The following is a 62,832-nucleotide window of genomic DNA, read 5'->3' as shown; positions in this document are numbered from 1 at the left end:
GTGGATTTGAGAGCTGTTCTCCCACCTCCATGGTTGGTGCCCTTGTAAATAAATCTTTTCTCTTTTGCAAAACTAGTGTGATTGTGATTGATTTACTGAGCATGGGCAAAATAAACCTGAACCTGGCTGGCAACATCCTATCTACAAACAATAGGAAGATGTTGGTCAGAAGAAAAAATCGACAATAATAAAAATAGAGTAGATTTAATTTTATTCTCTAATGTTTAGAAAATATCAACAAGGTATTTCATAACTATGTTAGTTTTGGGAAAGGGACATCTCCAAGTGTCTGTTAGGAACTATATTCAGGATATATAGCATCATGTTTAAAAATGACAGTTTCACCCCATACTACTCAGTTCAAATCCTACATCTACTATTATGTCCTCTGTTTGAAACGGGCAAGATATTTAACATCATATCTTACCTTTGTGTATAAAACTCTGTGCAATCATTGTGCCCTATCTCCTAGGATTTTTGTTAGGCCAAGGTTCTCAGGAAGCTTAAATTTGCTGGATCAAGCAACTTGGTAATTAATATCTGTAAAGAACTTGGCAATAAGTACTCAAAAATTATATTTTTATTTGTAATGTCTGTTTATATACTTAATAGAGGGCTGCAGAATAACTCTCAAGTGACACTTCTAAAATACTCCATATCTACACGCATATTTAGTGGGTTACATCACATCATTAAAACTGCAAATGATATTCCATTTAAATTTGAAAAGATATAACAGAACAGGAAATAATGAAACTTTCCAGAGAAAAGTAGTGGTGTCTCATTGCATACAATCTATAATGATTGAATTTCTTCAAGTTATTGTTATCCAAGCTGTGACTATCCAGGTGCATCTAAAATAATGTTCATTTTTCTGCTTTGTATTCTGCACCTGCTAAGGTGTTTCCATTTTCCTGAATAGCATTTAATGAATTAAAATGTACATGAATACAGTGCTATTTCTACCATATAATTCTGCTTTCAGTGTATTTGAAATGACTGTGTTATCATTTATATTCATTTTGTTTATGGATGATTGTTATAATGACACCATTGTTTAAGATGTGGTTTTTAAAAATTGTTCCTTGGATGCATAATTACTATTTTTTAACATCAGTTTTTCATGGCGATAAAATATAACATAGATATTTTCCTGTGCCAGAATTGATTTTTACAAATATGTTTTGCCTAAAGACCAATCAGCTTTGCTGATATTTTACTTTGTACCTGCTCAGTGGGAAATCTGTTTAGCAAAACTGCCATAATCAAGCATGTTATAAAGATTTCAATTTAGTAAACGAAATGCAAAAAAAAAAAAAGTTACAATCTTTTAACAGAGGTGCCAAGTGTTTTATAGTCTTTCTTAGGAAATTTGGTCTTTCTGGGTAAGTGTTTATCACCAAGCTCATTTGTTAGTGATCGTGGTTGGAATGTCGTCTCTTAATTATGCAGCCCAATATATACAGATTCTTGTTACACTTTTAAAACATTATGTGGATAAATTAGGATCATTCCAAGTGCACTGTACTCATGTAGAAAGGCAGAACATGAACTTCAGCATTATTTTATAAATCAATAACTTAATCATATGTAAAAACATATCATTACCCACCTCACTGTTTAATTCCCCCTTGAGACTGCTATTTAAGCTACAAGAACTTCTCAGAATTTTATTTTTGATTTGCTTCTCAAATATCATCTTGGTACATTTGATATCAAATTGGTTTAAGTGATATGCAAGTGTTTCAGTTTTAACTGTATGCGTATGAAACTTACGAAGCAATTTTCTGAAACCTTAATTCTCAACCTGATAAAGCTCTTGTTTTATGTTTTCTAGTCAGGACTCACTTTTAAGTTATCTTCTAGCAAAAATAATACCGGTTCAAGAATAATTAATACTTTTATCTTTTAAAAATCTCAGATAAGTCATTTTTATAACCACTTATTGTTAAACTAGTCACCTTAGATTCTCTAAGAACCTATTTTTACAACTATGTAATACGTCAACGCCAAAAGTTATAAAAATAGCATATATAGTAATTCCCTATATTAGCATAAATATGCTATAATTTAGACTGTAAGTGCATTCTATTATTTAAATAGTCAGTTTGGGATTAAAATTAAGTATAATGGAGACTAGAAACAGAATAAATTGTTTTCATTCCTATAAGCCTGCAACCTGTATGTCATTAAACACATGCCCACTCAAAATTCACTCACATATATAAACATAAAAATACAATTATAAATGTGTAGAAACATTATAAGAAAAGTAATACTACATCTGCTTCTTAATTTTTTATTGGATAATGGCATTTTCTGGTTGAACAAATATTAAGTTCTAAGCTTTCTGGTGTAATATATTTTAAAACTCTTAAGTGTTGCAACCATTCTAATATAACGACACTTTCAAAAAAATAAAAGGAAAATTCTGATACATGCTCGAGTTTTTCTTATACTTCTGAGATGCTGATTGGAACACCACCAATTTCAAAGAAGACCTTAGGTTCAGTTTAAATAGCTGAAAGAGAAACTGACCCTTCCTGAAATGACCCGCAACATAATCACTTATATCTTTGTAGGATACTGTCTACAATTTTTATATAAGGACATAGAATAAGCAACAAAAATAAGACTAACTCACTTTATGAATATGGACATACAAAAAATTTTCAAAAGCTTGCCAGAGCTAGGAAAAAAGCAATTCGCCATTTTTATCCCTGTACCCTTTTCCACAATGTTCTATGTTTAATTATTTCCTTTGTGTTTTAGTTAAGAGTATTTTAATGAAGTCTGTTTTAGTTAATTGCTTGTGCATTAATCTCCCCCACTACGTTGTGAACAAGTTGAGAATAGGGAATCTAATTCGTATTTGAATTATCTCACACAGAGCTTTGCAACTATTACAGGTTCAAACCAAGTAGGCAATGAATTAAGGCAAATATTAAAAGTCTCTTCTTTGTTACTTGTTATTTTGCCATTTCAGGCGGTGTCCTCTTTTCTTATAGTGGGTTGTGGACAGTTGTGGACAGGATGGGCCTCCATTTGTAAAATAGTTTGTGCAACTATACAAGTCAACTTGTTACTGGATCAAGCTTGCACACCTGCCCTTTGATTTCAACCTGGAAAACAGGAAAAAAAAATAAAAAGGTTTCTTACAATATTCTGGCCATTTGCTCTTTAGAGTCTGAATGGGTCTTAAGACAAGATGTTAATTTTGGTTGGCATATTAAATAATTCTCCTTTTATTGGCCTTGGTATATGCTTGAGATAATACTTTTTGTTGCTCAAGAAAAGATAAAATTGTATGGTCCAAGTTTTGTTTCCAACTACCTAGGTAATTTTCACTCAAGTGAAAAAAATTAAATTTTGTATAAAGTACAAATTTTCTGCATTTTTTGGTGCTCAGTATTTGGTCTGAGTATTTAGTTGCTACTGAAAATGTGAATTTTTAAGCTAAAAATAACTGCTGCTCTCCTGGACTTCTTGCAGTACCTTTCTGACTCCAGGACTTCTGCTGAAATTACTTGGATAATTCCATACATAGGAAACCTGCTATGGGTCTTAACGATTTCTATTGCAGAATTGTATAAGTTCATGATTTTCCTGGACATGTCCCAAAATGGATGAACTAAGTGACCATTTTTTTAACAATATACAGAGTACTAATTCAATTTGACTGTCACAACTGAAAATTGTGTGTTCCATGAAGAGTTTTATTGTGTAGATCTCACTAAGTCTAGTCATTCCAGTATCTTCTTTTCTACTGCTTTTGAGCATGACTTTTATATAAAGTCCCACCCTACCCACTTGGTATGTGGCAGCAACATTGGTACAACATTATTTTTCCCTGCTGGAGTTCATCCTCTAATTTCTTTGCATTTCAGAGAACTGTCACTGCATTTTGACTTTTAGTTTGGGGGTTAAAAATGCAGCAGGAAAGGAGAGATAACAAGACCTGCCCTACATTTTCAGGTGAATAAACCAACATGACAAGATAGTGCCATGCAAACTTGGTTGGAAGTGTTGTCTCCTGGCAATATAGATATAAATGTTGAACTTGTATAACATCTGACTTCAAATATCTAGAAGATTTGCTTGATAACTTTTTTAAAGGATGATGCCATGCTAGTAAAATTAGTTTTCATCTTCAGACTTAATGTTTATGTTTTTCCTTACTAAGGTGTCAAAGTTCAAGGCATCTGTTTTAGCTATTTCAGTTCTATTTTCATTACGGTTCCTATTCTCATCCTTTCTTCCAGATATTTTAGGTTCTCCTTTTCCCTTGAGGCAAAACTGCAAGGAGTAGCCTAATCAATTAATGACAAATTTACTGTCTAACACATTATTACTAAATAAAACACTTTGAAAGCATATAAAGTTTTTTTAAAAATCAAAAAAACTTCCATACACACCTCAATGGTAGTACTTAGTGGTCTTCTGTTTTTGAACCAGTTGTAAGATTCTTGGAAGTAAGAGCCACATTCTGTTCTTTGAGTCCCCAGTGCTCAATGCTTGGCAAGAAGCTAAAATTAAAATATTTATTATTAGATCAGTCAGTGGTTCCCAACTGGGGATGATTTCCTCCCCAGGGGGATATTTGGCAATGTCTAGCAACATTTTTGGTTGTCACAACTGAGGAGAGTTGCTACTACATCTAGTGAGTAGAAGCCTGTACTGATGCTAAACATTGTATAATGCATAGGACAACCCTTTCCAAGAAAGAATTATCTAGCCCAAACTGTCAATAGCGGCTAGATTGAGAAACTCTGAATTAAATGGTGTGTTCATATTCTCAAGGAATTCAAGAAATTAAGTCATATTCAGCTATAGTTACCAGCTTTTATAAATTACCCTGATTATCTCAATGACAAAAATCGTGTAGAATAGAATGTGATATTACAAAATGACTTCCAAGATAAAATTTTAAAATAATGTCAATGCATGGAGTGCTTAAATGACTGAATTTGTGTTTGAACAGTTTTGAGCTAATAGAAAATGCTATCCTTAACTTACTTGTGGTATGAGTAATAGTTAGTACCTATATATATCTGGCTTATTCAGCTTGTTAGAACAGAATGCACATTAAGTTAATACTGCTTTTAGCAAGTTGGCCTTAATTTGTTCTATATCCTTAGAGGTGTCTACAACTTATCTTGACCTGGCTTAAGTGCCATTGATCACAAGAAGCGAGGATCAAAATAAGGTGAATGGATTATTTTAAAATGATCATTACTATACTATTGTATACAACAGTGTCAATGGCAGCCCCATCCTGCCAGTAGGTCAGCATCATGACTTTATTCTGGAAGGACAGCTTATAAATTAAGCAGTTGACCTTTATGTCAGTCAATCAACATTGGGAGATCTAGGTCTGCCAAAGACATTAACTTTCAGCAATGGCCATTTCACCAAAGGCAGAAATGCAGTATTTATGAACCTCTCATTGTTGTCTTTGCCAAAGTCTCAGTAAAAGGCAGAAAATAATGATCAATTGCCTAGAACATTACATGTAAAAAATACAATGTCCCAGAAGTTAAAAGATACACAAAATAAAAATTCTAAGCAATGTGTTTATTTTACAACTTTTTGCATCAGAGCACTAGAAAAGATTAGAACTGCAAAGTATTCAGTGATATTTTTATTTTCCCACTTTTTTATTGCACAGATGTAGAAATAAGGCCCTGAGACCAAGTACCAGGACATACACATACTGGACTCTTCAGTAATTATCACTTCTCATTATCTAGTTAAATGGTCTCTGCATTATATAATAAGGTCACATAACTGAAAATATGAGTTAGACAATATTGTATTTATAACTAAAATATGACATGCAGTGAATGTTACAACATTTAAGATACTCTCTCCAACCGTGGCAAAAGTAGGAAGTAATCGGAACCTCAAATGATAATAGTATTGACCTAAGTAGAAATCCTGTGTATCTGTTTGATAAAAAGCCTCACTTAACACAATTATTGCATACTTATTAAACACTTAGAGCACATTGGAGACACAAATACAAATCAGGCACAGATATATAACACTAAGGGAGTTTACAGACAATTGATAATATTAGAAAAGATGTTTGTATAAGTTAGGATACACTCAAGTTAGGATGACTTGGGGAGGATTTATTTACGGATGGAGTTATTACCAAGGTGGGGGCATGGAGTAAGGAAACACAAGTAGAGTAGAAGTACCAGTAGTCTAGAAAGTGCCAAACTTGGTCTGAATGTAGTGGGGAGGGAGAAGTCACCTTAACCTAGAAAGAGACAGAGTCATTAAAATACAGACAACTCCTCAAACAAAATACCTTTACAATTATCCAAGCTGGTATATTGGTAGAAGGGATTGCATTAAATGGTGTGTTGTGTCAGGTATGGTGTGTGAGAAATATTGGATAAAGGTACCTATAAGGACATAAAACTTGTGGGTCAGATAAGTGCTATTGCCTTAGAAAAAAGAAAGGGAGATAATAAATTATCTCCCTTTGGTTATTATTTGATTGATATCAAATCAAATAACAAATATCTCCCTTTGATAATAAATTATCAATTAATTTCAATTAATTGATAATTGAAAGCTAAGTGTGAAAGCTAGGGGACTTTTACCACATAAATAAATTTTCACTTTCTGAAGTTAGAGTCACAGAAAGTTGGGGACTAGGTCCAGGACTTAATCACAGGAGTGGCAGAGCTTCAAAGATGGTTTAACTCTCAATAGAAGTAGATTTGCTATGCTAGGACCAAGACCCCAGTTAGGAAAGAATGTGACCTTGACACATGGGATGGAGACATCTAGATTTATTGGACCTAGAATTCCCTAAATTCCCCTAAGCCTTGAGGGTGAAGTGGCTTACTGCTTCTTATTTAAGGCTAACAGTCTACCCTTCTTTTGAAGATGGTGAAAAGGCTTCCTTCGTGCACCTCAAGATTTGTCCCCAGTTCTCCTATTGGTCTCTAGGGTTAAGTCGTGATATACCCCAGCTAGAGACAAGCAGGGCCTAATAAGGAGGGAAATTGATAATACTTCAAAAGAACTGTAGGACCTACTCACCGTGATTATGCATGGGATGAGAATCTAAGGATTCTTGTTCAAGGGACAAGGTTGAAGGGAAAAAGGAGACAAGAAGGACAGTCACCATTTTGGCAGAGTTCATTAAATCTGACCAGGAATATCCAGTGGGTCTGTTGTCACATAGTGGTGGCAAGAAGAAACATATTTAGCATTCAGGTAGTACATTTAGTTTCTTTTGATATTCTCTTTCCCAATATTGGTGAATGGACAAATGCAACAACCTTAATTTGATAAGAACGTGAGGAACAAGGGCTCAAATTTCTCAGAGATTATGGTATTCATCATGCCAGGAAGATCAGCAAAACTGCTAGTCAGTGTTGAAGGGAAGGGTATATAGAATGGATGATAGAGGAGGAAAATAAAAATAATGTTTGTGGTTCTAAGACCAGTCATAGCAGTAGAGTACATGGTTTTCTCACTAATCTGCTTCAACCAAATTTCCCTAAGAAGAGAGATTGACTAGATTCCTGGGCTAACTGTTCCCTGAATTTTTAAATTAAGTGATGCCAAGTGGTTCAAGCAGTAGGCTTCTCCCAGCTGCCCCTTCAAGAATGCAGCTGCTAGAACTGTCTGCATAGCTAGTCCTCATCTGCCAGCCCCATGCTGGGCTTGCCTTGGCTGCAGACAGGTACATTGCTCAAGGTCATACCTTCTTCTAGGGGCAGTCTGCATCTGGTAATCACTACAGGGCTATAAATATCTGGCTCTCTCACCCCAGTTCAGGATAAATATAAATGGTTATTCTGGCTGCAGTTGGTTTGTCTGATGCCTCCACTGAGACTGTATCACAGCTCAACTTCTCCTTCTGCCTAGCTGCTTTATTTATTACCAAAGCAGTTGAAACCAACAGCTCTCTAATAAAACGCTTGCACTCTAAACTCCATCTCAGAATGGTTTAACAAAACACTCGCACTCTAAACTCCATCTCAGAATGGTTTTCCAAGGGACCCCGACTTGCAACAGCTGGTGAGATGTTTATTTGTGCCATTAGGTGGAAATATCAGAAATATTGGTAAAAAAGCACTTAAAATATATGTTGGGCAGTTTTTATATAGATGTTCTATAAATAACTGCTACTCTGCCTGACCTCTGTGTCTTACTCCATTGCAGACTTTGTTTGCACTAATTTTTTTTTGCATTAGACTAAGATTTATTTATGTTTAACAGTCATCAAGTTCTTACACTATATTCTTATTAATAAGCTTCATAATTTCCTAATATTTCAGAAACCCACAACGTGACATTTACCTAATAATCCTAAAACTTGCACAAAATTATAGTTGCTAGTATAAAATCATTTAAATATCATAGCCTTATAATTTACCTTATTGTTAGTTTAGTGCAGTAATAAGATATTCAGTCTACATATACAGTACTTTTTTGAGACTCGATATTAAAATGAATACCTGATTCATGTCATTAAACAGCTTTAATTTAGTTTAATTTAGTTATTTTCAAACAACGATACATGAGCAAACATAGAGTCCATGGCCCTACTCACCAAAATTTCTGATTTAGCCTGCCTGGGAGATGGGTGCAGAAATCAACATTGATGAGGAGGGTGCAGGGTACATGACACTCTTGGAGAAGCACTGATTTATGAGCTAGAGAGAGCAGACTGAAAAGCCTTGGGTTACACAGACATATCACTGTTGGTGCTTTGAGCTTTTCCCTGAGTTTTCTCACATCATGCAAAGTAACACTAGGTCATAGTGTCTATGCACTAATTTTTATTTCACATTATCATAATCTCTCTCTCATTACTTTTGATATTCTCATTGTTCAAAAAGCAGGTTTATCATGCTAATTACCAGTATGTTATGCATCAGGGTAATAGTTCGGTCAGTACTAGTATACATTTAGGCAAGTGTTGCAAAACCAAAAATTTGTTCAGCTTTAGCTGTTAAGGAATTGTTATAACCCGAAATGACTGCTCTTCTAGACACAGTGTTCCTGCCTAATTTCTTTAAATTTAGCACATCAGTTTCACAGAAATATACAGGTAGATTTTCTTAAGATCACATGTCTAAGATAGCAACTGTTTTTAACCTGAGGATCATGATAAAAATACTCTCTTTACTGTTTATAAAGGACTTTAACATAGAATCAATCACATATTTAAAATTGATAAGATGTCTTAATAAACCATTAAATACTAAATTTTGAACATTTTTGTACTCATAGAAATTATTTTCTCATTTACCTCTGAAAGCATGTGATATTATATCAACATTAGATCTTCACATTTACTGCAATTTTCAACCTTAGGTGCCTATTGATTTAAAAAATCTCTTTCATCTTTTCTAGGTTCTTTGTTTCATAAAACCATTGAAATCTGGCTTGTCAAAGACACTTTGCATATTATTCTCCTTTTCTATTCATTTTGTTTATAATTTTGTTGATTTCTCACCTAATTATTATTATTTGTTTAATCCGCTTACTTCAAATTAATTTTCTTCTTTTATCTGATTTTCTGAAGTGAAAGATTAGATTGTTGATTTTCGATTTTTGTTCTTTTTGGATGTATGGAGTCAATGCTAAAAAATTTTCCTATAAGTAGGTCAGGCTGGGTGGCTCACGCCTGTAATCCCAGCACTTCAGGAGGCCGAGGTGGGCGGATCACCTGAGGTCAGGAGTTCAAGACCAGCCTGGCCAACATGGTGAAACTCCGTCTCTACTAAAAATACAAAAATTAGCCAGACGTGGTGGCGGGCACCTGTAATCCAAGCTACTCGGGAGGCTGAGGCAGGAGAATCGCTTGAACCCTGGAGGCAGAGGTTGCAGTGAGCCGAGATTGTGCCATTGTACACCAGTCTGGGTGATAAGAGTGAAACTCCATCTCAGAAAAAAGAAAAAAATTATGTAAGTATTACATTCCACACATTTTGATGTTTTGTTTTATTTTAATTTAGTTTAAAGTATTTTAAAATTTTTCTTGAGATGTATTTGACCCAGGTGTTATTTAAGAGTGTTTTCAGTCTACAAAAATTTTGGAAATGTCCAGGTATATTTATGTTATTGATTTCTAGTTTAATTCCATTGTGTTCTGAAAACATATTTTGAATAATTTCTGTTCTTTTATATTTATTAAGTTGTGTTACATGGCTCAGAATACAGTTTATCTTGGTTAATGTTCTGTATGAGCTTGAGAAAAAATGTGCATTCTGCTGTTGTTATATGAAGTATTTTCTGTCAATTAAATCCAGTTTATTGATGGTGCTATGTAGTTCAACTACAGCCTTACTGATTTTCTACTTGCTGGATCTGTTCATTACATGTAGCAGGGTGGTGGCATCTCCAACTATAAAGGTAGATTCTACTATTTCTCCTTGCAGCTCCATCATATTATAGATGAGGAACATGCAACAGATATCAGAGAAATAACTTGCCCATGTTCCATGGCTGTAAGTTTATGTTTTCAGATGATGATGGGGGAGCTAACTTGTTAACCTAACAAATAATACTTATTTACATGCACAGGAATGAATAAAATTGTAATTTACAAATGTTTTGGGCAAATGTTGTTCCGCCAAAAGATATCTCCACTAGGAGCCTCAGAATTTGATCTTATTTGGAATAACGGTCATTGCGTATGTAATTAACAATTTCGAGATGAGACCATCCCGAATTATGATGGGCCCTAAGCCCAATAACTTTTGCTTTTATAAGAATAAGTACAGGGACATTTGAGACACAGAGAAACAGAGGAGGAGGCCCTGTGAAGATGGAAACAGAGATTGGAATAGTTCATCTACAAGCTAAGGGACACCAACAATTGCCCACAGGCACCAGAAGCTGGGAGAGAGACAAGGGATGCGTTCTCCCTCAGAGCCTACAGAAGGAACCAACCCTGCCACCCTTAATTTTGGACCCCAGAACTGTGAGAGAAAAAAACTTCAGGTGTTTTGAGATGCTCAGTTTGTGGTAATTTATTATGTCAGCCCTAGGAAACAAAAATGAGTATATAAGTACTTCACAAATTGTTTAGCTCAGTGGCATGGTAAGCTAAATCCATTTAGCATTTTCTTATTGAAATACTGACCTGAAAAAGACACAGAGAAAACTAAAACAAACAGAAGTGTGTGTGTATGTGTGTGTGTGTTAAATAAAACACAAGGGCATTAATTCGTGATTTAAAAACTTATTCTCCACTAATCACCTTATAATATATCAGGCTTTAGAAAGCAATTAGATTTCAGTTAGAAAAACAGGAAAAACTTCATAACATTAATATTACTTATAATTTGTAATTATCCCATTTATCTTGGTTTATTGTCAGTGCTTCCCACTAGAATACAAGCTCCTTGACATGTTGGTGACATTGTCTATCTTGTTTGTTGTATTGTCTCAGCAAAGGCATGTAATAACTGTAATAAATATGTGTTGAATGAAAGAAGGGTTGATTCATAAAGAGAGATCTTTATTTCTATGATGCAGTTGTATGTGAAAATAAGAATTATTTCATATATCTAATCAACAGAGACAGGACAGCAATGTTTCTACTAAAATATATCACAGGTAACAAGGTGACCCTACCTATGGGGTTATTACTGCTTGGACGTAGAGATTCATGGATCTATTGCATTCAAAAGGACCTGGAAATTGACTTTTTATCCCATATCACTTTTTGTGGTTATACTAACCACACTATTATTTTTCATAAAATTTTCTGTGTCTCATGGCTTTAGTAAAAGAAGTGTATCTAAATACAGTTGAGCATTTTGGTAAAGAATCTTATACTGCAGTTTTAGGAGAATGTAACATTGATTGTTAATATTCATGAAAAATGAATCATTTGTTTGCCCTCATTTCATGCACAGAATTCACCATGACATCAGTGGGAGCTTTTTACAACAATAAATCTGTGCCAAATAATAAATTACATTTCCTCATATTAAATTAAAATGTGCACATTGGAGAGGCTTAATTTTAAATTTCCATAACAAATGGAAATCTGGACACTAAAATAAAAAAGGAGAGAGAAAAGAAAAAACTTAAATGCAGTTTAACTACAAAGAAAAGGCCTAAGCTTTGACTCTCAGGATTTTCTTTGTCAGGTAGTTTTTTTTTTAATTAATAACTGTTAATATTAGGGGTTGTCAGAATGCTATTTAATTCTTTCTAAAAGGAGGTAATTGATATTTACATCATTTTTGGTAACTGAATATACATGGAATATTTCTACATGCAGAAGAACAGTAAGAAAAATAATCTCATAAGAAAGCGAATGAAATTAAACACACTAACAACTCTCCTTCCAACATGTGAATATAGCTCAGAATTTCAGAACTATTCCCTTTTTTAGTGAATGCTGGCATGATAGCTAAACTGAGTTAATAAAGCAATTTCTTACATTCTGGGATACTAATCGTATTACTACACACAGGAGTCCTGTAACACTCTACAGTTCTTGAAAGGGTCAGATAAAACCTTCAGATATTCTTTCATCACCATCATAAAACATCAGCTAAAGGTACAAAATGTCATGTTCCTATTCTTCTCTTACCAGTGTGAGGTTCTCAAAATAATCTTTACAGCACAGGAAGCATCATGAAAATAGTATGCCCTCATTTTACTCCTAATAAGAATGGAAAACATCAGGTATTTTTTAAGTCTTATCCTGGGCCACTGCTATAGGCATCACAGTGATTAATTTCATCCTGCAGTCTTCAGTTTACAGGAAATCCATATAAATCAACCGGAATATGGAAATTCATACCTCCCAGGGGTAACAGATTAACAGATTCTAAATTGGAGCAAAAAAGAAAGGTCAATAAGAAAGCATCAATGAGGAACAGGGGAAAAATATGCCAGACAACTGAGTACTTTCTTTGGAGAGTTACATTGTGGGTTATTATTATTTTTTTCTGACTCAAAATGACACAGCCTGGAGCTGGCAACCACAAATATGAATATTTGGGAGCCAGTAGAATTACTGTCGTGAGGAAGTTTTTTGACTCAGAGATTCTTTTCAACATCTGAGATAAGCCATGGAAACTCTCCCTCCAGAAATCTCCATTTTCACACCACTTCAGAGAGAATTCTGCTACTGAAAGTATAATCAGTGCATGGTTAGGCTAGCTTTCCATAAGGGAGAGAACTGAAGGTAAAGAGGGGCTCAAAGAAGTCAGATGGAGACCAGCCAGTAGCTGAGTTTCTGTTTGCTTTGCCACAAGGTCTAAATGTTTTCATCCTTTAAAGTATTTCCTAAAAACACAGTGTCTCCAAAATTATTCATTTAACTCTAAGGTCAATCCGAGTAAGAATCTGGAGTGAGGCCTCATGAACTATATAAACCCAAGAAGAATTAGAAGTGTATGTTATTCTTGAAATGACGTCCTATGTGATCTCTTGGGTAGGAATTAGTGCAACTAGTGTTGAAGAGTAGAAAAGGATATATACAGAAAACAATTTTTGTTTTTTCATATACAAACAATTGTTTTGTTGGCTAACCAAAGTGGACACTTGCAAAGTAGTTCTGAGGAACTACTTCAAAGAGGAACTTGAAGGAAGTTACATTTTTGAGCTAGGTACCACTGAAACTATTGTTCATATTTCATAGAAACAAAAATATTTCTGAGCTATGTCATCAACTAGTGGATATGTGTTGGAATTGATCATATATTTTATTGAGTGATGAAATTGGAATAATGAATTAAGAAAGAAACCTGACAGAGCCATTCCTAAGACAGAGAAATGCAAACAGAAGCTCTGGCTCGTTTGGGGGTTGGGATTATTGGTAGACTCTCAAATGTATTATAGATAAAGGACATGAAGGAGGAAACACTGTCAGCCAGTGCAGAAGAGACCTCATGTGCATGCACATTTGAATCAATCCACAATAAAATCTCTAATGAAAACAAAAGCAATTAATAGGTCCACACAGCTTTTATATACTTTATTTTTTTCTACAAAATCAGATCTCTGGGTATCTTTTATTTAATTAACGAATGCTCTAGATGTTCATTTTACCTGCATTAGTTTCTTTTACTAATAAGCAGGGCTCCACTATAAGTGAAAGAGCTTGGTAATTTGCGTAAATAAAATATAGAGTTATTATATATTAAGCCTTGTTTGTATATAAGGAAATGTTCTGGATACTTTGTAAATAATGTCTTTGCTTCTTACAAAAACGTTGCAAGGTTAGTGATGCTGTTATTATTATTATTGAATCGATTGAAAGATGTGGAGTTTAAATATCTTGCCAGAAAGCACACAAATATGAAGTGTTAGGGTTGGTGCTAAAATCAGTTTGCCTTCAAAATTATTTGAAGCCCATTCTATTAAGCCATGTTTTCTATTATGGATACGCATAAATGAAAGGTCAGAGAATTTCAAAATATCAAGGTTTTTTTTTTTTTTTCCAGAAAGTGAAAATATAAAGCTTTTGATATCAGGCCAAAGGTGGAAAGACCAAATTTTACAACAACGAATTTACATGTACCAAAAACTTGTGCAGGTTGCAAAATGAGCCACAGGCTCTAATCCAGGCTGAAGTGATAACTATAAAATATTTGCTTTTTAAAAAATTGCTCCTCGTGTTGTAGCAAATAAAGGCTTCCCACATAGTAAGGACGTTTGTTTATGCACATGGGCTATGAGTAAACAAACAACTCTTATCTCCATATACATCAGAATATTTTTGTTGAAGGCAAAAAGAACAGCCAAGTGTACTAATAAAAAATGCTAAACAAGAGAAAATAAACTTCTGTGTCTATTCATTCTGAGAACTGAAAGACTGAAAATAATTTGAAGCGTTGAAGCTCAACATTCACTATTTGGGAAAGATATATATATATATTTTTCTGAGAAGAGCAGTCCATGATTATCGAACGTGACATCGACACTGGTAGTATTCTTTGTGGAAAGAAATGAGCCATCATGGGTCATCAAAGGGCAATGGTGGATTTAATGGGGCCATTTAAGCAGGGAACTTTCTGTCTTAGTGCTGTTCATATCACATCGTGCAGTGGCTTCTCCTTTATATTCAGCCTGTTAACTATAATAGAATTCAGAGGGGAAAAAAGGAACCTGGAGGGACTGCTTGCTCCTGTAAAACCCTAATAAATTGTTCAATAGCCATTTAACACATACGCATGAAACTCTTTAGTAGAGATATGTTTTCAACTTCGTGTAACACCTGTCTAACATGGTTTAAAAGAATGTCAAGAGAAAAGAAGATCAACTGATGGCAATGACGGAAAGGATGTACAAGGTACACATTTATATTACCGGCTCATTCCAATCCAGGCAAGACATAAACCAGGGTGCTGAGAGCAGTGCTGGTCATGACAAGATTAGTGACCAGTGCCTTTCTTCTCCTCTGACAGCTTGTGGATGCAGGATGGATTTACGTGTCCCTGGAGGACAGGAAGGCATAAACAACGCTTAGCATCAGCATCATGAAGTGCTGACATCACCAGTTCAAATCATCTGACTGAGCCAGAAAATTAGAATCCAAAACTTGATTTCGTAGTATACTTCCTTGCAAATGAGGAAATATGACAGATCTCAAAAGTGCTTCTGAACATACGCCCTCTTGCCCATTTTTTTTTTTTTTTTTTTTTTTTTTTTTTTGCATTCTGATCAAGTATATTCAAAGGGAGATAATATTGCAGGCACATCCTGGGCAACTGGGGAAGTGAAGGTTTGAATATTGGCCCTGAAGTTGTAGACTAAGTAGTAAGCAATGCTTCATAATAATAATAATAAGCTCCAATCACACGAAGGCAAAAACCAGTCCTAACCTCAAGATAACAGATGTACTTATATGGTGGAATCGTGCCATCTCCTGCTTGGCAGCATCAGACTGACGAGCAAGCTGTGTTTGAGCTGTCAGATGCTTGGCCATCACTGTCAGTTCCACTTTTGACACTTCAGTTATGTCTGTATTTTGAGAAAGGGCAAAAGACTGATGCTTCCCAAAACTATTTTCTGGCCCAGAGTTTCATTTTTTCATTAAAAATCTCATTTATCAATATCTAGGAGAGAGGTTACTTTTTTTGAACGAAGGGAAGGATTTCTGAAATATCATCCATTTATTTCAACATTTATTTTGCTTTTACCTGGTGATCATTACAGTCTCTAAAGGGCACTTTTTTCAAAGAATAGGTTATTTATTTTATGAAACTATTTCATGATACCATTTTCACCGTTATTGCAATACACTTCAGCATTTCAGGCTCAGCAGTAGTTATTTTAATGTTTTCAGGGAGATAATCCATAAAAGCAGTATATTTTACAATGTCTATTTTTTATGTATTTATGTATGTATGTATGTATGTATTTGTTTGTTTGTTTGTTTGTTTTTTGAGATAGTATCTCACTCCGTCACCCAGGCTGGAGTGCAGTGGTGCGATCTCGGCTCACTGCAACCTCCGCCTCCCAGGTTTAAGCAATTCTCATGCCTCAGCCTCCCGAGTAGCTGGGATTAGAGTCATAGGCCACCACGCACAGTTATTTTTTGTATTTTTTAGTAGCGACAAGGGTTTTGCCATGTTGGCCAGGCTGGTCTTGATCACCTGACCTTAAGGGATACACCCGCCTCACCTTCCCAAAGTGCTGGGATTAGAGGCATGAGCCACTGCGCCCAGCCAGTGTCTATATTTTATATTTGATTCTTTGTTTCCAATGTTATGTACCTACAAAATTAGTAAAATCTGTGTTTATTTGTGAACTTAATATGTCACCTAATGAATGTCATTTTATCAAATAAAGTCCACTAAAATATGTTGAATAGTTTTATATATTCAGCCTTATAAACTACATTCGGTTGCCAAGTGATATTAATAGTAATATTGATAACCATCAAAAAACCTAACTACTTATCGAGAGGCTACTATGTGCCAGACATGGGGTTAGGCAATTTGCGTGCAAAATCAAAATTAATGTTTACACATTTAAAATAACTTCTTAGAAGATAAACCTAAATTAAGAAATATTCTTACATCTCCTTTGAAATAGTTTCTTTTCACCTACATTATTTAATAAACATGAAGGTTAAGATTATCTTATTAGTCATTTTAAGGGAAATGTGTGAAATGAATAACTTCTCAGTGTTATCATTTTCAAATTTCTGTCCTCTACCTAAGCACAAAAAAGTCTAGATAGTTTCACACTCAAACTTTCTTCCCAACATGAAATTTAATCACATTTCATGGAATAATATCTTCCCTACTTGCTATGAACAATGAAATCAGAATTACTGCTTACTGGAAAGTTTCTCACAGGACTTTGGCCTCTGTGATATGAATATAAGCACGGTAAAATTTTAATTTTAGCCTAAGGTTTTTTTTTTATTCTACTTGTACAGTTAACATAAAAAACAAAATCTTCCGGCAAAAAAATAAAAGGATGAGAATGATAGCTAGGATTTTCTTAGACAGGGAAAGATGGCAGGTTGCTGTTGACAACTTGAGATGGCTATAATAAAATAACACCAGAGAAAAGCTAGAAGATTCATAATTGCTTACTAAAAATGAGTTAAAGCCTCTAATTGTGGTACATTCCCAGTGTCTCGGGTACCTCATCTTTTTATTTATTTATTTATTTATTTATTATTATTATACTTTAGGTATATCTCCCAATGCTATCCCTCCCCCCTCCCCCCACCCCACAACAGTCCCCAGAGTGTGATGTTCCCCTTCCTGTGTCCATGTGTTCTCATTGTTCAATTCCCACCTATGAGTGAGAATATGCGGTGTTTGGTTTTTTGTTCTTGCGATAGTTTACTGAGAATGATGATTTCCAAGTTCATCCATGTCCCTACAAAGGACATGAACTCATCCTTTTTTATGGCTGCATAGTATTCCATGGTGTATATGTGCCACATTTTCTTAATCCAGTCTATCATTGTTGGACATTTGGGGTGGTTCCAAGTCTTTGCAATTAATGCCTCAATAAACATACATGTGCATGTGTCTTTATAGCAGCATGATTTATAGTCCTTTGGGTATATACCCAGTAATGGGATCGCTGGGTCAAATGGCATTTCTAGTTCTAGACCCCTGAGGAATCACCACACTGACTTCCACAATGGTTGAACTAGTTTACAGTCCCACCAACAGTGTAAAAGTGTTCCTATTTCTCCACATCCTCTCCAGCACCTGTTGTTTCCTGATTTTTTAATGATTGCCATTCTAACTGGTGTGAGATGGTATCTCATTGTGGTTTTGATTTGCATTTCTCTGATGGCCAGTGATGGTGAGCATTTTTTCATGTGTTTTTTGGCTGCATAAATGTCTTCTTTTGAGAAGTGTCTGTTCATGTCCTTTGCCCACTTTTTGGCATGGTACTGGTACCAAAACAGAGATATAGATCAATGGAACAGAACAGAGCTCTCAGAAATAATGCCGCATATCTACAACTATCTGATCTTTGACAAACCTGAGGAAAAAAAGCAATGGGGAAAGGATTCCCTATTTAAAAAATGGTGCTGGGAAAACTGGCTAGCCATATAGAGAAAGCTGAAACTGGATCCCTTCATTACACCTTATACAAAAATCAATTCAAGATGGATTAAAGACTTAAACGTTAGACCTAAAACCATAAAAACCCTAGAAGAAAACCTAGGCATTACCATTCAGGACATAGGCATGGGCAAGGACTTCATGTCTAAAACACCAAAAGCAATGGCAACAAAAGCCAAAATTGACAAATGGGATCTAATTAAACTAAAGAGCTTCTGCACAGCAAAGGAAACTACCATCAGAGTGAACAGGCAACCTACAAAATGGGAGAAAATTTTCGCAACCTACTCATCTGACAAAGGACTAATATCCAGAATCTACAATGAACTCCAACAAATTTACAAGGTACCTCATCTTTTATTGGTATTTACAATGTCTGTATTGACCTCTTTGACCTTGGCTACAAACATAGCTGTGACTCCTTTACTGATGCTCTCTCTAGGAGGTGGTGCAAACTTTTACCAGTCTGCTCTGCTCTTCTGGCTTCAAAAGGAAGTTGGATACAGTTTCTCTTAATTTCTCGATCCCACAAAATGTATATAGGGGTCTATAGCTAATGGACTAGGGAGTGCTGATAGATAAGAGGCCCTCAATATCCATCTAACTCTCTGCTTTTTCTTTCTTTGGCATCCCAGGATGTTGAGATTCCTTCTGTGATACAAAATACACACATACATACATACATGCACACACATATAAATACTCGAATAAAGTTTAAAATTGCTCTGCAAGGATTCTTTCAAACGTTATACTTTGAACCAGTCTATCAATTTCTTCACTGTTTTAAAAAGTTCACACTGAAACTATAATAACTGATTAACTGCTCTAGGGTGTTGGCTAGGTCATTTCAGAAAAAAATGGGGGGGGTAGTAATGTTACAAAGTGGAAAGCATCTTGATTATTATTTCACAACACTGTCTTATTACCAAAAAAATAAAAGAGAAAGAGAAAAAAGAAGTATACAATTTCAACTTACATCCTTTAGGGTATATTGCTTGTGATACACCTCCAAGCAAGGTGATATAATATCAGTATAATAACAAATCAAAGGACTTTGTTTACCATGTCATCCAACACCCTTTACTCTGAAGGTAAGAACAAAAAAAGCCCAGAGAACATATAGTTATTCTGATGTTACATACATCCTTCTGTCAAAACATATTCTAGAATCTAGGTCTCCACTTTTTGGCCTGTCTCATTGACAACTTTGTTACCAGTTTGAGGTATTCCTGTGTGCTCCTGGACAAACCTTGGCCTGATTTTCCCACTATGGCTTCCTGTCTACCTTTTATTCTCTTTATCACTTAAAGAAATATAACTAGGGATGATAACGTATACATGGTAAAGTGTTTTCCTTTATAATTTCAAGGAATTACACACTGAGGTATTCATACCTTCTTTCATATGGAATATTACTAGTGATAAACACAGGTATACCTTGGAGATATTGTGGGTTCACTTCCAGATCACCTCAAAAACATAAATATTGCAATAAAGCAAGTCACACAATTTTTCTTCGTTTCTCAGGACATATGAAAGTTATGTTTATACAATATTGTAGCCTGTTCTGTGTTCAAGCACACAGTATAGAAAACAATGCATGTATCTTAATTTAAAAATATTTTATTGCTAAAAAAAAATGCTACTGATCACCTGAGCCTTCAGCAAGTCATAGTGGAAGGTCTTAGCTAGTGGAAGATCTTCCCTCAAGGCTGATGGCTGCTTATAGATCAGGATGGTATTGCTAAAGATCGTGGTGGCTGTAGCGATTTCTTAAAAGAAAACAACTATAAAGTTTGCCTCATCAATTGACTTTTCCTTTCTTGAGATGTTTCTCTGTAGCATGTAATGATGTTTGATAGCATTTCACCCACAGTAAAACGTCTTTCAAAATTGCAGTCAATCTTCTGAAACCCTTCCACTGCCTTCTTAACTAAGTTATGTAATTTTAACTTGCAAAATTCATCATTTTTTTTTCTTTTTATTATTATTATTATTATTATTATTATTATTATTATACTTTAGGCTCTATGGTACATGTGCGCAATGTGCAGGTAAGTTACATATGTATACATGTGCCATGCTGGTGCGCTGCACCCACCAACTCGTCATCTAGCATTAGGTATATCTCCCAATGCTATCCCTCCCCCCTCCCCCCACCCCACAACAGTCCCCCAAGTGTGATGTTCCCCTTCCTGTGTCCATGTGTTCTCACTGTTCAATTCCCACCTATAAGTGAGAATATGCGGTGTTTGGTTTTTTGTTCTTGAGATAGTTTACTGTGAATGATGATTTCCAATTTCATCCATGTCCCTACAAAGGACATGAACTCATCCTTTTTTATGGCTGCATAGTATTCCATGGTGTATATGTGCCACATTTTCTTAATCCAGTCTATCATAGTTGGACATTTGGGTTGGTTCCAAGTCTTTGCTATTGTGAATAATGCCGCAATAAACATACATGTGCATGTGTCTTTATAGCAGCATGATTTATAATCCTTTGGGTATATACCCAGTAATGGGATGGCTGGGTCGAATGGTATTTCTAGTTCTAGATCCCTGAGGAATCGCCACACTGACTTCCACAAGGGTTGAACTAGTTTACAGTCCCACCAACAGTGTAAAAGTGTTCCTATTTCTCCACATCCTCTCCAGCACCTGTTGTTTCCTGACTTTTTAATGATTGCCATTCTAACTGGTGTGAGATGGTGTCTCATTGTGGTTTTGATTTGCATTTCTCTGATGGCCAGTGATGGTGAGCATTTTTTCATGTGTTTTTTGGCTGCATAAATGTCTTCTTTTGAGAAGTGTCTGTTCATATCCTTCGCCCACTTTTTGATGGGATTGTTTGTTTTTTTCTTGTAAATTTGTTGGAGTTCATTGTAGATTCTGGATATTAGCCCTTTGTCAGATGAGTAGGTTGCGAAAATTTTCTCCCATTTTGTAGGTTGCCTGTTCACTCTGATGGTAGTTTCCTTTGCTGTGCAGAAGCTCTTTAGTTTAATTAGATCCCATTTGTCAATTTTGGCTTTTGTTGCCATTGCTTTTGGTGTTATAGACATGAAGTCCTTGCCCATGCCTATGTCCTGAATGGTATTGCCTATGTTTTCTTCTAGGGTTTTTATGGTTTTAGGTCTAACATTTCAGTCTTTAATCCATCTTGAATTGATTTTTGTATAAGGTGTAAGGAAGGGATCCAGTTTCAACTTTCTACATATGGCTAGCCAGTTTTCCCAGCACCATTCATTAAATAGGGAATCCTTTCCCCGTTGCTTGTTTTTCTCAGGTTTGTCAAAGATCAGATAGTTGTAGATATGTGGCATTATTTCTGACGGCTCTGTTCTGTTCCATTGATCTATATCTCTGTTTTGGTACCAGTACCATGCTGTTTTGGTTTCTGTAGCCTTGTAGTATAGTTTGAAGTCAGGTAGTGTGATGCCTCCAGCTTTATTCTTTTGGCTTAGGATTGACTTGGCGATGTGGGCTCTTTTTTGGTTCCATATGAACTTTAAAATAGTTTTTTCCAATTCTGTGAAGAAAGTCGTTGGTAACTTGATGGAGATGGCATTGAATCTGTAAATTACCTTGGGAAGGATGGCCATTTTCATGATATTGATTCTTCCTACCCATGAGCATGGAATGTTCTTCCATTTGTTTGTATCCTCTTTTATTTCCTTGAACAGTGGTTTGTAGTTCTCCTTGAAGAGGTCCTTCACATCCCTTGTAAGTTGGATTCCTAGGTATTTTATTCTCTTTGAAGCAATTGTGAATGGGAGTTCACTCATGATTTGGCTCTCTGTTTGTCTGTTATTGATGTATAAGAATGCTTGTGATTTTTGTACATTGATTTTGTATCCTGAGACTTTGCTGAAGTTACTTATCAGCTTAAGGAGATTTTGGGCTGAGACAATGGCGTTTTCTAGATATACAATCATGTCATCTGCAAACAGGGACAATTTGACTTCCTCTTTTCCTAATTGAATACGCTTGATTTCCTTCTCTTGCCTAATTGCCCTGGCCAGAACTTCCAACACTATGTTGAATAGAAGTGGTGAGAGAGGGCATCCCTGTCTTGTGCCAGTTTTCAAAGGGAATGCTTCCAGTTTTTGCCCATTCAGTATGATATTGGCTGTGGGTTTGTCATAAATAGCTCTTATTATTTTGAGATACGTCCCATCAATACCTAATTTATTGAGAGTTTTTAGCATGGAGAGTTGTTGAATTTTGTCAAAGGCCTTTTCTACATCTATTGAGATAATCATGTGGTTTTTGTCTTTGGTTCTGTTTATATGCTGGATTACATTTATTGATTTGCGTATATTGAACCAGCCTTGCATCCCAGGGATGAAGCCCACTTGATCATGGTGGATAAGCTTTTTGATGTGCTGCTGGATTCTGTTTGCCAGTATTTTATTGAGGATATTTGCATCAATGTTCATCAAGGATATTGGTCTAAAATTCTCTTTTTTTGTTGTGTCTCTGCCAGGCTTTGGTATCAGGATGATGCTGGCCTCATAAAATGAGTTAGGGAGGATTCCCTCTTTTTCTATTGATTGGAATAGTTTCAGAAGGAACGGTACCAGCTCCTCCTTGTACCTCTGGTAGAATTCGGCTGTGAACCCATCTGGTCCTGGACTTTTTTGGTTGGTAAGCTATTGATTATTGCCACAATTTCAGCTCCTGTTATTGGTCTATTCAGAGATTCAACTTCTTCCTGGTTTAGTCTTGGGAGGGTGTATGTGTTGAGGAATTTATCCATTTCTTCTAGATTTTCTAGTTTATTTGCGTAGAGGTGTTTGTAATATTCTCTGATGGTAGTTTGTATTTCTGTGGGATCGGTGGTGATATCCCCTTATCATTTTTTATTGCATCTATTTGATTCTTCTCTCTTTTTTTCTTTATTAATCTTGCTAGCAGTCTATCAATTTTGTTGATCCTTTCAAAAAACCAGCTCCTGGATTCATTTATTTTTTGAAGGGTTTTTTGTGTCTCTATTTCCTTCAGTTCTGCTCTGATTTTAGTTATTTCTTGCCTTCTGCTAGCTTTTGAATGTGTTTGCTCTTGCTTTTCTCGTTCTTTTAATTGTGATGTTAGGGTGTCAATTTTGGATCTTTCCTGCTTTCTCTTGTGGGCATTTAGTGCTATAAATTTCCCTCTACACACTGCTTTGAATGCATCCCAGAGATTCTGATATGTTGTGTCTTGGTTCTCGTTGGTTTCAAAGAACATCTTTATTTCTGCCTTCATTTCGTTATGTACCCAGTAGTCATTCAGGAGCAGGTTGTTCAGTTTCCATGTAGTTGAGCGGTTTTGAGTGAGATTCTTAATCCTGAGTTCTAGCTTGATTGCACTGTGATCTGAGAGATAGTTTGTTATAATTTCTGTTCTTTTACATTTATTGAGGAGAGCTTTACTTCCAAGTATATGGTCAATTTTGGAATAGGTGTGGTGTGGTGCTGAAAAAAATGTATATTCTGTTGATTTGGGGTGGAGAGTTCTGTAGATGTCTATTAGGTCCACTTGGTGCAGAGCTGAGTTCAATTCCTGTGTATCCTTGTTGACTTTCTGTCTCGTTGATCTGTCTAATATTGACAGTGGGGTGTTAAAGTCTCCCATTATTAATGTGTGGGAGTCTAAGTCTCTTTGTAGGTCACTCAGGACTTGCTTTATGAATCTGGGTGCTCCTGTATTGGGTGCATATATATTTAGGATAGTCAGCTGTTCTTGTTGAATTAATCCCTTTACCATTATGTAATGGCCTTCTTTGTCTCTTTTGATCTTTGTTGGTTTAAAGTCTGTTTTTTCAGAGACTAGGATTGCAACCCCTGCCTTTTTTTGTTTTCCATTTGCTTGGTAGATCTTCCTCCATCCTTTTATTTTGAGCCTATGTGTGTCTCTGCACGTGAGATGGGTTTCCTGAATACAGCACACTGATGGGTCTTGAGTCTTTATCCAATTTGCCAGTCTGTGTCTTTTAATTGGAGCATTTAGTCCATTTACATTTAAAGTTAATATTGTTATGTGTGAATCTGATCCTGTCATTATGATGTTAGCTGGTTATTTTGCTCGTTAGTTGATGCAGTCTCTTCCTAGTCTCGATAGTCTTTACATTTCGGTATGATTTTGCAGTGGCTGGTACCGGTTGTGCCTTTCCATGTTTAGTGCTTCCTTCAGGAGCTCTTTTAGGGCAGGCCTGGTGGTGGCAAAATCTCTCAGCATTTGCTTGTCTGTAAAGGATTTCATTTCTCCTTCACTTATGAAGCTTACTTTGGCAGGATATGAAATTCTGGGTTGAAAATTCTTTTCTTTAAGAATGTTGAATATTGGCCCCCACTCTCTTCTGGCTTGTAGGGTTTCTGCCGAGAGATCCGCTGTTAGTCTGATGGGCTTCCCTAACCCGACCTTTCTCTCTGGCTGCCCTTAACATTTTTTCCTTCATTTCAACTTTGGTGAATCTGACAATTGTGTGTCTTGGAGTTGCTCTTCTCGAGGAGTATCTTTGTGGCGTTCTCTGTATTTCCTGAATCTGAATGTTGGCCTGCCTTGCTAGATTGGGGAAGTTCTCCTGGATAATATCCTGCAGAGTGTTTTCCAACTTGTTTCCATTCTCCCCGTCACTTTCAGGTACACCAATCAGACGTAGATTTGGTCTTTTCACATAGTCCCACATTTCTTGGAGGCTTTGTTTGTTTCTTTTTATTCTTTTTTCTCTAAACTTCCCTTCTCGCTTCATTTCATTCATTTCATCTTCTAGGGCTGATACCCTTTCTTCCATTTGATCGCATCGGCTCCTGAGGCTTCTGCATTCTTCACGTAGTTCTCGAGCCTTGGTTTTCAGCTCCATCAGCTCCTTTAAGCACTTCTCTGTATTGGTTATTCTAGTTATACATTCTTCTAAATTTTTTTCAAAGTTTTCAACTTCTTTGCCTTTGGTTTGAATATCCTCCCGTAGCTCGGAGTAATTTGATCGTCTGAAGCCTTCTTCTCTCAGCTCGTCAAAGTCATTCTCCATCCAGCTTTGTTCCATTGCTGGTGAGGAACTGCGTTCCTTTGGAGGAGGAGAGGTACTGTGCTTTTTAGAGTTTCCAGTTTTTCTGCTCTGTTTTTTCCCCATCTTTGTGGTTTTATCTACTTTTGGTCTTTGATGATGGTGATGTACAGACGGGTTTTTGGTGTGGATGTCCTTTCTGTTAGTTTTCCTTCTAACAGACAGGACCCTCAGCTGCAGGTCTGTTGGAGTACCTGGCCGGCCGTGTGAGGTGTCAGTCTGCCCCTGCTGGGGGGTGCCTCCCAGTTAGGCTGCTCGGGGGTCAGGGGTCAGAGACCCACTTGAGGAGGCAGTCAGCCTGTTCTCAGATCTCCAGCTGCGTGCTGGGGGAACGACTGCTCTCCTCAAAGCTGTCAGACAGGGACACTTAAGTCTGCAGAGGTTACTGCTGTCTTTTTGTTTGTCTGTGCCCTGCCCTCAGAGGTGGAGCCTACAGAGGCAGGCAGGCCTCCTTGAGCTGTGGTGGGCTCCACCCAGTTCAAGCTTCCCGGCTGCTTTGTTTACCTAAGCGAGCCTGGGCAATGGCGGGCGCCCCTCCCCCAGCCTCGCTGCGGACTTGCTGTTTGATCTCAGACTGCTGTGCTAGCAATCAGCGAGACTCCGTGGGCGTAGGACCCTCTGAGCCAGGTGCGGGCTATACTCTCCTGGGGCACCGTTTCCTAAGCCCGTCGGAAAAGCACAGTATTCAGGTGGGAGTGGCCCGATTTTCCAGGTGCCGTCTGTCACCCCTGGAAAGGGAACTCCCTGACCCCTTGCGCTTCCCGAGTGAGGCAATGCCTCGCCCCTGCTTCGGCTGGCGCACGGTGCGCTCACCCACTGACCTGCGCCCACTGTCTGGCACTCCCTAGTGAGATGAACCCGGTACCTCAGATGGAAATGCAGAAATCACCCGTCTTCTGCGTTGCTCACGCTGGGAGCTGTAGACCGGAGCTGTTCCTATTCGGCCATCTTGGCTCCTCCAACATTCATCATTTTAAAGGAGTATATAAAAACTGTCAAAATGGGTCAGAAACAAGGTTTGCAATACTTATAATTATCTTCAACAGTGGCAATATTTAACCTTTTGAGTCAGTCTCAACAGACTGGCAATATAACTAACATAATACATAATGGTAAGTGTTGTTCTTGATTAAAAAAAAGCAAATTATTTTTCTATTTAAAATTTTTAGAAAAGGTTTAATGTAAAAATATTTTTCTTTTTTATCTATTTCCATGCCGTGATAATGTTCAAACTTATCAAGATCCTCCTCAAACTTTAAGGGTGAAAAGTATAATATTATGTTTTAGTGGAAGCATTCCTTCACGTAGCTAACATATTTTTTCAAGGCACTCTAAGAACTCTTGAGGATACTACAGGAAAAATGTTCCTCTTGCCTACTGATCTTTTTGTCATATTTCCCCTCAAACTTTTCTTTTTTTTCTTTTCTTTTTTTTTTTTTTTGAGGCGAAATCCTGCTCTGTCGTGCAGGCTGGAGTGCAGTGGTGCAATCTCGGCTCACTGCAACCTTCGACTCCCGGGTTCAACCGATTCTGCTGCCTCAGCCTCCCGAGTAGCTGGGATTACAGACGTGCATCACCACGCCCGGCTAATTTTTGCGTTTTTAGTAGAGATGGGGTTTCACCATGTTGGCCAGGCTGGTCTCAAACTCCTGACCTCAGGTAGCCACCCACCTCGGCCTCCCAAAGTGCTGGGATTACAGGGGTGTACCACCAAACTTTTCTAAATTAAACCTTGTTATAACTGTTTTTTAAATTTAATTTTCCATGGTACAGCCCTCAAGTTATTTTTCATTTATTTGGAACCACTCCTTCAGTTTCAACTTGCTGAGCAGGCAAGCAACTACTTTTGGTTTCTATGGAAACTGGAATCCTGTGGCTGCGTATAGGCATTCTGGTTCCACCAACCTTTTGTTGTGTTGTGGTATCCAGTGATTTAGGTGGAAAAGTACAAGGTATTCTTCCATGATGGATATGATATGGTAATAACAGGCTGGGATCTAATGGGACCCAGGGAACTGAGAGACTGGAAGGAACACCAGGAAGGCCACAATGGGTTTTATACAAATTGTGTGCTGTCCTAGTAACTTTTCCATCAGAGACCTTATAGATCAGGAGTGAAGAATCTTCTGCTGCATGATATAACAAGTAGGAACCTTCCTGCAAGCTACTTAATTTCTTTAGAATGTGTTGGAGGATGTTAAATAAATTGGAAATCTTGAGTGCTGAAAGCTTTTCTTTTAATTCTTCTGAGGTAATTTCTTCCAGTAGAAAAAGCTTTGAAGTAAATGCATAGATATGCCCAACATGAAATGAGCTGTTGGAATGTAATAAACTTTCAGTCCATAAGTGACAAAGTTCACTTTCAATCAGAGCTCCAACTCCATAACGAGCTTGATACTCTACTTTTGGTAGTACATCAACTGGAAATTGTCTTCTGATTTTCTTCTGTTCTTTTAGAATGTGGTCTTGTCTCTATCCTCTGGACACTGCAGCACATGAGAAACAACAGGTCTTGCAAGCTAAATAACTTATAAATAAAATTTCCTTCCTGAGGAGCTAGGTATTCTGATGTATCTTCAACATAGTCCTGAAGTTCATATGGCAATTGTCCTTTGGGCTTTTGAAATGCAGAAGGCCATCCAGATTTCGGTCAACTAGAGCCATCTGAAGGAACAGACAATTGCTCAGAAACAGAAGACTGTTTAGAATTTTCTAAATTCATTAAGGACAATTTGGGTACTTTTCTGGAAAATGGCTTTAAGAGCTCATCCTGCATTTTTAAAATTTCTACAGCTGGATCATATTTTTTATATACTCATTTGATACTTTTTTTTTTTAAAAAAAAACATGACTCTGCAGGCCTACAAACAATAGTAGTCTTGTTTCCTACAGAAGCCTGTCCTGAGAAAGAATTTGGACTAGCTGATCTAGAACTTAAGTTAGAACCCACAACATCTGTCTTTCCATCACTATTATTTTTACACTCTCTATCAATGATTAAACACTCCTCATCTGTACCACTGCTGAAGAGAACTGCATCTTCAGTTTTAGCTGCTTCTGATCTAACAGGCTTTTCCTTTGAGTTGTCTAGGTTTTCCAGAACATTGGGTCTTTCACCATCAGCATGTACCATATCTATAGTCATATCATTTTTATTAGAAGTTTCAATTTCCTCAGAATTTTCTAACTGTAAGTCATCAGATGTTTTCAAGTCACTATCTTGCATCAAAGACTTGTCAGAATTTGATACCTTATCACCACATGATTCAAAGTCTGATCATCTTTATTTTTGCATTCTTCAGGGCCACCATCCATACCAGTGACCAGTTGTTTCTCCTTTTGCAATTGTTCAATCAGAATCTGAGATAAACTTCTAGAATTAGCAGAAATGTCTGGTGCACTTGGTGCCACAGGTGTAGTTACTGCTTTGGGGGCTGTAGGAGCATCTGTCATGTTGGGTACTGTGGAAGTACTTGCTGGAATTGGTGACTTTGATGCCTTGGTGGTGGTTACTCCAAAAGTTTCAAGTTCTGTGACCTCATCATCAAAATCCAGATACAAGCTTTCAAGAGTCTCAGTTTTTCGGCACTCATTGAATTCATGGGACATGTCCATTTCAGATATAAACTCTTCAGGTTTGTCCATAAAGACTGCAGATACTGGAACAAATGTGTTTTGGGGCATCATACATTTTAATGGAACTTCATGAAAGATTTGTTTTCTCTCTCTCATAGTTATTTTATTTCGGGGAAGTGGCAAATTAATAGTTATTACTTTAACTGGTTTTGAACCTGCGACAGGTATTACTTGAATCAATACTGAAAGTTCCCAGGGTTCCTTGTATATTGGTCCAAAATTATTTAATAAGGTAAATAATGATTGACTAGTTAGAGCTAGCTGAGGGTGATATCTTGAAACAAGCTTCTCTGCATTTGGATCTTTTCTAATATAATAATGCATAGCTTCAGCTGTTCATTCTGGCAATTCAATGGTAGATATATCATCTTTTGAGAGCTGCAACTTTATAAGCATTGAGGGAAATACTGTTTTCACATATTTCACCCTGCCCAATGCAAGAAGAGTTTTTTTTCTAACTTTAATTCCATCTCTACTCTGAATGGGAAGAATACCATTAAGCTGGTGACCTCGTGGAGAGTATAGAATTCTAGGAACTTTTTCACTTGTTCAATGCAAGCTCTTAAAATTTTCTCTGTGAAGAGACAAGCATCATCAGAAAGCATATTATAATCCTGTGCACATTTCTTTGCAGAATTCTGCAAAAACTTTAGGAACTCAGTAACTTCTTCATTCACATGTTTTTTTCATATCCAAGTACGGCAAAAAGTCATTTTTTCTTTATTCCGATAGCTTTGGAATTTGCAGAAATCTTTGCATATTTAACCAACAAGTCCACATAACTCCTCTGCTCTCTCTGTTCAATAAAACACTTAGTTCTTTTAAACTTGGAGCCATGGGATCATCTTTATAATTTTCTCAAGAGAAAAATGTCTTAAGGCCATTTTGGGGGAAAATATCCCAATTCAGTCCCGGTTCACTTATGACCAACTTGGAACTCATCTTCCTAGATTTCTGCTTCACTCTAGCTCATAGTTCACAACTGCCTGGCTGCAAAGGCTCCAACAGAGGCAGAATCCCTCCAGAATTTACTCAACTTGTGGTCCGTGGTGGATGTTGCCCAGGTGGCAGCCACACACCACACATGCTCCACCCCACTCCTCACATTGTCGTGTGCACCTGGGAAAGCCATATTTAAAGGACATGGCCCAAGTTATGTAATTTTTGTTGTCATTTTGATAATGTTCACAGCATCTTCCCTAGGAATAAATTTCATCTCTGAAGAAACCACTTCTTTAGGTTATTCATAAGATGCAACTCATCTGTTCAAGTTTTACCACAAGGATGTAGTAGTTCAGTCACATCTTCAGATTCCACTTCTAATTCTAGTTCCCTTGACATTTTTACCAGATCTGTAGTTACTTTCTCAGTTCAAGTCTTGAACCTCTCAAAGTCAACCATGAAGTTTGGAATCCTCTTATTCTAAGCTCCTGTTAATGTTGATATTTGTCCTTCTTACATGAATCACAAATGTTTTTAAGCATCTAGGAGAATGAATCCTTTCCAGAAGATTTCCAATTTACTTTGTAGATTTAAGTGATTTTTCAGATCCATCAGAGGAACCACTGTGATCACTATTTGTGGCAGCTGTAGCCTTACAAAATATATTTCTTAAATAATAAGACCTGAAAGTCAAATTATTTCTTGACTCATGGGCTGCAGAATTGATGCTGTGTTAGGAGTCATGAAAACATTAGTCTCCTTGTACATCTCCAGCAGAGCTCTTGGTGACCAGGTGCATTGTAAATGAAGAGTAATTGTTTGAAAGAATTCTTTTCTAAGCACTAGATCTCAACAGTGGGCTTAAATATTCAGTAAACCATGCTGTAAACAGATGTATTGTCATCCAGGCTTTGTTTCATTTATACAGCACATGCAGAGTAGATTTAGCATTGTTCTTAAGGGCCTAGGATTGTCAGAATAGTAAATGAACGTTGACTTCATCTTAAAGTTATCCCCTGCATTGGCCTCTAACAAGAGAGTCAGACTTCCCTTTGAAGCTTTGAAGCCAGGCAGTGATTTCTCCTCCCTAGTTATGAAGGCCCTAAATGACATTCTTCCAAAAGAAGGTGGTTTCTTCTACACTGAAAAATCTGTTGTTTAGTGTAGCCACGTTCATCAATTATGTTAATTAGGTCTTCGGATAAGTTGCTATAGTTTTCCATCAGCACTTTCTGCTTCTCTTGCAATTTTATGCTATGGAGAAAGCTTTTTCCCTTAAATATCATGAACCAATCTCTGCTAGCTTCAATCTTTTCTCCTGCAGCTTCTTTGTCTCTCTCAGTCTTCATAGAATTGAAGAGATTTAAGGACTTGCTCTGGATTAGGCTTTGGCTTAAGGGAATGTTGTGGCTGGTTTGATTTTCTATTTGGTCCACTAAAACTTTACATCAACAATAAGGCTGTTTTGCTTTCTTATCATTCATATGTTTATTGGAGTAGCACTTTTAATTTCCTTCAAGAAATTTTCCTTTGCATTCATAATTTGGCTCACTGGCATTGAAAGCCTAGCTTTCACCCTATCTTGACTTATGACATGACTTCCTCACTAAACTTCATCTTTTTTAGATTTTGATTTAAAGTAAAGGATGTGCAATTCTTCCTTTCACTTGAACTATTAGACACCATTGTAATGTTATTAATTGTCCTAATTTCAATATAGTTTTGTGTCAGGAAATAATGAGGGCCAAGGTGTATGAGAGCATTGAGAGAAGAACTGGTTGGCAGAGTAGTCAGAACACGCACACATTTATTGATTATATTTGCCATCTTAATATGGATATGGTTCATGGGGAACCCAAAACATTTACGATAGTAGAAAAAGATCACTGATCACAAATCAGTATAACACATATAATAATAATGAAAACATTTTAAAAATTTGTGAGAATTACTAAAATGTGATACGGAGACATGAAGTGAGTACATGCTGTTGAAAAGTGGTGCTCATAGACTTTCTCGACACAGGGATGCCACAGACCTTCAATTTGTAAAAAATGCAATATTTTCAAAGCATAATAAATTGAAATGTAATAAAATGAGGTATGCATGTACTAGGAAGAACCATTCAAGAATAGAGAATGACCCTCTCTAAAAGTAGAGGTTGATTTAATGTAGCAAACACAGTATGCTTCATCATAATGGTTGTTGAATTCACTACTAAAAGATTTTATAGATATATAAAAATTGTAATATGATGCAAGAGACTTTGAAACAGTCATGTAATTTCAAGTTGCTAATAAAAACATTACAGTAATTCTATGAAAGTAATCATTAACATCTGAAATGTAAAGTAAAATATTTAATTTTAAGGTCCTAGATCCAATAGATTTATAGAAGTTTTCACTTTTATAATGGAGACTAAGAATAGAATTTTAGTCCCTCTCTGAATTAGAGGATTTAATATTATCTGTTCTCAGAAGAATATGATATAATGAAATGGGCATATTGAAAATATTCAAATAAAAGGAAGCAATCCACAATGTTAAACTCAAACTTAAAAAGAATTCCTAGTTCTTTTTGAAAATCATAACAACATTTCTATAATTTGCTACGTGAGGAAGTGTTGAAAATTTGAAAGGTCTTTTTGTTTTTGGTGGTGGTGTTGCTAGTGGGGTACACTTTATGTAACATCTAAGAACGATATTAGCATTTTTAATTATTCCAGTAATTTTTTTAAAATTTAGAAGGTCTAAATTTAGGCTTTCTTTGTGACTGATTTTGTAACATACTAATTCTATTCATGATGGCTATCAGGAAAACTCCTAAATGTCAGCATTGCTTAATGTTTTTCTTGATTTAGGCTCCCCTTTGGATACATACAATTCGTATTGATATTTAAGAGCTTTATATAAAAATGTATTGAGTGAGTTTCTTTGGCTATCTGTGGGAATCTCCTAAAAAAAAAATTTGATCTTTCCTTGCAGTGAACAGCCCCATTTGATTCACTGTTTTTTAATATCTAGGGAGCATTGTGGCACACAAAGTGCAGAAGTAGACATGAAAGGTTAGTGACTTGCTTTTATAAGACATGCCCTCCTTAATCTGTTATACTAATGCCTTTCATAGCATCACCCTGTAAGATAAGAAACTTAAAGCCATGTTTTAATAATGCGGCCTCTTTGAGAATTCTAAGAAAAAGCTTCAGCTGGAGTCATAGAGTGAACACTGAGTAATGGCTGGGGTCAATAAAATCTGAAGTAATTATTTCAAAACATAGTTTGGATCAACAAATGTTTGTAGCTCATGTGCCTTGCTTCCCACTATAGCTGAAGAATGCAGAAGGGGTTTTTGTATTCAAGTCAGGTCAATAGCAACTTATATACATTCATAGATACAAAAGTAATTATCATGGATTGCATTGACAGTATCATTTGTCACCAGTGGCTGTTGTCATAGTCATTTACATTTGGCATCACAGTTAAACAGTTTTATGCCAGTCTTTTTTTGTGGTCTAAAAACATTGAACCAATGAGTCATTTAGGAAATAATAAGTATCCTATTTTGTTTATTATTTCCAGTGGCACATGGCAAGCTATGATTTAGAATGGTGTAGGATTTTATTATTACAATTACCTTATAATATTACACCTTGGATAATAAGGGTGATTCAGACAATCAAATGCTTGACATTACTGTGTTTTAGAACTTTAAGAGAACTCGTGTATCTTGAGAGCCTTAGGATTAAAGCTAAGTTTCCTATGTGAGGAAAATGTTTGCTGTAGGCATAAAGGGTGTGTGTGTGTGTGTGTGTGTGTGTGTAAATAGAAAGAAAAAGGAATTCAGAAACACACAAAAGAAAAATAACAAAAAGAGACAGATGACTGAGGAGAGACATTTGAGGTTGAGTTATTGGAAATGCATTGCTCTCTATAGAGCAGTTTAGTCCACCAAGCACAGTGCTTCTTTTAGGAAATGCCTCTGCTGAACTATCAGGAGCCCTATGTGGTGTAGCTGTTTTTTCAAGGAAATCAGATGGATGTGTTTTCATCTATTCGTATGTACCCAGGCCTCTTTATGATCGAAGGCATTTACTGATTTCCAAAATAATTAGTTGGGGTCACAGGTGAACTGAACACACTTTACCAAGGTAATGGTTACAGAATGTTGAGGTAGGGCTTGGCACATAATACGGGCTGGAAAAATGTACGTAATCAGTATAATTCACCTTTGTGAGGCCCTGTTATGTTTAAGAAAAAGCATCATTTTATAATAATAACAACAAAACAACCATAAATTCACAGCCAGTCAGCCAGTACTTATTTAGCTTGATATTATATTGAATATATGTGTGTGTGTATACGTATATGTATACGTGTGTGTGTATCATATGTGATATAGATGTATGATTAACACAATGACCTATAAGGCAGGTACTGTTACAAATAATTTATAGGTACTAAATAGCTATATTACTGATATGAACAGTGAGGCACAGAGAGACTAGATATCTTTGCCTATCACCTAAACTATTATGAGCATGCTTATTTAAATCTAAAAAATATAGTTATTTGACTCCTCCTATGCTCTCTAATCCATATTTAATTAGTTTTCATGTACTATAACTTTATCTGAATTTTGTAGAGATGTTCATATCAATCTTTACGTGAAAGTTCTTCTATTTCTACTATAAATTCTGGTCATACTCTTCCAGCAAATTATTTCCATTCATTCATATTTCTGCAGTTGCTGACAGAGTAGAGAAAAACAACCTCAGTTTCTCCTACTATACTTTCACAACATGCTTCTGACATCAGGTGTGCAGAGGTTTACTCCCACACCTTAAGCTAACAATCAGTTCTGCAACAGATACCAGCTGGGTTTCCTCCAGTTCAGTTCAATTCAATTCTGACACTATCTACCTGGGCATAGGTTCAGATCCTACAGGTTGAGGGCTCAGCCCCAAAGACTACCTCTCATTTCTGATGTCAATCACAAGCCCCAGGTTGCTTTACCTGTGCATCTGACAGGCTGGATGTAAATCCAGGTTCCCATAGTTCCTTCTTTAGGTTCGATTAATTTGCAAGAGCGGCTCACAGAACTCAGGGAAACGCTTACTTATTTTTACAGGTTTATTATAAAGAATATTACAGAAGATGTAGATGAAGAGATGCATACAAAAAGGTATGGGAGAAGGAGTTTGGAGATCCCATGCTTCTCCTTGTGTGCCACCCTTTAGGAACATCCACATGTTCAGCTATCTTGAAATTCCCCAAACCCAATCGTTTTGGGTTTTCAATGGAAGCTACATTGCATAGGCCTAATTTATTAAATCACTGGCCATTGGTGATCAACATATCCTTCAGCACCCCCATGTCCCCTCCCTGACGGTTGGAGTGTGGGGCTGAAAGTTCCAACCCTCTAATCCCGCCTTGGCTTTTCTGGTGGCCAGCTCCCATCCCAAAGCTATCTAGGGATTGCCAGCCATTAATCATCTCATTAGCATACAAATGACACTTATCACTTTGAAGATTCTAGAGATTTCAGAAGTTGTACACAAGAAGATGAGGACCAAATATATATTCCACAATATCACACTAACTAGGCTTCCTAATCTCTGTTGCTCTAAGCTCTCTCTCTCACCATTAATAGATTTACCTTCATAAAATCACACAAGAAAGTTTTATGCATGTGCATGTTCTTCACATTATCAGTGTTACTCAAGTGACTCGTTACCGAAGTCCCTGAGACTTGAGTGGACCTTTATTATAATGGTTCCCACTCCATATACTATGAGAAACTCACTTGCTCCACCATGCTGTTGATGATACTGAGGAAGTGTATATTTATCTTGCGCACATATATTGTTCCAATGGCCTGTTTCCTTTGCATTCTCAGTTTCCACTGTGCATCTTGTCTCAAAAAGTTTTTTTCTTTGCCATTTTCCTGAATTTTGGATTCTACCCCTATTTTCTCTTTATCTTAAAGTACCACTTCTCAAAAACGTATTACTTAATCGTAAAGTACTATTGGAAAAACATTTTAATTCATATTTGGATGCAAAGAAGAGAAACACATATTACAGTTAATACTGGCAATAACTTAAATTGTAACAGTAGACATCACTGTGCAAAAAATTGTCAGGCATGTCCTACCATGTGGGCGGCACCCCAGGGCCTCTTGCTATAATATGATTATAATTATAGCCTCTTGCTATAATTTTGAAATTCTCCTTCATATTATTTCTTCTCCTCTTCAGATTATCTCCCTTTTATGAAAGAATACTGAAAAATATCAAATTCTTTCTACTCTTTTAAACCAAGAATTTGTTTTTATTTATTTGATCTAGAATGGGAATGAGTAATCTGCATTTTAGCTAAGGTGACAATAAAGCATAATTGTCTTGAGCTTGTTCTCCTGGATTAATTATCAAAGCCCTCTGTTTCTCTCTCAAAAGGGTATTGGATTGGAAGATGCATTATATGGTCATCCTAAACAAGTATTCCTGGTGATTCTGGCACAGTTGATTCATGAACATAAACTGCTCTAATGTTTGTCCTAATTGAGTAAGGAGAACACCAAACCATCACTTTTCCTCCTTGAGTGAGGCCATGTGTGGCTATCTTATGAAATAGAAAAATGGTATAAAATAAAATATAAATATGGAACTAAATGTTCACAATATGTTCTCTCTCTCACTAATATTTTGCTTCTTTACTTGCATTTCACTCTTTCATTCCTCTGTAAGCCCTGATATCTGCAAAGGGTTTTACAAATTGGAAACCCATTACTAGCACCAAAGGCCATTCAATTGAGAGAGTATTGATAAGATCTAAACCCCAGCCAGGTGAAACTGCCATGTTCACTGTCTCTGAGTGTGTGGAACACAAATGTTCAGAGATAATTTTTGTGACCATAAACGGGCACTTAAATTTCAAATGATCTCTAAATATGTGTTAACAACATAATATATGTGTTAACAAGGAACTACTTTATGTTGCTGCTTTCTTCTCCAATTTGTTAATTGTTTGAAAAAACTGAAAATTCAAAAACTAAAAGTAATTTGAAAGTTTCTAAGATTAATCTTCCTTCAAGGGATTCAAAGAAGGAAAATATACACATACGGGAAGTATAGGACACATTTTAATCAAATAGCTTGCTATGGATTTTCATATTAATTGAATTACAAAGTTAATATATTTCCAGGAAACCTAAATTGACCTACGAAAATGGTGATAAACCTTGAAGAGTAATGCTGATGTTCATAGGATTGCCTTAGTGATGTGTGCAACAAGGAAAAAAAGGAACCATCAATTAAGTAGTATTATCATCAGCCTCTGCAGCATCTATACATCTGTTTTTTTAAATAAAAGTGTTTTTGTGATTTGTCTCAGCAATAAATTTTAATAAAATTCTCTTTTTTGTAAGCTTAGGTAAAATGTTCACTGTGAAGAATGTACACTGAAATGATAGTTAAGGGACGTTGATTGGAAAAATATTTCATACCACTCCTAAATACTAATTTGTCATACATGATTTCACAAGCATAGGGCTGTTCTTGATATAGATGTGATATAGGTCTGGAGCACGTAGTCGCATACATACTAAATACCCAGGGGATAATGTCACAATTTACTGCCTTGCTTTTCTTTTAGAGTTCATTTCAATGCTTAGGATGACACTGATTTGCTGCCTTGTGCCTGGCCTGTATCTATCTTCAGCTGCTGATCTATGGGTTAATAACACCCAGGGGAAATCTGGCCCACATTGAATTTGTTTAGTCTTTATATTTTCACATCTATTGAAAATCATTATTGGCATTTTCAATTTGGTTATTAGGCAAAACCTTTCCTGTCAACCAGCAAATTTAGGTAGAATATCTTAGGTAAATCATCTCTACAGCCATACCTTATATAGCATGACCATGGCAAAACACATTTTTTTGTAGACAACAAAGCACAGGCATTTGTCATATTAATAGTCTCTATAATGGTTGTAGCATAAATCCTATTGTTTGTATTTAAATAAGAAATAAATATATTTTCAGAAGTCATGGTAGGACTGATTTTGTAGGATTCATGAGACAGAAATATTATGGAGAGAGAATAGATGTTTGAACCAAAACATGCAGTTCAAATTCTGAAGTCTTGAAACTATGTTTTATTATTATTGTTATACTTTAAGTTCTGGGATACATGTGCAGAATGTGTAGGTTTGTTACATAGGTATACACATGCCATGGTGGTTTGCTGCCCCCATCAACCCGTCATCTTCATTAGGTATTTCTCCTAATGTTATCCCTCCCCTAGTCCCCCACGCCCTGACAGGCCCCAGTGTGTGATGTTCCCCTCCCTGTGTCCATGTGTTCTCATTTTTCAACTCCCACTTATGAGTGAGAACATGCAGTGTTTGGTTTTCTGTTCCTGTGTTAGTTTTCTGAGAATGATTGTTTCCAGCTTCATCCATGTCCCTGCAAAAGACATGAACTCATCCTTTTTTACAGCTGCATAGCATTCCATGGTGTATATTAGCCACATTTTCTTTATCTCGTCTATCATTGACGGGCATCTGGGTTGGTTCCAAGTCTTTGCTATTGTGAACAGGTTACAGGAGTTAAGAAGAAATTGCTTAGGCAGATAGTAAGGGTATGGAAGTCCTCAGTATGGCTTTTCTGAAAAGCAGATCCAAATCATTACCTAACAAAGAACAACCTGCAAAGCTGATCTGCAAATATAGACAAGCAAGCTGGGAGCTTGAACTGGTGAATGCTGGCAGGAACTAGGAATTAGACATGTTCAAGATGGCAACTCCATCTTCCCCTCTCTGCCAGCAACGTCTACAGTAAGAAGCAGACAAGATGGCACCCATCAACTGGAAAGTCCATTTGGATGATAAGATTGGGGGGAGATGACCAGCCTTCCCTGCGCACTATGTAAAGGACATACCTGATCAAGCCAATCTATAAGCCCTGTGTAAATCAGACACTGCCTCCTCAAACTGGATTATAAAATCCAGCGCATTTGCCACCAGCCAGTCCTTTCTGCTTGGAGACTCCTTTCTCTATAGAGAAAGGTGTTTCTCTTTCTATTCTTTTCTGCCTATTAAACCTCCACTTCTAGACTCTTTGTATGTGCCCATATCCTAAATTTTCTTTGCACGTGACAATGAACCCCAGAGTATATATCGCAAACAGTGTGATATGGTTTGGTTGTGTCTCCACCCAAATCTCATTTTGAATTATAATCCCCATAATCACCACATGGCAAGGGTGGGACAGAGTGCAGGCAATTGGATCATAGGGGTGGTTTCCACCATGCAGTTCTCATGATAGTGAGTGATTCTCACGAGATCTGATGGTTTCATAAGCATCTGGCATTTCCCCTGCTTGCACTCACTGCTGCCCTGTGAAGAAGGTGCTGACATTTCCCCTGCTTGCTTCATCCTGGTGCCCTGTAAAGAAGGTGCCTGCTTCTTCTTTGTCTTCGCCATGATTGTAATTATTCTGAGAACTCCTCAGCCATGTGGAACTGTTATTCAATTAAATCTCTTTCCTTTATAAATTACGCAGTCTCAGGTATTTCTTCATAACAGTGTGAGAATGGACTAATACAGACTATTGCATTGTTTTTCTTCTTTTCTCAAGGTACAACACATAATTTCGCATTTTCACTCTCAAGTAATCATTGTTCCTGTTTCATCAAACAAAGTGACATCGTTCAAAGAGAACTTTCTCAAATTCACAGGAACCCATCTATCTAACTACCACAGTCAATATTCATGCTTCTGCCTTCTAATCCATTTCTAAAGATGAAACTTATCTGATTCTATCTAAGGAAGCACTCTTCTTGCACACTTGATTCTCTTACCTATCTTTTTTTACTATTTCAAATGTAGTTCTCCCCTGTATCTTTACATTAGTATACAAAGTTATTGTTATTGAATATCCAATGTAACTACAAATCTTGTTTGCTTGACTTTTAAAATATATCTAGAATACAGCTAATTCTTACCATCTCTACAGCTACCACTATATCCAAGTCACAATCAATTCTTGTCTTGAAATATTCTCTTGCCTCTGTGTTTTTTGCATGTTTGCCTTGGTTTTTTGCTTATTTATGACAGATCCAATGTCATATTCCTTTTAGAATTTAAGTATATTTGGGTCACTCTTTGGCACAAAATCTTCCCTATCTGAAAACAATCCAAACTTCGCAAGATGGTCTTGAAGTTCTACTTTGTCTGGCCTCTGCCTGCTCTCTGGCTCACCTCATCTCACTCTGCTTCATTGCCCCTGATTCTTGTCCACACTGGCCTTCAAGCTGCTATTTACTTCAACATGCCAGACGCGTGCTATGCCTCAAAACATTTGCTAAGTTTCTTCCTTCTGTATGATATCCTTTAAAATATGCTTATGACTTACGTTCTCATCTGTTTCATGTCTTTTCTCAATTATCACCTTCTCAACAAGGCCTACCCTGACCACTATATTAAAAATTTAACTCCCCAAATCAGTAGCAATCTTCCTTTTCCTTCTCTATATTCTGTAATACTTACAACTTAATCATATAATTTACTTATTCATCTTGTTTGTGTTTAGTTTCCACTAAACTGGATAGAAGGTTCATACAGGCTAAATTTTTTGTTGATTTTGTTCATATATGGTTAGAATCTATATTAGCTCTGTACTAGTAGATTATTAGCAGTAACAAGTATTTATTGAATAGTCAAATGAATAAAATCTGCCACCCATGTCAGACTCTTCTATGACACTTTAAAGACAAGACATTGTCAACTCCTTTGGGTTCTCTTTTTTTAAAATAACTTTATATTCAGTATCTTACGTTAACATCCATAATTCACTTCTTGAATTCTTGTGGTTGTCTCCTAATAAATTTCTAGTTCTCTAATAATATCTCCTTTCAATCTGTTATTTTCTTGGCCACAGAGTGATACTTTAAAAACATAATTTCATTACATTTTCACTTTGCTTATAATCAATTATTATTGCTTTGTGATTATTGCCCACTGAATGCAATGTAAGTCCCTTAGTACAGCAGATCAGGTTTTTGTACTTATGTCCCTCCACCGCCATAGCTTCATCTCTTCCCAGGCTCGAGTCTTCACACTGACAGCTGGCAGTAATTGCTGTAAGCTGCAATTGTCTTCTGAACACTGAACTGTACCATCTGTGATGACACAGACTGTTTGCCTTATAAATTATTGCATAACTAGTATCTGGAGTATAAGTGATCGATAAATATTTGTTGGAAAGTTAAAAATGAATATACTACTTCTCTGCATGTATCATATTTTCTTGCCTCCATGGTTTAGTATATTCTATTGCCTTTGCCTGAGATTCTGTCCCTGTACTTTCTTTATCTGGATAGTGTCTTTTAAATTTCAGATCACTTACCAATCTCTCTCCAAGTATTTTCTTATCCCAAATATGTTCACTATTTTTTATTTGTCTTTCCATGGCATCTGTTATGTCTTTCTATGCACTGATACTAAAACCTCAATAATGCTCACCACAATATCTGTGCTACTAATAATTTACTTACTTGTCTGTCTTCTTCATGGGGCTCTGAGGAACTGAGTTTCTTGAGTGCAGCAATTATGTCCCCTTTATCACAACATGGAACATAATGCTTGGTACGTTACCTATTTAATGAGTCTAGGATGAAGTAAATAGTATTAAATTATATCATGTGTAAACAATAGTCATGAATAGTGTCAGTTCTATCATTGAATCCAACCATCTCTGGACATAGAGGACCAGAGATAGTCTGCGACTTGCCCAAGTCATAAAGTAAGTGAGCAGCATAGGAGAAAATTGGTCCCAGATTATCTGAACCCAACGCCATTAGTGGCAAGGAAGATGCTTTTCTCTACAACCTGCACAACAGGAAGGCAGCCACACAGCTCCTCCTTTAGGGAGCCCATGACACAAAAGAAGGTCAAATAAGGATTGTTTCCAATGGGAGCAAGGTAATGTTACATAGCCTCTTCTAGTCTCAACATAGCCATCCAATTTTCCCCAACAGATGGAAGTAAGGATTTTGTGTGTTTCTGTTTTTAAAAGTGTTGGTCTATTTCTTTTCGTGACAAGCAGTTGGGATCTAAGTTCAAGGAGCTGGATGGGATAATCTGTTTGACCTCATTAGCAAATGTGGCCAATCGACCTCATTTATCTCAATCTAGGAATATGCAGGAGACATAAAGATGATATTAAAAGTTAAGTTTTGGTGATTCAAGAGAACTCAGACTCTTAGAATGAAAGAATCAGGTCAGAATCCTATAGGGGAATGCTTAGTAATCCTACAGACATGGACAACACGTATTTGAAATTGGGGACTTAGAAAACCCTAACTCAACCTAAAGATGATCCAAGGAATCAGCCTAAAGAGCAAGTATGAGAAGCACTCAGTCATATAGGAAATCTAGTGTAGTCATGAATAAAAATCAAAGATAGGGAGTGCTTTGGATGGAGTCCAGAAATAAATTTGTAGCTTTAAGAAAAAATTGACACTTTCAACTCATCACTTCATTAAATATTTATGTAACAGTGTGTAAAAGAATTATGTTAGTACTGAAAAAAAGTGACTAGTAGAACTTATTCCCTTAGTTATTTTATAGTTTAGTTAGACTTGATTAAACAATTGGTTTTTTAACAAATCATACAGGATAATACAAAATGAACATTACATAATAGAAAAAAGGACACTGTGAGCTAAATGAACTTTTCTAAAAGAATTCCGGGTGCAGAAATTTAGGGCTTATAGAGTGAATACCAGGTGGTTCATTACAACGATCAAAGAGTATGAAAAAGGTCATAAACAGGTGAGATAAGTTTTGAAGTCATCTGGATAAATCCATGTTAATTGCTTTGTTTATCTTCACATCAACTGAATTCTTCCCATAAATTCAATGAAAGAAGAGGTCCAAATATTCTCTGTCTCAACATGGCATTGGTACAGGGGAAAGATTCCTTGGTGTTTTGTATCTATTAATATTAGCGAAGGTGTTGTGAATGAATAGTGGCACCCTCCAAGATCCCCAGAACCTCGGAATACTAACTTATATGGTAAAAGAGTATATATTATCTCGTATGGAAAAATATGTGATTAAGTTAAGACTTTGAGAAGCATAGTTTAGCTTGGATTATCGATGGGGATATAAAAGTAGTTACTAGTGTTATTTTAAGAAGTAGGCAGTAGAAGAGGAATACATAAAGGAGGACACAGATATGCCACAGAAAAGGCGATATAAAAGAGAGTAGAGGCCAGGAGGGGTGGCTCACACCTGTCATCCCAGCACTCTGGGAGGCCGAGGCGGGTGGATCATGAGGTTAGGAGTTCAAGACTAGCCAGGCCAACACGGTGAAACCCCGTCTCTAATAAAAATACAAAAATTGGCTGGGCATGGTGGCGGTCACCTGTAATCCCAGCTGCTGGGGAGGCTGAGGCAGTAGAATCACTTGAACCTGGGAGGCAGGGGTTACAATGAGCTAAGATTGTGCCATTGCACTCCAGCCTGGGTGATAGAGCAAGAATCTGTTGTTAAAAAAAAAAAAAAAAAAGAGAGAGAGAGAGCAGAAAGAGATAAAGCCAAAGCCAAGGGATGCTGATAACCACAAAAAAACAAAGAGACAAGGGGAAAAACCAACTCCCTTGGAGCCTCCAGAGTGAATTTAGCTTCCATGCTTGTACTCTGATTTCAGACTACTGACTTCTAGAACTGTGAGAAAATAAATTTCTGTTGTTTTCAGCCACTGAATTTGTGCCAACTTCTTACAGCAGCCTTAAAAAACTAATATATAAGGAAAATGGTAATTTTTCTCTCTTAAATATGTCATTTTGCTAAATGTTGTATGAATATTTCTTGGCAAAGCATTAATATTCATCAGGATTTCCACTGGGCAAGAATATTACATAAAATTTGAAAGAGAAATGAAAAGAACTACTGTGATTGCAAAGGATAATAGTCGATGATTTTATAATTTAGACATCATTAATCATTTGAAATCATTGAAAATGTCTACCAACTTCTTGGTCATTGATTTTTTCTTACAAATTTATGTTTCTGTGTAGCCACTTTATAGAATTAGGGTGAAACCATACCCAAAATGAGGTTTGGATGTCAAGAATGATGACACCACACACACACCAAAAGCATATTAAAAGGGTTTATTCCTTACCAAATAGGGCTTTCCAGGGAGAACATGGCAGGCCTTCCAAGCAGGTCCAAAGGTGGCTTGAGAGAGCTAAATAAGGTTACTAGCTTCAGGTTTTTTATGATGGTTAAGGGGTGGGTCCATGGTGAGGATTCCCATGTGTGACAGGAGCTTGTGTTCTTTGAACTTCTTGCCGTCACCAAAACAGGAAGCATCAGGCATTCTTGTCAGATTTCCCACGTGTTGGACAGGCAGAAGGGGAAGAGGGAAGGCCGAGGCTCAAAATTTGCCAGCAGCAAAGCATCAAAAATAGGTCAGACTATTACATAAAATAGTCTGTCTCCATAAAATTAATTATTAAATATAGTAAAGGTTGATCAATAAAATTTCTCTATTCCTTCATCTATTGTAGCTGCTTCCCCCCCTCCCACCCCAGTTCTCCCTCCTTCATACATTTCTTCTATTTTCCTGTGGCTATGAACTAAGTCATCGGCAAGAACCACCGGCATTCTAATTGAGTAATTGAGGCTGAAGGAGATCTTGACTTTGCTTATAAATGACTAGCACTGCCTCATCGGAATCAGGGGATCTTTGGTTTTCTCATGTTTACACATTAATGTTTAAACTTATACTCATGCAGGTAACAAAAACACAAGTAATCTGGTAATCTGTAATTATCTGGCAGACTAAAGCTTTCTGTTCTATCTTGAAAGTAAGTATTGCAAGGAGGCATAAATAGGTACCTGATCAAGTGAGAGGTCTCTAGGGTGCAGGATTCCAATTTTATATAATGACGCTCAGTCACTATCTGATGCCACTCTATGTTTTATCAGCCTCAAAAGATATCCTAGCCACTTTGCTATCTTCCCTAATAGCCATCCTATCAGACAGATGATTGTATCACTAGCAAAGCAGGAATGAAGGAAATGATTCTGTAGTCTTCGAAGATTCTGAAATTGTCTGGTATAGAATAAACTAGGCAGGAAGGCTACATTGCTCACTATAATGATGCTAAAAGTAAGAGCTTCTAGTACAACTTTGTTAGGAGAAACAACTTAAATAGATTGTTTATGGAGTAGTTTCTGTGATTACATGAAGTGCATATCAAAATGGGTTTATGCATTGCATTTTATATCACCATTCTTGTTCCTGTAAAAACATTTTATTAACCTAAAAGCAAAAAACTGACATTTTAATGTCCAACATCAGAGTTAAATGACATTTATAATAATACCCAGTAAATCTATACAACTCTTCAGTACCCTAACATAATTAAATTAAAGGTAACAGCAACAATGTAAAACTGAAAGCCTGCATGTTTCATCCAATTAGAGGCAAGAATACTTTCTAATTTTAGGAATGGAACCAAAGATAGTAAATATATGCATTTAAGTAAATATAGATTATTTTCTTTTAAAACATTTGCTTTTATATTTTAAATAAGTGTTTTTAAATATTACTGTTCAGGGAAAAAAAGGGACAGCCATCGATAACACAATTTTTTAAGTTTTGCATTTTTTCTTTTAGTAATTGCTAACCTGCCCTTTTTGACATATGTATAACCTAAATATATTAAATAAAAACACTTCCATTGTGTTTTCTTTTAATCTTACTTACATATGCAGATGTAAATACATGTATAGTTATTTCATTGTATAGAATTCATATTCTCATTTTCCTGATTCTTAAAGTTTATTTTATGGAAACTTTTTCCTCCACAGAAGGAAAATTAGAAGAGATTAAAAACAAGAATCTACAGTGAATATTCAGAAAGCTATATGATTACATGCAACTGAGAGAAACATCACAGAAATTTGATAAATAAGATTGAAGATATTGGCCAATGAATGCATAGGTATTAAAAGTTATACATAAGTATTATCATTCAAAGCAGGTGCAGGCATTTAGAAGATCACATTTAGATATAATTCGGTATAGTCTGTGGTATACACACAGTAGCCTGACTCTCTTACTTCTTACTGATAATATCTTAAGTGATAATGTAAATTAAGTACTGGACTGTTTGATTATATTTTGTGTCGGCACAGATATATTATGTAATATGGAAAAACATTTACGTCAAACATTCTATACTTGCACAGTTTTTGAGTTTTAGAGCTAGAAACAAATTAGCAATCCATGTTTATTAAGAGGCTAATGCACAAAAAGATGTAGTCACTTGATCAATGTCACAAATTTATTAGGTGGCACAGCTAGGACTTGAAATATTGTGTTTTGACTTCATTGTTCTTTCAGAGACTGAGCGCTATTTTTTTACACATGTTTAAATTCTGTGATGTTACATTGCATTCACCAAGAAAATTAATCAAGGCCAAAATATTGTTTACAAAGAAGTAAACATTTTCAGAAGATGACTGAAATACATTTGAAGATAGAATGCCTCATTTGTGGTTAATATGCAATATGGATGATTACATACAGAACTTAGTTCAATGTGCTCAATATTATTCAAATTATTTAATTTGATTTTTTCAACATATGTGCTACATGTGCACTTTCTTCCTGATCTTGTATAAATCAAGCAGAAATGTGGATTAGAAACTGGATAATAAATAAGGAAGGAAGGAAGTTTAAAAAGGGATGTAGGGAAGGAAGGCAGAATGGAAGGGAGGGAGGGAAGGAGGAAGGAAGGAAGGGAGGGAGGGAAGGAAAGAAGAAAGGAAGGAAAGAAAGAAGGAAAGAAGAAAGGGAAGAAGGGAAGGAAGGAGAAAGAGAGGAAGGAAGAGAGAAGTTGTATATCTGTAAATGTTTAACAATCATTTCTATAGGTTCGGAAAACTTGATTTCTAGTGTTTTCCATTTTAATTGGTATAAATGCTCCCATCCATAGCTGATTTTTAGTTACAAAAATTACATTACTGAGCAGTTTGGAAAAGATGTTCACAATTGGTTCTTGTAAGAAGCTGTGTGAAGGCTTCAGTATAGGGCTAAAAAAGGCAAGAGTAAAGGAAGTAAGGGAAAGAGGAAGGAAAGAAGAAAAGTGAGGGAAGAAAAGAAGAAAAAAGTTTTACTGACATTATTTCATTTGTTAATGATTCTCCTTTCTTAGCCAAAGTTTCAATTACTTCTTACCAGGACTACTATACTTAGTCATCTCTCAAGTGGCCTTTGGTAGTCTCTTCTTTCCCTACGGCTGCTAGATTAATTTTCTTAAGGGAAAACTCAATTCTAGCTTTTATTAACCTTGTGGTCACAGAATCCTTCAAAAATATGTGGAAATCCTGAGCCCCGTCTCCAGAAAAACATTCACATGCATGCAGGTGCGCTTATAAACTTTTAAACAAAAATTAGGACAGTTCACAAAAGCTCATAACTCACAGATTAAGAGACTTCTATTTTACTCCTTTGATAAAAATTTGTAATGGCTCAAACATCTACTAATGTTTATGACAATTTCGTGTATAAGCCACATTTTCAACTACTCAAGTCAAAATCGCTTATTTCAGCATTCAACATCCTCTACCTTTAAGCCTAACATTTTTCTGCCAGTCCTATCTGCAATTGCATAAGCTTCTATAATAATTAAAAAGTAAGATTCAAAAAGAATGTTCCTCTGTCTCATTGTAGCCTTACTATCTTTAATCTGAAAGTTTCTCAGTGTTTAGAGTGCCTGACACATAGCAGTTGCCCGGTACATATTTGTTGTATAACAAGATAAATAAATATATTGATAAATAATAAAGCTATATCAGGGACTTCTTTAAACTTTGCGCTGAATTTTCAAATCTATTTCAAATTCATTTTGGATTAGAGCATGAGTGTAAACTCTGCAATCTTTCAGCTACATTACCGGAACAATTTACTTTACTTCTTTTGACTTCTGTTTTCTCATTTATAAACTGAAGATAATTTTCCAGTGGATTTTTTTAATAATTAAACAAAACAAATAAAAATTGAAAGACACCTTTCAAATTGTAAATGTATAACTTACAGTTGATCATGTCTGTGTTCTTTACTATTACCGGCCAACATCCGGAGCATGTTTTTGCTGTGGCTTTGGTTTGGCTTTGGTGCCCGTACTTAAAAAAATACATTGTGCCAACTTCTAAGAATTGGAATATTTTCAATAAAAATTTCCATTTTAGTTTTTTTTTTAAAGCATAATGTTTGGAAACATTTTAGGCAGGAAGGCAAGAAGTAAATTCTCTGCTTCACTATCTTCCTCATCATTCATTATACGTTTTAACTGGCAAACTTCAGTCGCATTTGCTTTCGGGAGTTTGAAAAGTCCCATGAAAACTCAGGGGTTCCCTTGGCTAGCAGAAGGAGTTCCCCTAGCCCTACCCTCCTTCCGCTTGCCCTCCGTGGGTTGCACCCACTGTCTAACCAGTCCCAATGAGATGAAGCGGTTAGCTCAGTTGGAAACGCAGAAATCACCCACCTTCTGCGTTGATCTCCTAGGAGCTGCAGACTCGAGCTGTTCCTGTTCGGCCATCTTGCCAGCCACCCAGCTTTGTCTCTCTTAATCTCTTAACTGAGCTTTCAAAACGTGGTTTAATTCACTCATTTGCACACCACTGGGCCCCTGTAGATTTATGACTTTGCCATCTCTCTTTTCCGTGGTAATGTCCCCATAGTAGGTACCAAATACTTGTGTGCTTAATATGAACCCGGTGTGATTTGAAGGGCCTCAGGGAGACTTTGTCCCTGCCATAAAATCCTGCACAAACCGCGAATTCTGCTCATAGTTTCATTTTTTTAATTAAATGTTTTGATCTTCATTAAATTTTGAATATCATTAGAAAAAATAGTGATTAGTTGTCAATACTTTGTATAGTGACTCTAACGATAAGTATCAATGTCGAGTTTTGCATTCATTGTGGCATTTGATACACAAAATTATTCTGTGTAATACCTAGAATATTGTTATCACTTAATTTTACTTTTTGAATTGGCTGACTTCTGTCACATTTAGATCCAGGAGATCAAACAATATCATTAAAACATGATCTCTTTTCAAGACTCAGTTCAGCTTTTCTCTGTGTGGGTACCATTCTCAGGCAGACACTCTTCCTGCAGGGCCCCAGGAATAAAAGACTTACAATTTTTTTAGATTTCGACCTTAAATGGGAAGATCATGTCATTTTCCTAATACCTCGTGGAATTATCATGAGGATTAAAGAATTGAATGCGTGGAAAATAGGTCAGATCCTGGCATATAATAAGTAAGTATTTGTTATTATTTTCACTCTTGCAAAAATTCTGGGCTTCACTTGTACTGGTATGTCTGGGACCCTATGTCTGTATCCCTGTATCAATCCAGCATCCCAAGACCTATGGAAGAGGAGCCAGGTAGGATTGGAAGTCAGGGTTACGTTATTTAAAGGCAGGAAAAAAGAAAATTATTCAGGGGAAAATATGCATAGCCTCCAATATGGAGAGGAAGATATCTATCATTTGTGTAATCCTAAATCAGGTCCCAAATATAAAAGAAATTTATTCCTTATGTGAAATATTGACATAAATAGTAATGTGTAGTGATATCTATTTACAATACTAGTTTTTCCAGCAACATAGCACTTCCTTTTCTGCTATTTCACTTTAAGAAGACTGTCATTACATTTATAAGTAATGAGATTTTGGGAGATTCTATTATCTTTTGGCAGCCAAAGTGTGATACGTATTTCTTTACCATCTTAAATATAGAGGAAATTAATGGCTGGATGCTGACCTTTTGTGTTTATGTGGAGATAAGCAACGTCCTTTACACACATGGATTAGTACTTTAGGAGTATACGTAGTGGTGATAAGAATCAGAACACATATTTTATAGGTCTGTCTAGGTGCACAGTTATGTTATGATTCAATAATGATTTATGAAACAGAAGCAAAAACTTCCTTAATAGTGGAACCATATCCTTCATAAACATAAAATATGTCTTATTCTTCTCTAGATACTAGAAAAAGTTATATTATATCCATAAAAAGGTAATTGGTGGTAGTATGGACAGATTCATTCTGAATCCAACATTAGGACGGCCAGGAAAAAAAACATAAAAGAAACGGATGCGTTTGGATCTTGGTTTAAATTGTTAAGTGTCTTTCTGTGTGTCATGATGGGAAATGATTGGCTTTTAATCGATATTCAATAATATCTACAGAATTGTACTTAAATATGTTTTAACATTTTAACTCTTATCTTGATATGTCACTTTTTTGTTGTTTAAGGCTGCTACCAAATTTAAGCTTATCTATTTCCATTATATTAAAATAGAAATATGTACTAAGTACACACAGTAAAAATGTGTTTGATGAACTAAGAACCTAGCCCATACAATTGGCTGGTTGATGTTGACATAAGTTGTAAAAACAAATATCCTTCTTAAAAATATCTAAATGATTTCTTATAATAGACACTAATTCCTATTTCAAGGCACCTTAGGAAAACAAATGCCTTATTACTTTATCCTTTCTTGTAAGCATGAATTGTGCTGAGGCTTTACTTGCTTATTAGGGAGATGCATTCAGTCACAGGTTTTCTTTGATTAAGAGTTATTTTACATACCATTTCCTTTTTACTTTGCTCTGAAATATTTTTAAGTATGTAGCTTACGATTCTTAACATACTTTAATCATCTTCAAAGCAAGTCAAAACTATGTTTTAAATTGTTGAAATGAAATTTTCACCATCAGCTTCCACCAAGTCCAACATATGGACGCTCAGTATAAACATTTTTAATAATAATTTGTAAAGTCCTTACATCTGTTGGTTTTAGGTTGAATAACAGATTTCATGCCTACAGTTCTCTATAGATTACAAGACACTTTTATATGTGTATTTCCTCTAGTCTTCTGCCACTTCTGTGAAATTAGGTATGTATTTGAGGAGATACCTCCTGTTCCACATTAGATTGCTGCCGGCCAAGCCCTCATCCAGTAGATCCATGTGTCTATCTACCCCACTGCAGAAGCACAGTCAATAAGGTGAGACTCAACTGCTGATTAATGTACCTATAGGATACTCCATTATTTCAGTTATGTAGCTTAATTTTTACTGTTTAATAGTAAACATGTACAAATCTTCCCTATTTAGAACTGTGTAAAGGCAGTAAAACTTATGTCAAATTTATTCATGAGAGAACACAGTTTTTCAAAACTCCCTCAAATGTCCATTAAACATAAATTCATGTGACTATAATCTTCATATAATTCTATCAATGGCTTACTGCCGTTTATGAGTAAATTATCATCTTCACATACTTCTTGTAAATATTTTCAACAATTTTGATGATTTGGTTCCACTAGGATACTTAAACCTAAGGAAATATGTGCCCATTTTTTCTATGACACAAAGAAGAAAGAGCTTGCTCATATTTGGAAACATAAACATTACCAGATTTCTCTTTTTCCTTTCATTAATAAGATAAAACATATAGATGAACAGCAATAATATATGAGTCATATCTGAGCTTCAATATTAAAATTATCGAATAGAAAAATAAAAAGAAACTTGCAAACTAAATTCATCTGCCATTAATAAACCCCATCTGCCATATTATGGCACATACACAAACTGCTATAGGAAGATGCCAAGACAATTTAAAATTTCCTTCTACAAGGGCCTGAGCCAGAGCTAATTTCATTCAAAGGATAAATGAGCAAAGTATTCCTTTGCCAACTGACAAAATGTAATGATTCATGATTAATGGATCCTTGATCTTTTCTTCTAAGACCTCTCCTTTAGGCATGGCAATACTGTAATCGGTGCAGGAGGAGAACCTGAAACTCTAAATGTGAGGGCAACAAATCTGATCTATATTTTATGGTTAAGATTGGCTCATTATTAGCCAAGAGAATGATTGATGATAGAAAATTCTGTCTTTGAACCTTATAGGGCATATGCTAAAAATATTTTAAAACATTTGTCCTAGATGAGACAATATTAAGTTTTCCTACGAAACAAGCTTCTGTTGTTAAAATGTTTTTGCTCTTATGATCGAATCTAATTACTTAAAATGCCATTAAGTTTTGTTGACTCAATTACTTATGACTTGCTTTCTAATTATAAAATTGGAATATTTTTTATTGGAATTAGCAGTCTCTTTAGTCTTTTTAAGCTGTAGAGTATCATAGTAGCTTTATATATTGTTAAATCACTACGTAAAGAAACAAAGAAATGCTCATGCTGCAAAACAAGAAAGTGTTCTATTTTTACTCCTAATAATGAAGATAAGAAAAATGTAATTGAGAAAAAAATTAATCAGCATCCATTTCTTCACCATCCTTGTCAATGATATTGGTGCCCACAGTGTGGAGCCTATTTTCCGGTACTGTATCAGAACAACTAGATAATTCTTATTGTTAATCTGTTTGGGTTTCTCTTCTGACTCTGGGCATCCATTTACTGAAATAATAAACTACAGTCAGCTTTTAGCTAACATAATTTATAATTATGTTGCTGGTAAGTAGTGGGGAGACTTTGTAAACCTGAGATCAATAAAAATGTGAAAATATGTTGATCTCATTTGAAAGGATGATTAGTTGGTTGAATAAGTCATTAATAAGCAGTGTATGCAAACTGACTAACGGCCAATAAAATGGCTACATTTTAAAATATCTTATGAAACAAAATCATAATGCACAAACAAACTTTATTGGTCAATAAAACTCTTGCCTTGATAAATTTTCATGTTTATAAAATTTTACATGGATGTATATTTGCCTATTACACACTTACATGTTATCACCTTTAAAAGTCAAATAAAACCAATACATATTTTATATTAAGATGAAACATATGAAAATAATTCCAAATGTTTTCACTACAAAAATGACAATTTTATTTATTTACATTTTAAAAGGACCAATAAGAGTTTTACTTGTCTCTTCAGTTTCTGTTAAAGTAGAAGATTTAGGTTATCTAATGTATGTAAAGTGCTTGTAATAGTAACTGGCCCAAACCACACATTCCATATGTTAGTCCTTATATCATTCTCATCATCATAAAAGGATTAACAGGAACATGTGGCAGGATTTTCAGTATAAACACCAATGGAATTGATGAAAAACCTCAGAAGATATTCAGTGGCGATAAAGAAATGGCTATCCACACCTGATAGATTTAGATAGAAATGCTAGGATGAAGGCTCAATTCTCCTCAGTAATATAGAGTAGAAATATTTACTTTTGACATTATTGTTTGAATAAATTTAGATCAAAAATATAATTTATCAATGACATTTATTATATGTTCCTTTTTCTCAGGACACAGATATTTCTCATGTTTTTATTTATGATAAGTGACATGCCAACTTAATTTGGAATATCTTGGAGGTTGAAGGCAATCTCATTAGAAAAATAATAGAAAATGTTCACATTAAGATTCTTATTGGGTGACTCTTTTTAAAGATTTTGCATTGGGTTGCTAACATTAATAATTATCACTACACTGATGTTACGACGTATATCAGGAAAGCCTTCATTAAAATTTGTAAGGTAAGATAGACAATACTGAAAAGTTAACCTTTAAGCCAATTCAGATACAATTAATTCTTTTGTGACTGGGTAGTTAGTGTGTTCTAATTTGAGACAGGAAGTGGATAGACTCTCAATACTTTTTACAGCATGGTAGCACAACTCAAAAAAACTAAGGGACAATAAATCATATTAAACCCTAAGTTTCCTAAAAGATTTTGTTTTTGCTTTTGTTTATTCTTAAAGTCTAAAATGGGAAGTTATTATTTTGCAGTGAAGCAGTGTGTTTAGCGTGCTGCATGGGGCAATTTATATGAGTATAGAGAACTCTTTGTGCCTGTGTAGGTGTTTGAATAAAACAGTAAAAAGCATTTCCTTTCTCTTCTCCTTTCTATTCCCTCACTGACTGCCTCCACTCCCAATCCCTAACTCACATGGAAATGGTTAAATCTTGAATTAGTCGTTTGACTTTCTTCTACTTTACCCAACACATTAAATATATAAAATGTTATAAAAAGCTTTGATTATTGGATTAAACACATTTTAATTATTTTATTTTACATTCTTCACATTTTCAACTACTTACCTAAGTTTTAACGACCATGATGGAAGTGAATGTGTTTAGTGTAAATATAAGAGAAAAAGGAAAGAAGAGCTAACTCTGTGAGCATTACATTTTAAATATTAAGGTTCTCAAGACCTATAATTCTATTTAGTTCATGATGCAAATGAGTTAAATCAGCCCTTCAGTACTGAGTGTATTTGTTGAATGAGGATCTATTAACATGCCTTATATATCACAGTGATTCACAAAATTTCAGAGAGTTAATTGTGTTTTTTCCAACTACAAGTAGAATAAACATTGACTGTGTTGTCTGGTAAACAAATTTTTTTTTCCTTTCTGGGTGGGCTGTGGTATTTTGTTTTTCCACATTTTTGTGTATTTTTTCCATAGTAAATGTAAATTAAATATGTTGGTATAATGTTATTGATTCAATTGACTATCACCTCATCTTTTTCATTGTTTTGAATATTTTTACCTGTAAAAATATTTCCCTAATTTCTTCACAAGAGTAGCTAAAGGCAAACAACCAACCTGCTACCATTCATATCCATGATATTTCTTTTGAAGATGCCATGTTCTTTGGCTGGAGAGAGAGTTGGATAGCTAATTTATGTAGAGACACATTAAACTGTGAGAGACGAGAAAATCATCTAATACATAGTTCTGCAATTTCATGCTAACAAACTAATGGCAAAGAAAGTCTTCCTCTTAAATGAAAACCATTTCCCCCCTCGAGAAAATGCTTCTAAAATATCTCCTTAAATACAGCCTCTGCAGGGGCACTTCTTTCCCACAGACATCAAAAATATACAAAACTTTCCTTTACAAGAGATTCTGGATTGGGTTTAATGCATTCTGAAAAAGAAAGTTGGAGATTAAGAAGAAAAGAATTGCTGCAAAGAGGATGGGGGTGTCTACCCGTTTAGCAAAACCCACAAGGCCCTGACACCCATCTTCTTGCTTTTTTCAAACCATATTCTTTTTGCTCTGTGATTTCCATCAGAAATCCCTCCTCTCCTGTGAGAATGTCTTCTTTGTTCACATGCGTGGTTGATCACATAACTGAGATTTAGGCTGAAGCCAAGTGACAGTGCAACCAAATACGGATTTTCTGTCTTCCATTTTCCGCCCCCTGTTGCCAGGTCTTTGATATTTGCAATCTTGGTCAGAGAAATTACTTGTTTTGGAACCTTTAGTTTTAGTTATTCTTCACTCTATCAGACAAAAAGTAAAATATTAAGCTTGATGAGGAGGTAAGTAATTGTAGATGTAAAATACAACCACAATATTTGAAGAAAAATTAAATTTGTGCTAAGCCTCATGGAGATTTTGTTACATCTTAATTCTTCAGCAGCTGCTAAGTACTCATTTATTCTAAATATATCATATGGCAGGATACTTATGCTAACTCTGAAATATATAAGCTAAGCCTCTTTGAAGAACTAACAGTACTCAAAGAGCATGCTGATTATCATAATTTAATAACCAAAATGTTAATCATTATTAACGCACACAGAGTTTTTGTTTATTTCAACAAGACACATCCACCAAAAACACTTAGGTGAATCCAGAATGCGTAAAAAATGTACTCTGTGCAATCCTGGAGTGAGGAATTGACATTTTTAGTTTTAAAACTAAGCTTGGACTGAAAGACCAGACATTCAACAGGCAGGTCAGCCAGGAAAGGTACAAATAGTGCTGAAAATTTTTCTTCCCTCGTTTATTCATTCATCCAAAGATATATGGAGAGTGCCCACTGAATGCAGGCATTGTCTTAAGATGCTTGGTAAGTTGCCTCGTTCTTCATCCGTTATAAGTACTGCCTTAGACATTCTGTCATATGATGCTGATAACACTTCCTAGTAGTCAGGGCAGATGGTCCTAATCACCATGTACTTTTTCAATGCAGTTTAAGAAAGATGCATGACTATATGGAACTCAGAAAGATGACACAGATTGAGGCTAAAAGCTCGATCTTGTTCTAGATATACCCAGTGTCATTTTTATTTACTTGATAACCTTAATCATTGTAAATTTGGATGCTCTGATTATTTGTGTCAATGCCCCCCAAAATTATTTTGTGTAAAAAAATAGAAAGTCCTGAGGATTTGTTAAACAGCAGACACATCAATAAATGATCAAAACATATTGAAGTAGCCTGCCTTTCCAAATCTTGGTTGATATTAATAGTGATTTCCGTAAAATTGCAATTTGTGCTCCTTTCTACCCCCAAAATATAAGCTCCTGGATATCAGGGCTATCTGTGTACTGTTCAGTGAGGTATCCCGATTTCCCAGAATAACATCTGGCACATAGAAAGCACTCAATAAATATTTGTTGAATAAAACTCATTTGTGAGCTTTGGGGTATGTGGCGGGTAACATGAGCTGTTAGCAGTTTTATTCTCTTAAGGGAGCACAAATAACATGGACCACTAATTCTTTGCTCTACACGAATTAAGGTTGGCAGTAAAAAATACCATCATAACAATAATACCTTATAATGCCAATTTAACAAAATCAAACTGACTCATTGTTGACTATCTCCTTTAATAACGGAACAGAGAGAAGAGGCACAATTCATACACTAAGATAATTCCAAAACATTATTTTACACTATGCTGTTAAAGTCTTCCTAGTCAATTTTTTACTATTTACACAAATAACTTGAAACTGGCTGTAGTTCATGTCTTTATACAATCCATAACACATTCTTTAGGAAAACTGATTAAGATAGAAAAATAATTACAGGCCAAGTCAGAAGGAAAGAATCAAACAAATTTATAAAAATCAACAGCGTTATTGGCTCTTAAATAAGTTTTACACTAAACCCTAGAAAAGGAGGTTGTGGAGATCAGTCAGTTTAATTTACCTTGGCATTATGTGTGTGAGTGTGTGTGTGTGTGTGTGTGCACGCGCAAGCCTTTGTCTGTAGACATTCCTTATACATTTGACCTATCTTTTTTGGAATATTCTCTATGCTTTAAGATGTCAGAGGGGGATATTTTTGCTTAATTTGCTTGCTACAGAAAGTACATTCTATTTGGTAAACAAAAAGTGAAAACTCAAAACAAATGAAAGTAGGAGACAGCTTAGCTTAAAAATCTAAAAATATACTACAAGTCTGTCACTTACTTTAACTTCATTTCCCACTCCCTCTTTTTGTCGCTAGTATTTTCTTTCACATAATATTTATCATGACAGCATTGGGTATGTGCTTCCTGACCACCTGGGCGCAACTCTCAGGCCCATGTAAAATACAAAGGCTTAGACATGCCAATGCATTGTGCTTAGAAACTTAGCTAACCCTTCAAACAAAAGGTATATCCATTTGTAATCAGGTTTCAATATTGCTCCTTGTTGAAAATATGAAAGAGAAACATATTTTATTCCTATGTTGTATGTGTTTAAATGAATCCATTTCACCTATGAATAGCTCTTGATAACATGTTTCATAAGAATTAATGATCTTCTAGTATCTTTTTCCATATGGTATTGATGTAATATCTTCAGTAATCTGTTAATTAAATTTTAAAAGCAGACACAAAAATATAAAAAGTGAAAATAGTTTTTCCCTTGGAACTTAACTTTTCAAGTAATTCTTTGTGAATGTACAAATAAGTAATATGTTTAATCAATTTCCACAGCATTAATATATATGATGTTCTGTTTTTCATGTTATGTTTTTTTTGTATTTGTGTTTGCTAATGTTTTTCTTTGCTTTTGGTACTGTATGGCTATAATAGTCCCTGTTTCATGCAGGCATTCCTCATTTTTGGTATCCACATCTTTGAATGTGTTTATGTGGGGCGGTGATTTTAAGAATGTACACTGGCATTTTATTGTCATGACTTTATGGAAAATGGACATTTAATATATTTTTAAAGAATGTTTGAAGTTCAAAACTCTAATAGAGAAACTGTGTCTGAAAAAAATTATTCAAGGAATATAGCATTTATATAAACCCTCTGTTATAAATTCATACTTTTGGAATTAAATAATTGATCTACGCCTTTAAATATGAGGAGAAATCGGAAAAAAATTTTCTAGGGGCTGAAAGGATGTGATATTTGTGAAAGAGATTGAAGTAGATACATTGTACTTACCCTTTTCACATTTGAAAAAGTACTTCAGAAAATTTTAGGGTTGATTTTTATTAAAGTGGAAAAAATGTACAGTACTTAGAAATGTATACTCACACTTTAAATCTTAAGTCCAATATTGGAATTTCGATTTCTTTTCTTCCTTCCCTCTTTCTTTCCTTTCTTCCTCTCTCCCTCCATCTCTTTCTACCTCCATCCCTCCATCTATCCACAGACATCGACTGAACTTGATAGTCTTCTAAAAGCTAACTAAAAGAGGAAAGTAAGCTTACTGCTGTAATAGGGCTTAACAACGTTTAGCCTCTTTCTGTTATTTATAGGCAGTAATGGATATCTGATATGGTTATTTTTATGATAAAATAAGTGTGATATTTGAAAAGATTTGGCTAAATACCTGTCATCTAGAATAAGACCTGAAGGAATAGTATTTTCTTTCTAGTAAACTCATTTTCAGTGTTCCAGATGGCCTATTATGGCAACCCCTAACAACCTCTATTCCTTCTTCACTTTCAAAATCAGGAAACTGGATAGATCCTTGACCACTCTCTGGTCCAGACCCTTGAGCCAGTTGAAACAAGATTCTTTATAATTCTCAGTCCTTAGATCTACTGAGCATGGCTGACTTACTATATGAATGAAATATGGTTGGATCCCCCTTCCTGTTCAGTTCTCAGGCTCCACAATGCTCAGCAGGCAGTAGTCAATTTAGTAAGGTCTTATCCATCACAACTGAAAAGATACCAGGCATTGACTTGATGAATGGAAGATAAATCATGAGAGGGTTATCCATTCAGGCAAAGCTGAATGACACTGACAGAACCCTGCGTGAAAGCTCATTTTGTGTTTGCCTGTACAATATCTCATTTGTCGTGCGCTTCTCTTGCCAATGATATCGGTGGCCTCCCCTCTATGAAGCCTTCTCTCTTTATTCCCTTCAACAAGTCACCCAGTTGGTAAAATGAAAGAAACACCAAGGAGACAAGATGCTATTATGATCTGAAAATTCAAGTTCAGAAATGTATTTTGTCTTTGTTCTTTGATACAACAAAAACTAAATGCACAATTTTTGTTGTTATGTGGGAACAGAGGAGACAGACCCAGTAGGTGGGACTTAAAATGTTAATTGGGCCACAAGGCATTACTCCATAGTCAGCCTTCAAATTCTCACTAAAGTACATTTGATCACCATGCTATTCTATTTTAAATATAAGTAATAAATTGTCTTATTTTTCAGAGCTCTCAGAAATCTGAGACTAATTTTAGAAAGTTAAACGTCCTAAGGATTTTTAAGTGGTATTATAATTTTCATGTAAAAATGCTAAAATGAAATGAGCAGTTATTTTGTGTTTTTCCCTTACATTTTTATAGCAAACTGTTAAATAAGGAAAATTAGTGGACTATTTCATAATGTGTGAAGGCCCATTAAAAACCAAGTTAGCTTTATATAGAATCATATAACTTGATAATGAAATATTTTTACATCATGATATAGAAATTGGTAGAGATAAAAGATACCTCAGGTATTGAAGCTAAACATGCTGTAGGTCTGTTAGTTTGCATTTCTAATAATATTCAAAAGTCTCAAAATGATTTAAAATATCCTATTATTAGTGACACCCCCTATAATTGCTGATGCTGTATATATAGATAGAAAAATTGAGTCATACTGTAAGGTTTTATCCATTTTTCTCTAAGATAATGGTAAACTGACACTAGTAATATACTCTAATATTTCAAAGAATAGGAGAAACTATATAATCCATTGTACTATTTTTATTTTAATCATTGTGTACAGTACACAAAACACTACAAAATACATAAGAAATATACCATTCCTGTAAATATAGATGGTACCAAGTTTCGAGATTATCTATAAAATTTGTGTTGTATTCATTAGAAATTATTTAAAAGTAAAATAAACAAACTGACAAAACTGACACTCCATTCTTTAGACCTCACTTGTATCTTTAAAACAAGATACTCAGCTGCTGTAAAGTACATTTACTATCTTTATAGTTATATTAAGGGAAATTTAATATATATCCCAGTTTGCAAAACATAACAAAAACAATAAGAGATATTTAAAAGATCACTCTTCTCTGAATTTGGGAAAGAAGAAAAAGAGTTTTAAAAAAATCCTACAGCCTCATTCTAAAATATATCAACAGTTACATAATCAATGCACAAAAGATTATTAAAAGCCATTTTAAAATACCAGCGTTATGAGAATGTCAAGGATCTTTATTCATATGATACATTCTGAATAAAGGAACTGGAAAATGGCAGCCTTTCAGTAGAATTGAATAATAAGAAATCAATAATTATATAAAAGTTTCACTTGAAAAAATCTTTCTATTCCGAGATGTCTACAGTACTTTTTCTATAAAACATTTGATGTGAATATAAATCATAGCTTGCTACTTCCTATAGTGTTATAAATTTTAGATATTATAAATTTCATTATATATTATGTTGATCTCATATATTATTGTAAGAAATATCATACCCTATGTCTATCAAATAGAAGTATTACTTTTTATGAAAAAAAAGAAAACTCACTTTTAAAGGCATATCTCAAATTCTATCTTATAGTACAACCTTTATCTGCATTTTATTGCTAGTGCAGACATAATTAAAATTGATGAATAGTTTCCATTTCTTGATTTTTATAATATTAACCTGGAAATAAATCCCTCAATGTGATAAATTGTATCCATAGTTAAAATGACCTGTATATGTAAAGATTTACTATTAATTTTTGTCACTAAAGGCACATAACTATATTTAGCTTTTTTTAAAAAAGGAAAAATAATCTTGAGAATCTAACTCTGTTGACATTATGAATATCTCTTTTGTTATTGTTCTTATTAATTTAAAATACCTAGTATCCGTCTATTTCTGTGTACTAAATTCATTCAATGTTCATGAATGGTATGTATGGGAAGAAAAGTTGTTACATACTTTTGAGGATTAAAAAACAGAACTTAAACATACAAGTATTACAATAAAGTACAGGCTTGTTAATGTAAAGGGCAATGAAGTTTCAGAGGTACTGCTTTCCAGTGAGATCCAAGAAGATATCATAATAGAAGTCACATTTGAACATGGATAGGTAGTGATGCAGAGAAGAAGTGGAAACTTCAAGAAGAACAAAATAATCAGATCTGGAACATATTCATGTTACTGACATAAACATGGAATAGCAGACTTCTTCTAAGGATGCTATGTGTAGAAGAATAGAGTGAGAATAAGTTTGGAAAATAAATTTAGTTTAGATTTTGGAAAGCTTTCAATACTTGTTTTGAATAATTGTTCAAGGAGTGAAAACAAGTGAATTTTCTTTTCAGAACGCAATAGGGAGTTTGGAAAGTTTTTGAGTATGAATACGACATGATTGGATTTGAATGTCAGGATACTTCATGTGATAAGTTTATACAGAGTGGAATGGAAAGTTGAAAAGTGGAAGAAGGGAAAGGAGAGTCAGAGGCTGCAGCAGTTGTCAGACCAAAGGTAATAAAATGCAACTAAAGTAGTGTATACAACATGAAGACATACAAGAAAGAGTAGCTACAGGGATTAATATCTGATAGTAGACAGAGAAAGGGAAAATGAAAGGGAGCATCACTTTCAAAACTGGACAAAGTAGTAACACAGTGTACAGAATTAAGCAATTAAGAATTTCATTGGAACATCACAATGAATGAAGGTCTCAACACACTCCCACTTTCAGTGACTGGTATCATCTGGTGATCATTTCTTAGCTTCAAATTTTATGTACAAAATTTTATATACAGTATAGATATAATCTTGAGCACATACTTTTGCAGAACAAAGTATTTGATATCAATTACCACATTCTCTTTCATAAACTGGTGCTTCCCTTAATTTTCTCTGTTATATACTTAAAATAATAATAGATGGCTTACAGAATATGATGAGCCATCCAATTTGTTTGCATGTTTTTTTTTAAACTCTTCAAAGTCTATCATTAAGTTTGTATTTTTTTCTCCAAAGAAACGTATTAACATGAATACATTATTAATAATTATTTTCCCATAAAGTCTATTTTTAACTACGGGTTATCCTTGTGATGAGACAAAATAGCTTAAAACAGATTTTAGAAAAAGTCTGAGATGGATTAATGTTCTCACTACATACACAAAGTAATAGGTAACTGTGAGGTGATGGATATGTTAATTAGATTGATTGTGGTAATCATTTCTCAATGTTGATGTATGCCAGAACATCACATTGTACACCTGAAATAGACACAATTTTTATTTGTCAATTATGCCTCAGTAAAACAGAAATAGAACCGCTGGCAAAACAGGATTTTAAGAAAGTGTACTAGTGAATATAGACCTATGACAGTGTCATGAATTAA

The 62,832-nt window shown here is 35.4% G+C and overlaps 1 long non-coding RNA gene and 1 pseudogene across 2 annotated transcripts; both read right to left on the bottom strand.

Moving 5' to 3' along the window:
- Window positions 1-2,269: 2,269 nt before the first annotated feature.
- Window positions 2,270-48,816, bottom strand: LOC129058521 (uncharacterized). 2 transcript variants are annotated; one of them, XR_008523669.1, is made up of 4 exons: window positions 26,464-26,592; window positions 15,313-15,440; window positions 4,416-4,526; window positions 2,270-3,122 (listed from the first exon to the last, which is right to left on the bottom strand). It is a non-coding gene; the product is annotated as an uncharacterized LOC129058521 (long non-coding RNA). The 2 variants fall into 2 exon arrangements; XR_008523670.1 differs by lacking the exons at window positions 15,313-15,440; window positions 26,464-26,592 and adding an exon at window positions 48,749-48,816.
- On the bottom strand, window positions 27,375-30,176 carry LOC100440792 (little elongation complex subunit 2-like; annotated as a pseudogene).
- Window positions 48,817-62,832: the final 14,016 nt, after the last annotated feature.

The sequence above is a fragment of the Pongo abelii genome, chromosome 2 (assembly GCF_028885655.2).
Source record: "Pongo abelii isolate AG06213 chromosome 2, NHGRI_mPonAbe1-v2.0_pri, whole genome shotgun sequence".
Lineage (NCBI taxonomy): Eukaryota > Metazoa > Chordata > Mammalia > Primates > Hominidae > Pongo > Pongo abelii.
Note: the sequence above shows the minus strand (reverse complement) of the source record. Positions and strands in the feature narration are given on the sequence as shown.